We start from the raw sequence: 72,089 nt of genomic DNA, 5'->3' as shown, positions 1-72,089 counted from the left end.
CCTAAGTATTATAAGCTATTTTTCCCCTACACAAATAACATATCAAAATATGAGGCCCTCATAAATGGGATAAAATTGGCTATTGAATAGAGAATCACCAAGCTACACATTTATGAAGACTCTCAACTTGTCATTAACAATGACTATCAAACCAAGGGTGAAAAGATGATTCCATACAAGAAGTTGGTTGATTCTCTATGGAATTATTTTACCTTTGTTACTTTTCAAAAAAATCTAGAGTTGAAAATAAGGTTGTTAATTCTATGGCTACCTTAGCATCTATCATATAGTTGCAGGAACATGAATCTTAGCTTGAATTCCTCATAGAAGAGCTATGTTACACCTCCTATGATTCCTTTGAAAATCAATTCATTTGTAATATTGTGTCACATGACTCTTCTTTCTATGCTACCATTTACTCCCACTTTCATGACCAAGTTGTTCCCAATAACCTAACTTGTAATGAAAAATGTCAATTCATTCACAATGCTTCCCACTATACCCTCATCTCTAGTGAAGGGTCTATATGGAATTCTCCTTAGGTGGTTAGTGATGGATGAGTCTAAAAGAGGATTAACCAAATTTTAAGATATCATTTGTGGGTCTCACTCTAATGGCCTTGTAATTTCTTAAAGACTTGTTAGGGATGGTTATTATTGGCCTACTATGCAAGTAGATGTGATGTCTTATGCTAAATACCAAAAAAAGTGTCATCTATATGTTAATTTAATTCATGCTCTTGGACATGATTTGATGCCCTCTATCATGTATTATCCTTTTTAGTAGTGGGCCTTTGATATAGTTGGAAAAATACATCCTAGTTCCTCAAGTGGACATAAGTTTATTATCACTATTTAAGAATACTTCACAAAATAGTTAAAGTTATTCCACTTCTTTCTATTACAAGAAAATGTGTTGCTCTCTTTATACTAAATCATATAATTTGTCACTATGGAAATCCCTACTATATTAGACAACAATGGCCCTCTATCTAATATCCCCAATGGAATGGTCAAGATGAGGAATCAAACAAAATATTACTGAAGATTTTGCATACAAATTTACAAAAATCTTTGAGAGATTGCAATCTACAGATCAATCTCATGCTATGGACTTATAGGACTAACATATGTATGCCTTCTATGACTACACCATTTTCTCTAGTTTATGGATCTGAGATTAGTCTTCCAATAAAACTTGAGATTCCTTCTTTGTGACTCTCCTTGAAAGGGATAATAACTCATAAACATTATAGGGTTATGAGGATACATGATCTTAAACTCCTAGATCAATGTTGTAAGGATTCTTTTGATCATATGAGAGCTTATAAAAAATGAATGTCTACTAGATACAATAAGAAAATTCATTCTAGGGAGTTTCAAGTGGGTGATCTTGTCCTTGGAGAGAATATGAAAAATCAATAGAATAGAGAATAGAAAGGCAAGTTCAAACCTAATTGGTTGAGTCCCTAGAATGTTATCATTGCTTTTGGATCTGATTCTTATCATCTCTCTACACTTGAGGGGTAACAACTCCTTGAGCCCATCAATATACTTTATTTGAAGAAGTATTATACTTAAGTTCTCTCGCTGCTCAATTCTTGTACACATCTTATGATACTAAACAAAATCCAAAAAAATCAACTATGACACTAGAAAAAATCCTAGAAAGCATGAAATATCTTTAAAAATGATCATCTTAATGAAAACATAGCAATGGGTGCTTTGATGTATCTCTAATTTATTTTTTTTAAAATATAAAAAATTCATAAAAGGTTGTAGAAAAAAAGGTCTTCCAAGTGGTGAAAACCTAGAAATAGACGTTACTTTCTCGACCCTTCATCTATGTGTATTAGCATCTCACTTTGCACTCTAAACCATTTGTCTCCTCTTTCTTTGTCTTACCTCACTTGGAGATGACTCTTGTCTACATCTAGAGGGAATAAATTGCATATCTTATTATGGTCTCCTTGTGGCATGGTTGTTTCTATTGTAACTTGCTAAAATAGTGGTTTTCAACACTTCTCAGATACTTTATCTATACTATTGGATGTCATGATATTTTACATTGGTGGACTTGAGTCTTAAAGAGAAATTCATGTCACTTCCACACACACACTTAAACACTAAAAATGGCTAAGACTAGTTAGAGTATTTTATTTTTGTGTTGTCTAAGATGGTTTCTTTGTTAAGTATTCCTTCTCTAATAGTCTATCAATGATTTCATTAACTAGAGGACTAGACACATGGGGTATGTTGTCCTTTTCTTTCTTCTTGTGGTATATCTTGTCAATCTTAGGTTTCTTGAGAATCTTGCTTATCTTTCTTGACACTTAGAATCTATAATCTATCATCCTTGTCTATTTTTTGCAATTTTGTACTTATGGTACATTTTGTGTCTTGGTACAAGAATAATATTGCTACATTAAATATAAGAAATCTAACTGCACTATCATCTTGATCTTTATGCCTTTGATGCATATTTTTGATTCCCATAGTTTATCCAATATAAATTGTATTCATAACTGCATAGTTACACATAAGCAATCATACTCATATGACACCATATATGATTACCCAGAAACCTACCAATGAGAAGGTAAAATTGAGGTGAGGATGATACCCACAAATCTTCACTACTATAGTAATAATGTGTATCCAATGAAGGTTACAATGTTTTGACCATGAAACATGATCTACCCTTCGAAAGGTTTTCCCTGTTAAAGGCTTACAAAGACTATTAGGTCTCACCATGTTAGAGGATTTCAATACCCTACTAGAAGTGTGCCTTGCTAAAGGACTTTAACTTATATCTAAGTAAGAACCCTATTAAAGGATTTCATACAACTTGTTAGGACTACTCTACGAAGAGATTTTGATTGAAATCACCTATTGGAATGTCTCAGCATTGATCCTGTGATTAGCACTTGCTTTCTTGATAACAAATCACCTCTAAACTAATGTCTTCTTGATCAAATTTCTCTTTGTTCTATCCTTTTCTCTATCCTCTATTTTTCTTTAACTAATTCTATAATGTAATTTGACTTCATAACTGCTAAGCCATGATGAATGCAAACTTCTCTCTTCACTCCTTCAATTCCTTACACACTTGCTAGAGAGTTTAGGGTTTGTCCTTTTAAAGAATAATTAGGTGACTTAGGGTTAGGTATGAATCTATGACTAAGATTCATCCATTTTTCCACTTAATCCTTCCTAATTTCTGATTGGTTGCATGTAATTGCATAGGGAATCCAACTAGAGATTCATCCTTATCTCAAAAATATCAAAATTCAATCTTAAGTCAACTCAAAAATGGTTTACATAGTTATTTGTGCCTTTACAAACAAATATGTCAAAACTACCTTACTTGTCACCTGAAGTCTTTGATGCTAGGCATACACTAATATACTATGACTCAACACCTATATTGCTCAGCATTCACTATTTACTTAGCTCCTATGTCACTCAACATATACTATCTATTCAACACTTGAGTGACTTGGTACATGAGTGGCTCAGCACTCACTATGACTCGACATGGTCTAATATATACATGTTGTGCTCAGCATGTACTACTAGTTTGGTATGAACTAAGTAAATAACTTAGGTGTCAAAAACACTTGAGTATACATTAGCATTCTTAATCTTACAAGTGTAACATATCTCAACTCAACTTATATACAAAACTTCAAAACTTCCAAAATTTTGTAATCACTTAGATACCTCAAAATTTGATAATTCCCCCTGAGTTGATATGTCTATTTTGTATACAAAATTTTGTGCTCCTGCTGAGTAAATGTGTCTTTGCTAATAAACTTTGAATGCATGCTATTTTACTGATACTCTTTTATCTGATACTTAGTTGATTCTGAATTTTATCTATTCCTCTTATTTCTTACTCTCCTTGTACCTCCCCAAAATTCTTATTCTTTATTACTCTTAATCTTATTCTTTATTACTCCCAAAAACAATATCCCCCCAATTCTCTTATGTCATTCTCCTCCTTTACTCTATTTCTCCCCCAAAAATATGTCTCCCCTTTATCTTATTCTCCCCCTTTTCGACACTTATGTCAAAGGGCTATACACTTACTATGTGTTTGTCTAGAAAAGATTTATTGACATCCAATATCATCTTAAGAGCTACTTCCTAGTTTTCACATGCTACATCCAATGACTTGATTTAGATTGCTAGCTCGATAGCAAGGTGGGCTAGACCATCTAAGGTAGAAAGATTTGGGTCTTTCTTTATTAAGGTTTCAACATAGCCTATCTTCTTGTGCAAAATTTCCATATGGGGGGTGAGAGTCACCTAGATGCTAGTCAATTTGGCCATTGTGCTAGCATCATCTGTTGTTAATATAGCTAACTAACTCTATGTTTGAAGAAATATCCTGAAATGCTTCTCACTTTGAGTTGGATTCATTGGTAGTTTTGCACCTAATGTGGTAATTAGGCTCTCTAGACTCAAAATGTGACTTTTTCTCTCTTGGGTGAAGAGTGAGGGATTGCACAATTTAGTGTATAGTGAGAATATATTCTCAAGTACCTTCTTCACATCCTCAACCTTAGTTGCCAATGCAACTTGTGTTACTGTTATAACACATGATATTTTCTCATTCACTTTATTTTGGAATTTCTTTTCTAAGTATTCTAACAATTTTTCATTAGTATCTAGTTCTTCATTACTAACCTTCTCCACTATGATGGTCTAATTTTTTATGGTATAGAAAAGGGTCTGAAATTTTGGTGAAAAATCAATTTAGGTCTTTGCATTTTGTAGATTAGGGTTTCATTCGTCATAATTTTCATAATTTTAGGTTACCTTAGTCATGCCCTGATTCATGTATTGTTGAAATATATTACATTCTCAAGGTATGTCTCTCAACATAGCCATTATAATACCTTTAGTGAACCCTAGGTCTCCTGTGTTTATTTAAACTTGGGCACGAACATTTTAAAGTTCCTGAATATTTCCTTATGTTCTTTAGCTTTTACGCCCTGCATCTCTTTTCCTTTAAGGAGCATTTCCTAATCGTGACAAGATCGAGGGTTGTTGCTTTGTCATTATGATAAAATGTGAGTTAAGTGATCATTGCAATATAGTGACTACCATTAAACTAAGTTGTGGTGCTCGGATAAATGGAGGCTCTAGTACTCATGTCTTCATTGTCAAGAAATTCAAGTCTCCTACCGATAGCGAGGTAGCGATCAACTTGGAAACCCATGTCATGGTAGTCATCAAACTTCCTAGTGGTCATTAAGAGTCCCAATTGGCATATTAAATGATAATATCATTACCGTGTCAAAACCACTAAGTGGGTGACTATGATGTGACATGCTTTTTTTTTTCGATGTCGAGTTTTGTTAAGTCACCAGAGTTCACTACCTCACTAAGTAGAAAATCTAGACTTTTTTTCATTAGTGATATAGCGAGTTTCTGTGAAATGAGCATACGGTGGAACCCAAGCAATGTGGAAAGATGACTGGAATTGAAATATGGTTTTTTCGATAGCTATGCAAAATTTATCACGTCATTAGTCTTCTAAACCCTGGCTCCATTCATAAAATGCAAGAGGGATTCTGATCGTCAGAACAAGCTAAGATCAATGATTCTCTCTATCTCACCATAAAAAGGATGTGCATGGTTTACTCCATGTGAGATAGTGAATATGGGACCCACGTAATCTTAAGAAGTTCATGTAGTTTCTTTACCCTTGGATTGATCTCAGATCAACGGCCATCACTATCTTGCTATGAAGAGTTGCTTGGAGGATATGTACAACAAGATAGTGAATATGGGGACCACCACTATTCTTCTAAGTAATGCAGTAGCATGTCATCCACAAGATCAAGATCGAATCAATGGCTATCGCTACTTCACTATGGCAAGGTGCTCGTTCTTTATGTATAGAGAGGTAGCGACCTATTGACACATGTCCTTAGTTGGTAGTGGGTCCAAACAAAGATGCCATCAAGAAGAGTCGAGCTATATACATGGTTAGTTCTCATTAGATTGACTGACCAACTTGTCAAGTGGAATACTTATCACCTTTTTCTACATCCCTTGATCATAGGATTTTTTAAGATTGACAGCCCATTTTTAAGCACAAAAGGTGGTGCCACTCTGTGTATTTATTAGCTATGAAAGCTTCACATGTGTAAAAAATAGAGTATAACACAGGAAATTTTCTTAGCCCCACCTTGTGTGAATAAGGATTTCAAGCCTCTTCTGAGCAGAAATAACTAATGAGAAGATTGTATTGATTTTGGCAAGTGTGTGAAGCAATTTGTTCATGGACAAGTTGCAAAATTATAGAAAGGAATAAGAAAGAACTTCAAGTAACTATACTATAATTTCTATTGTGATCTAGTCTTGCAAGTATAGTCAGAGAATGCCTCCAATGGACTCGTCAAATCCTACGTTGTGGATAGCGGAGGGATTGCTTAATGAGGTTAATTGGGTCTGGGATGCTAATACTTTTCAAATTGTTTTAAATTTTCTCAAAAGATAGTTTGTAGAGAGGAAGTTGTCTACTCCACATGCTAGTATATGGAATTTTGACTGAGGAAGACTAGTAATCCTAGGTGTTTTTGAGGATTATGATCTCCTTGAGACTGTGGTAAGGAGTTGTGATTGAGCCACTAAGGTAATGAAAAGAGAAAAGGGTGAACTTGGAAAAATTAGAACACAAGAAAGTATACTTCAATACCAGGGTAGTAGAGATATATAGAGTCTTGTGCAAAGTTTTTGGAGAGCGTGAAGAAGATTTTATACCCATGAGTTTCATGTGTATAATTACTCCTACATTTTGTTAATGCACATCTTTCTTTTCAAAAGAGGGACATATTTTTGTAGAGGAATGGTTTTGAATTTAGATATGGTTGAGGAAGCAGAAAATGCCCATTTTGTTATATTTGACAACCACATTGCCTCCAAGCTCAGATGCTTCCTATTAAGTGACAATCCCATAACCCTAGGATACTAATATAACCAAGGAATAGTGACAGGTAAGAGTGACTCTCACAATACAGTATAATGATGATGAAACCCATGGGTTGAGGTTAGTTTGCAGTATTTAGAAAAAAAATTCATCATTGGTGGGCTTAGCAGTTGCATACACGAATGAATCAAAGTAGCAACCAAATTAGAATAACAAAATGTAACAGAAAGGGACCCACAAAGGAATATTTGATATGCATGTCTTTCTGTTATTTGTAGTTTTGTCTTTTCTGATAGATGTATTGAATCTCTTGTGTAAAGGACACCTATAAATTTCATTTTCCTTTTTCTTTTTGCAACTCATGCCTATATAAATGAGTTTTCAAGGCATTGTGATGGTCAAAAAATCTTGTATGTTTTTAGTTTCTTAAGAAAGTACATTCAGTCCAGTCATATGTAGTTGTTTTGAGTTCATTCTCAAGGATGTATTCTTCTGATAACAAATAGAAATGCAGAACCAACATGATCTTCTAGTTTCTTTATTGAGTTCTTATTGGTTATTGTATTAGTCAGCAAAAGGATAATACAAAGGAATACTTTCACCAAATTTGTGTCACTATTTTCTATCTCCTTTTCATGAGTTTATCAGTTTTGAGATCATTTGGATAATGTTCATTTGATTGAATGCATTCTGGATGGGATGTATATTGGTTATATTGTTGCTTTTAATTCAAGGAATTATGTAAATTCTTCAATAGGTTAGTAGAATTCATGAGTTTATGAAGAGGATATCATGTAAGAATGGAGGCTAATTGGACAAGGTCTCCTATCAATAATCCACTCTGTTGCCCAATGGATAAGGTACTGGTCTTATAAGTCAAAGATGATCAAGAATAAATGCTTCCTCTACATGTTAAAACTATTATAATTTCAAAATCATTCATCTATTATTTTGTTCAAGGTTGTAATGCTGGTCACCACTCATTTACATTTAGTTCTCTAAGTCATAGGTAGCTACTATTCCCAGAAACACTTGTAAATCCTAGGAGAATTAGGACTAGATATGCTTATAGGGGATACATATAGATTTGAAAGCATTAAAGAAATTGGTAAACTATGCATGTGTATGAGGATAAAAGATGAGAATCAGAATGAAACTAAGATAGTTGTAACACATAAGTTTGTATCTAAATCATCCCCAGGTATACCCACCTTGGTTTAGTAGAGCCTGAAGAGTAGGAAACCATCCTTGGTTTTGTTGAAGTTGGGTCCAAATGATCTGCTTGTGTAATTGATTATAGGAATTGGCTAATCTTTAGATTGTTTGAATACTATCAATCTAGTATTGAGCATTTATGTTGCTCAGTAGTTTCAAACACCAACAAAATGGTGACTCTATTGGGGACTAATGCTCTATGTGTCATAAACTAGTGTATCATTTAAGATCCATGTTTCCCTTGGTTAGAGTTTGAGGTAGATGTTTTTATTGCAATATGTTATGTGGTCTCAAGGGTTATTTGTATTTTGTTCGTGGAATTTAGTGAAAGAATTGTGATCCATTCAAAAGCTTTTTCCATTCGTATAAGGTGGGTGACCACTCAAAAGATTTTAACCAGTGTCATTATTTAGAAGATTTTTTATCTCAAAATCATGGAAAACAAAATCATCTTGCCAAAGTTCTAGATCCCATCCTGGACTATCTGGTGATGATTTTTTTAGCACACCCAAAGCGATATGCCAAGAAACTATAGATCTGCATAATATACTTAGTTTAGACAAAAGGAATAGCGATAATCTTTTTCAATGAAGTACAAACCCCTTCTTGTCTGACTATTCTCAAGGAAAAGTAGCACCAAAACATCTAGATCTGAAAAGTTTCAATGATGAGAAAATTGTTAGTTCTGAGTTCACTATCCTAGATCTTGATGAGATTGAAGTCCTAAGAATGCAACTTCTTGAGCAGGAAGCCATAAATAAAAAATTACAAAAGGAAAGGGAGGAAAAGATTACAAAAGCATTTAAAGAAAAACAAAAATTACGTAGGAAAATTGGTACCCTAAAGAATAAAAATGAAATAGCAACTAAGGCATGGCAACCAGAGATTATAGTTCAAGTTGAATAGCTTAAAATACAAGAACAAAAGATATTGGAAACTCAAAACTTGAACCTAGAAGGACCTGTAATACAACATATTAAAAACTACAGTACTTTAGAAGCTAACAACAACAAAGAAAAGGATTTAGGGCATATTGTTGAGGTTAAAGATAAGGGGAAACAAAATGAGACTGGTGTTAAGATTAATGAACCAAAAAAAGTTGTTTAGATCCATGATTCCATGTCACTTTCAGATATTGAGTTGGAGAAGAAAAGAAAAGAGAAGGATGCTTTGGTTAAGAAATTGGAGATTGTATAAAATGAAGCAACCATAGCTAAGATAAACAATAAGATCAAATTCTTGGGAAATGCTAGAAGGCAATTTGTAGCTATGCCTGAAGATGATGGTGGATCTAATGATTCAAATCAAAATACTACCAAGGTACATGCTCCTTTCTCATCCTCATTTTCATATAAAGTAGACCTTAACAAGTCTGTTGGTGATGCTAGCACTAGTTATACTATGGGTAACACTAGACAAGATTTTGATCATCAACCTAAAATTGATTTACAATGGAGACCTATCTAGTTAGAAGGCTATAGGAAAATATGTTTTGATGGAATCCCCAGTTACCCTAACCCCATCTGACAAGAAATAAGGAAAAGGTTACCTAAATTTTCTAGGAACAATACTATCACCTGTGAGGACCATTTGAGGAGTTTTCTTGATATGATGAGTGATTGTGAGGTTGAGGCTGAAGATGTTATTATGAAATTGTTTGTTCAGTCATTAACTGAAGATGCTAGAGAATGGTTCAAAATACTCCCTAAATTATCTATTGTTGATTGGATGGGTATTGAATACTATTTCAAAGAGCAATATGGTGATAAGCAGAATTAGAGTTATATCCTAAGTGAATTCAATAATATTAAGAGGTTACCTAATGAATCTGTCACTGAATTTAATAATAGGTTCCAAAAGAGAATGTATAAACTCATGCAAACCATGCAAGTTGATGACAAGATCTATTTGATAACTTATTTGAATGCTTTTGATGGAAAAATTGCATATTAGATTAGAGATAAAGAACCTAGGACTTTAAGGGATGCTTTTAGAATTGCTATAAATGTGGAAAATAATTTGAGGATTTTAGGAAGGTTGGAAAATAAAAGAGATGATCCTAGATTGTTTGGAAATAAGGGAAATAGAAAGGAGGATAACAAAGGTGTAGGTAGGAAGAAGCAAGAGCCTAGTGAGATAGCTCAAGTTCTAAATGATATAAAGAGTTTGAATATCCCTCAAGTGAAAAATGATAGGAATCCTATTGAAAATAGGATCCGTTACTAGTCAAATTTCAATAGACAAAATAGGTTGCAAAATTTCCCTTATACTACCACCTGGAAAGATGGTCAGCCAAATGTCCCTCACCCCAAAAATACTAATAGCTAGGTCACCCCTGATCCCTTATCTAAAAATTTTGTGAATGTAGTAGATGAACTTGAATTCACTGTTTAACCTATATGGTGTTTTGTGTGCCAATTGCCCCATGCTCCTGAATCTTGTGCAGTAGCCTTGTCTTTCCCTAAAAATTAGAATGTAGTAGAAAATGTCAAGAGCATGAAGAAAACCAAGAAGATCTAGGGTGTAACATGTTTGAGTCACATTATGATCATTCTAACTATGAGGATTAGGATAGAGATGTAAATGAGCAAAGGCAGTTTCAGAGCAAAGTACAATAGCAAGTTTTCTTTGATGAGAGTGATGTTGAAGACACTATGTGTAACATGGTAAGTGCCAAAGAAAAAATCACTTTAAGGAATCCCTCTAGGGAAGAGATTGACCAAATTACTACAAATATGATAGCTTAAGTATAGACTAGAAACATGGCTAAAAGGGAAGGCAATGACAAGGTTGTTGGAATTTTTATAAAGGGAGTTGATTCTAAAAAAGGGGAAGCTATGAAACCTAAAGAGATCCTTGCTGAGAAGGTTAAGATTACAAATAAAAGGTGGGAACCAAAGAAGGAAAATAGTCCTAAAGCTTGTGAGTCCCTAAAAAGTGTTATGAAGAAGTTAGATGAGAAGATATCAAAAGAAATCATTACAAGTGATAAGAATCACCAAGGTGAGGTAAGTATTTTTGATAAGCATCATGATAAGAGGAGTGCAATCATTGATAGCCCATTTGATTCTTTTTTATACATGACTACAATGTTATCACAAATCATTGTAAAAGTTCTTTTGTTTGAATTATTAAGGATCCCTGAACATAGAAATAAAGCTTTAGCATGGCAGGGGAATACTGGTACAAATGTGAGACATGAATGCAATGAAACCCATAGTCTCAAAAAGAGAAGTAAAGGAAAGGTAAAGGACAATGAAGCTAAAGTAGTTGTGTCTCAAATTCCTCAAATGTTTTTGGACAATGCTGTAAATTAGTGTTTGGAAAATGTTGAATCATTTTTCTTAAGCATTTTAGTAAATGGTAAAACGTTAAAAAATTGTATGATTGATTCTAGTGCTTCCACTACACTGATGCCTTTTGAAATAATGAAGGAATTAGGCTTAAAGGTGGATACTAGTCAAGGAAGATGTTGTGCTATGGATAAAAGAGAAGTTACAGTCATAGGCACTATAAATTCTTTGCCATATAGATTAACAACCTATCTTGACAAAGAACTTACTATGAGTGTATTGGTTGTTGACCTTCCACCTCGGTATGGCATGTTGTTATCAAGAAAGTGGAGTGCTGCCATGGGTGGGAGTCTATAGTATGATTTGTCATTTGCTACTTTTAATATTGAGGGAAATTTGATAAAAGTCAATAGGGAGCCTAAAAGTATATACATGATACAGGAAGATATAGAAGACAGTATGACAAATTTTGTGGATATAGATATTAATGCATTCAAAGCTAAGGTTCTAACTTTGAAGAAATCCAAGCATAAGTCTCAGATGGAAATGGAAGTTTACATAAAAATAGATAAGAGTGATCTATGGACTATGTTTTTTGATGGTGCATGCTACAAAGTTGGATCTAGTGTAGGCATGTTGCTGATATCTCCAGTAGGGGTAAGATACAAATTCTCCTTTACTTTAAGTTTCCCTTGTACTAACAATATAGCAAAATATGAGGCTTTATTGTTAGGTCTTAGATTAGCTCATAAGCATGGGATAAAGTTTTTACATATTGTAGGAGATTCTAAATTGGTGGTATCCCAAGTAAGAAATGTTTATGTATCAAAGAAAAAAAGGTTAAAACAATATAGAAATGTAGTATGGGATATGATTGAATGTTTTGATGCATTCGAGATAATTTGGAAGGATAGAACAAATAATAAGATGGTAGACTTATTGGAAAACATAGCAATAAAACCTAATGATATTACATTTGTCGATGTGTCTAAGATTGAGATTCAAAATAAACCTTCTTTCCCTAATAATGTTCAAAATTAGCAAGTTTTTGAAGATGATAAGGATATCCTGAGATTTTTGAACTATGATAGTATGTTGTCAAGACAAGAAATTGATTGTGCAGCTTGTGTAGAGAATATAGATGGAAAAGATACTATTTTTGGGTAGGAAGTTATGCAATTGAAGACAAATAAAATCCCTAAGGGTCTAGTTGTTTTGGAAATAGTTTTTGACAACCAAAACAGGTCACAAATGGATATTAATGAATACAATGCTAAAGATTTGGAGGAGGTGAACTTGGGAACTCAAGAAACACCTAAAAGAGTGTATATTGGTAAGAAATTGCCTTCTAAAATTAGGAAAGATTTGATAGACCTGTTAAGGAAGTATAGACATGTGTTTGCATGGTCATATGATGACATGAAGGCCTATAGGGTGGATGTTTTTCAGCATGAAATCCCTTTAAAATCAGATGCCAAACTTTTTAGGTAGAAACAAAGACCAATAAATTTGACTTTGGCTCCCAAAATGCAAGAGGAACTAATCAAATTAAGAGATGCAGGAATCATAAAGCCTATTAGAAATTCTTCTTGGGTGTCCAATTTAGTTCCTGTTAGAAAGAAAAATGGAGATATAAGGTTATCTATTGACTTTAGGAATCTTAATATATCTTCACTAAAAGATAATTATGGTCTACCAAACATGGAAGCTATGTTGCAAAGGGTTACTAGTTCAGAGCTTATGTCAATGATGGATGGATTTTTTGGTTACAATCAAGTGGTTGTTAAAGAATTAGAATAGTTCAAGACTGCTTTCACTACTCCATGTGGTACTTATGTTTTGTTAGGATGCCTTTTGGGCTTACTAATGTTGGAGCTACCTTTCAAAGGGCTATGGATGTCACTTTTGTTGATATTATTGACAAATTTTTGGTTGTATATCAGGATGACCTCACTTCCTATTCCAAGGATGACAATGATCATTGCCTACATTTGGAAAAGGTATTTATTAGAGCCCTTAAGTATGGTATTTCTTTGAATCCAAGGAATTCTAATTTTGGTGTTATTGAGGGAGGGTTGCTAGGACATTTAGTTGGTAAGCATGGAGTGAGGATTGACCCTAAAAGGGTAGAAGCAATAGACAAGATTTAGAAACCGAAGAGTATTCAAGGCATTCAGTCATTCTTTGGACAGATCAACTTTCTTAGGAGATTTGTGACAAATTTTGCAGAAATTAGTAGGCCTATATCAAGGATGCTAAAGAAAGGATCTAAGATAAAATGGGATGGTGAACCTAGTATTGCATTTCAAAAAATTAAGCAAGCTATTAAAGATGCCCCTGTTCTTAGAGCTCTGAATTATGATAAACCAATGCATATATTTTCTTTTGCCTCATTTCACACTGTTGTTGCAGTATTGTTACAGAAAAATAAAGAAGGTTATGAGCAGCCCATTGCATTCTTTAGCAAGTCTTTTTAAGTAGCAGAACTTAAGTATAACATCAATGAAAAATAGGCATATGTGCTAGTGAAAGGGTTTAAGGACTTTAGAGGTCTTACAAGCATAACATATCTCATCTCAGCTTATATACAAAACTTCAAAATTTCCAAAAAAATTTAATCACTTAGATACCTCAAAATTTGATAATTCCCCTTGAGTTGAGATGTCTATTTTGCATCCAAAATTTCGTGCTCCTACTGAGTAAATGTGTCTTTGCTAATAAACTTTGAATGCATGCAATTTTGTTGATACTCTTTCATCTGATACTTTTGATATGTTTTGATGCTTGCTCTCCCTTAGTTGATTCTAACTTTTATCTATTCCTTTTATTTCTTACTCTCCTTGTATCTCCCCAAAATTATTATTCTTTATTACTCTTAATCTTATTCTTTATTACTCCCAAAATTAATATCCCACCCATTCTCTTAAGTCATTCTCCTCCTTTACTCTATTTCTCCCCCAAAAATATGTCTCCCCTTTATCTTATTCTCCCCCTTTTTGACACTTATGTCAAAGGGCTATACACTTACTATGTTTTTTTCTAGAAAATATTTATTGACATCCAATATCATCTTAGGAGCTACCTCCTACTTCTCAAATGCTACATCCAATGACTTGATTTACATTGGTATCTTGATAGCAAGGTGAACTAGACCATCTAAGGTAGAAAAATTTGGGTCTTTCTTTATTAAGGTTTAGGCATAGCCTAGTTTCTTGTGCAAAATTTCCATTGGGGGATGAAAGTCACCTGGATGCTAGTCAATTTGGCCCTTGTGTTAGCCTCATCTGTTGTCAATATAGCTAATTGACTCTATGTTTGAAGAAATATCCTGAAATGCTTCTCACTTTGAGCTAGATTCATTGGTAGTTTTGCACCTAATGTAGTAATTAGGCTCTCTAGACTCAACATGTGACTTTTTCTCTCTTGGGTGAAGAGCAAGGGATTGTACAATTTAGTGTATAGTGAGAATATGTTCTCAAGTACCTTCTTCACATACTCAACCTTAGTTGCCAATGAAACTTATGTTAGTGTTATAACACCTGATATTTTCTCATTCACATTATTTTAGAATTTCTTTTCTAAGCATTCTAATAATTTTTCACTAGTATCTAGGTCTTCATTACTGACCTTCTCCACTATGATGGTCTGATTTTTTATGGTATAGAAAAGGGTCTAAAATTTTGGTGAAAAATTAGTTTAGGTCTTTACATTTTGGAGATTAGGGTTTCATTCCTCATAATTTTCATAATTTTAGGTTACCTTTGTCGTGCCCTGATTCATGTGTTATTGAAACCTGTTAAATTCTCAAGGTATGTCTCTCAACATAGCCATTATAATACCTTTAGTGAACCCTAGGTCTCCTATGTTTATTTAAACTTCGGTGTGAACATTTTTAAGTTCCTAAATATTTCCTTATGTTCTTTAGCTTTCATGCCCTAGATCTCTTTTCCTTTTAAGGAGCACTGCTCGATCATGACAAGATCGAGGGCTATCACTTTATCATTATGATAAGATGTGAGTTAAGTGACCATCATGACATAGCGACTGCCATTAAACTAAGTTGTGATGCCTGGATAAATGGAAGCTCCGGTACTCATGTCTTTGCTATCAAGAAATTGAAGGCTCTTGCTAATAATAAGGTAGTGATCAACCTAAAAACCCATGTCACAACAATTGTCAAACATCCCAGTGGTCATTAAGAGTCCCAAGTGGCATAATAAATGATAATATCAATGTCGTGTTAGAACCACTAAGTGTGTAACTATGATGGGACATGCTTTTTTTTTTTGACACTAAGTTTTGTTAAGCTACCAGAGCTCGCAACCTTGCTAATCAAAAAATCTAGACCTCTCACTGTTAGCGATATAGCAAGTTGCTGTGAAATGAGCATACGGTGGAACCCAAGCAATGTGGAAAGATGACTGGAATTAAAATAGATTTTTTTGCCAAATATGTAGAATTTATCACGTCATCAGTCTTCTAGACCCATGCCCCATTTATAAAATGTAGGAGGGATTGTGATCGTCAGATCAAGCTAAGATTAATGATTCTCGCTATCTTTCCATAAAAAGGATGTGCATGGTTTACTCCATGCGAGATAGCGAATATGGAACCCACCTCATCTTAAGAAGTTCATGCAGTTTTTTTACCCTTGGATTGATCTCAAATCAACGATCATCACTATTTTGCTATGAAGAGTTGCTCGGAGGATATGTACAATGAGATAGTGAATATGGGACCCATCACTATTCTTCTAAGAAATGTAGTAGTGTGTCATCCACAAGATCAAGATTGAATCAACAACTATTGCTACTTCGCTATAGCAAGGTGCTCATTCTTTATGTATAGTGAGGTAGCGACCTGTCGAGAAATGTTCTCAGTTGCTAGTGGGTCCAAATGGAGATGCCGTTAGGAAGGGAGCTATATACATGGTCAGTTCTCATTGGATTAACTAACTAACTTGTCAAGTGGAATACTTCTCATCTTTTTCTGCATCCCTTGATCACAAGATTTTTTAAGATCAATGGCACAATTTTAAGCATAAAAGGTGGTGCCGCTTTGTGTATTTATCAGATATGAAAGCTTCACATGTGTAAAAAATAGAGTATAACACAAGAGATTTTCTCAATCCCACCTTGTGTGAATAAGGATTTCAAGCCTCTTCTGAGTAGAAGCAATTAAAGAGAAGATTGTATTGATTTTGTCAAGTATGTGAAGTAGTTTGTTCATGGAGAAGTTGTAGAATTATAGAAAGGAATAAGAAAGAACTTCAAGTAAGTAACTATACTATAATTTCTGTTGTGATCCAGTCTTCCAAGTATAGTCAAAGAATGCCTCCAATGGACTCATCAAATCCTAGGTTGTGGATAGCGGAGAGATTTCTTAATGAAGGTAATTGGGTTTGGGATGCTAATACTTTGCGAATTGTTTTAAATTTTCTCAAAAGATGGTTTGTAGAGAGGAAGTTGTTTACTCCACATGCCAGTATATGGAATTTTGACTAAGGAAGACTAGTAACCCTAGTTGTTTTGTGGATTATGATCTCCTTGAGACTATGGTAAAGAGTTGTGATCAAGCCACTAAGGTAATGAAAAGAGTAAAGGGTGAACTTGGCGAAATTAGAACCCTGTTAGCAATAACATCATTCTCTAAAGAATTTTTCAAGAAAATATACTTCAATACTAGGGTAGTAGAGATAAATAGAGTCCTGTGCAGAGTCTTTGGAGAGGGTGAAGAAGATTTTATACCCATGAGTTTCATGTGTATAATTACTCCTACATTTTGTTAATGCATGTCTTTCTTTTCAAAAGAGGGACATATTTTGGTAGAGGAATGGTTTTGAATGTAGATACAGCTGAGGAAGTTGAAAATGCCCATTTTGTTATATTTGATAGCCACATTGCCTCCAAGCTTAAATGCTTCATATGAAGTGACAATCCCATGACCCTGGGATACTGATATAACCAAGGAATAGTGACAGGTAAGAGTGATTCTCATAGTACAGTATAATGATGATGAAACCCATGAGTTGAGGTTAGTTTGCAATCTTTAAAATAGACTTCATCATTGGTGGGCTTAGCAGTTGCATACATAAAGGAATCAGAGTAGCAACCAAATTAGAATAATGAAATGTAACAGAAAGGGACCTGCAAAGGAATATTTGATCTACATTTCATTCTATTATTTGTAGTTTTGTCTTTTCTAATAGATGTATTGAATCTCTTGTGTAAAGGACACCTATAAATCACATTTTCCTTTTGCTTGTTAAAACTCATGCCTGTATAAATGAGTTTTCAAGGCATTGTAATGGTCCAAAATTCTTGTATGTTTTTTAGTTTCTCAAGAAAGTAAATTTGGTCCAGTCATATGTAGTTGTTTTGAGTTCATTCTTAGGGATGTATTCTTCTGATAACAAATAGAAATATAGAACCAACATGATCTTCTAGGTTCTTTACTGAGTTCTTATTTGTTATTGTATTAGTCAGCAAAAGGATAATACAAAGGGATACTTTCACCAAATTTGGGTCACTATTTTCTATATCCTTTTCATGATTTTATCAGTTTTGATATCATTTGGATAATGTTCATTTGATTGAATGCATTCTGGATGGGATGTATATTGGTTATATTGTTGCTTTTAATTCAAGGAATTATGTAAATTCTTCAATAGCTCAGTAGAATTCATTAGTCTATGAAGAGTATATCATGTAAGAAGTGAAATAGGTGATTATAGTTGATAGATTCAATTACAAGCTAATTGAACAAGATCTCCTACCAATAATCCACTATGTTACCCAATGGATAAGGTACTGGTCTTATAAATCAGAGATGATCAAGAATAATTTCTGCCTCTACATGTTAAAACTATTATAATTTCAAAAACATTCATATATTATTTTGTTCAAGGTTGTAATGCTAGTCTCCACTCATATACATTTAGTTCTCTAAGTCATAGGTAGCTACTATTCCCAGAAACACTTGTAAATCCTAGGAGAATTAGGACTAGATCTGCTTATAGGGGATGCATATAGATTTGAAAGCATTAAAGAAATTGGTAAACTATGCATGCGTATGAGGATAGAAGATGAGAATTAGAATGAGACTAAGATAGTTGTAACACATCAATTTGCATCTAAATCATCCCCAAGTACACCCACCTTGGTTTAGCAGAGCTTGAAGAGTAGGAAACCATCCTTGGTTTTGTTGAAGTTGGGTCTAGATGATCTGCTTGTGTAATTGATTATAGGAATTGGCTAATCTTTAGATTATTTGAGTACTATCATTTTGGTATTGAGCATTTATGTTGCTTAGTAGTTTCAAACACCAACACACTATATATGTTAGTTGTTCCATTAGTGGCTTGGTCTCATCTAGAGTTGACAAACTGAATGCAGCTAAAAAGATGTCTTTAATATCTTGTAGTGCCTACTTTTTTCTATGCTACCTCCTAAGCATTTCTTGATTCTTTTTCCTTGCTAGGGCTTGCTGCAATATGCCCATTTGTTCTATAATCATGGTATCATAATCATATTTGGGAGAAATGATTTCTTCATCAAGACTCACATCTCCATATTGAATTACTTCTTCAAACTTTGATGAACTCAAGCTCATCACTGAGATCTCCAATGGTGTAGCATCTGTGCTTAGCTTCTAAAGAGTATGACTTGATCAAGTGCAAGATACTAGTAAGGTTAGCAGGGCTTGGATGGTAGTTTTCTCCTTCAATTGTGGTATAATCTCACTCTCTTCAGGCTTGCCTTGTTCTACCACAATGATCTAACTTGCACCTTGACCTTGTGTTGTAGGTGCAGATAAGTCTATCTGACCTATTTCTTGTTGTTCTACAATAGCAACTTGTGTTTCCACTGTGCTCTTCTCTACAGTATCAATCTTGGAAATTGTATCAATCTTGTTAGATGTGTCTTTTGGCATTTGGACCAAAGATTGTACATTAGTGGCTTGGGGGATGAAAGAAGGTGGTTCTTGTGGATTCACCTTTTCCCTTGCCACATCAATCGCTAACTTTTGAAGCTCATCCACATTGACCAAAATAGGATTATCACAAAGTTTGGCCTATAATGTAGACTAATCTAATATCTTCTTCAAATCATCTTCAGTAAGCAAATTAATGTTTTGAGCTGATAGATCAGAAACATCCTTGACAGTTACTATCTCAATAGTTTCACTTGTGACATGTGGAGGACTAACACCTTGCAATTATGTGTCTTGCACAATTTTTTCCTCCTGCTACTCTTCCTTAGTTGTTTCCTTGTTATCTTCTTGCTTTTTTGTTCCTCCTTCAATAGTGTCATCTTTTTCATCATTTTCTACATCATCCTTCACTTCAATGGGTGCTTGTTCTCCTTCCTTAACTAGAGTCAACAGATAAGTGAGCTTCCACATCTATGTGGACTTCTTAACAACATCCTCAAAATTATTTTCCAAAATGCTAAAGCTTTTATATTTAGGTGTGAACCAAACTACATATTTCTTTACAGCCTTAGCAATTTGTGCATTAGTTAGTTTAGGCATCATTTGGGCTAGAAATGTTTCTCTTATTTGTTTCTCCAAGTCTAGAAAATAGTTCCATTTTTGCTCAACTCTATCATATAGACTCTTTGGCATTGAGTTGGCAATCTCTAGTGGAGTTGTCTTGAATTTTTCCATCATGGCATATATGACCTCCCCCACTTGATTTTTTTCTACTTTACCAATATTATCAAAATCTACATGACTAAATCTTGATAGTTCTACACTATTCTTAACATTTTTACATAAATTTTCAAGATCTAACAAAGGATTATGACTCACCACCTTAAATTAGTTATTGTCATCTGATTTTATTTTCTCTTCATCTGACTTAGATTGTGCCACATATGTTCATCTTGGCCTTTTCTACTCTTGGCCTCCTTGATCTATTGATTTAGTCTTTTCCTTGGCCTTTTGGGTTGTTTCACATGTACTAGCTCTTGTAGTAGGTGCAACAAGCTTGGGTTGACTCGGCTTAGCTACCTTCTTAGCTTTAGTCACTTGTTGAGCCTTAGTCTTCCTCTTCTTTGGCTCGACAAGAGTAGGTGCTTCCTCAGCTTCTTCTCCCTTGGCACCTTCAGTATCATCCTCTTCTTGGTCTTCTCCCATACCCTTAGTTAATGCTAGTTTCTCTTGGGTTTCTTCTTCCTCTTCTTCTTCTTCTTCTTCTTCCTCCTTAACACCCTCTCCAAAATTAGCTTTCATTTTCTTCACTATCTTTTTCTTTTTCTTCCTGGTAGAGGTAGGCTTCAATTCCATGGTAATTTTGGACTTTACCATCTCATAGTTTCCAAATATCTTGGTAGTTTTATCTACCTATTCTACAAGTAATGCAGTAATGGATGTAGAGCATTCATCCACATTAATTTCATAACCTGAGGGTCTCAACCATCTTACCTTTGGTATAGCAGCTTGTACAAATGTATAATAAACATCCAGAAGAAAACACACATCATCATAGTGTTTCTTAGCTAAGGATACTAGTACTCTCAATCTTTCCTTTATTGACTTCTTGAAGTCTTCAAAATAACTTGTCATCAAAGATTCAAAATTCTCTCCTAATTTCTCAATGTACTCACCAATTTGTACTACTACTGATATGTTGGTTTGACATCCCATAGTACTAAATGAGGGGAATATGTTTTTCACATACAAGAATATAAAAATCAATATAGAACCAAATTTACATGGTGCACTCTTTATCTTTCTAATTGCTCCAAGGTTCTTCATCAATTGTAATGAGGTGTTATCACTTGAGCTATTGGGTAAAGTGTTCCCTTCTCCTTTCTATGTGTTGCAATCATCTTTCTTTTTCCATGTTTTATTCATCTCATCTCTGATGTGTTCAACATCTGCACTTCCTTTGCCTTTATCAAATTCACAACTTGGTGCCTTTGACTTAGTTGGACAATATCTATTGATGTGACTAGTCTTCAAATAGCTAAAACATGTGGTTTGACTTAACCACCTTTTTTAGTTACCACTAAAGTGTGTCCTAATACAATTCTTAGGAACATGTCCATATTCTTGACAATAATGACAACCATATCTTGTATTATGATCCCAGTTATAAGAATTATCATTGTTCCTTACCTTTGTTTGCTTTTTTGATGACCACATGGGTTTGTATCTATATTCAAAAGCTCTATGTCCATACTTCTAACAATTATAACAATATCCTTCAAATCTTTGTGTATGCATGGTCTTGGTTCTACATTCATGTTCCTGATCACCTTGCTTGTTGCACTTATGGTAGTGAACCATGCTCTTAGGCTTGACATTCTTATTTATAGTCTTTCTTTTGCACACATTAGCAATATGTCCTTTCTTACCACAATTATGACAAGTAGGTTTTGAGGTCTTAACTTTTTTGTTTCTTTCTTCTACAATTTTTGATGATTCCCCTTCTTTAGTGCTTGTGTATCCCAGTCTAGATGTATCATTATTGGATCTAGGGGATCTTAATAGTTGCTCAAAGTATTTGATGGCTTCATTTGGCTTGTTGAAACTTTCAACAAATTCATTTTTTCTCTTTAGGTCACTTTATAATTTTCCTTGACATTCAATTCATAGTTGGCATTCATCATTTGACTTAGAGTATCTAATTGCATGTTGGAAATCTTGGTTATCTCTGTTGACTTCTAGTCTTCTAGTCTGTTGGCCAAAATTATTTTGTCCTCTTCAATCATGGCTTTGTCTTCTATGGATTTCTTCTTTTCTTCAACCACTTCACATAGCAGTATAGCTTGTGATTCTTTCTCTAACTTGAAATTTCTGATTTTCTCAACTTGGGCTCTATTCTTTTCCATTAGATATTTAATTGTTGCATCAAATTCATTGGATTTTCCATCTACAAATAGCTTAGTAGAGTCTATCTCTTTTTATTGTGTTTCATTATCCTCTATAGAAATTTCCTTCTTTCTCTTTAAATTTTTCTTTAGTTCTTCTCTTGCTTCATCCAGTTGATGTAGAATGAGTTGTATTTCAATTCCCTGATTCTCAATAGTCTTTCTCAACTTATAGACTTCAATTTCAAGATCTTTCCTCAATGCTAGAAAGCTTCTCTTTCAAAGAATAGGGCTATGATACCAATTTTTAGAATTACAATAGGAAAGGTAAACTTCTAAGGGGGGTGGGGGGAGTGGTGAATTAGTAGTTTAAACTTGAACCCATAAAACTTTCACCACACATCCATCTCATGTGTTCAATGAGTAAACTGAAATAACATGTAAAGCATATACATCTAAATCATGTAAACACATAAGCAATCATACTCATATGTGACACTAGATATGATCACCCAAAAAACCTCCAATGAGAAGGTAAAACTGGGGTGGGGATGACACCCACAAATCTTCACTACTATAGTAATAAAGTGTATACAATGAAGGTTACAATTTTTTGACCATGAAACATGATATACCCTATGAAAGGTATGCCCTATTCAAGGCTTACAAAAACTATTAGCTCTCACCTTGTTAGAGGATTTCAACACCATGTTAGAAGTGTGTCTTGCTAAAGCATTTTAACTTACAACTAATTAAGCACCCTATTAAAGGATTTCATACAACCTATTAGGACTACTATGTTAAGAGATTTTGATTGAAATCACTTTTTAGCATGCCTTATCTTTAATCCTACACTTAGAACTTGCTTGCTTGATAACAGATCACCTCTAAACTGATATCTTCTTGATCCTTCTTTATTAGATGTCTCTTTGTTGTATTCTTTTCTCTATCCATTTTTTTTCTCTAACTAATTCAGCAATGTAATTTCACTTCATAACTTCTAAGTCACCATGAATGCTCTGTTTGTGGATGCAAACTTCTCTATTTTTCCTTCAATTCCTTACACACTTGCTAGAGAGTTTAAGGTTTGTCCTCCTTAAGAAGACTTAGGTGACTTAGGGTTAGGTATGAATCTATGGTTGAGATTCATCCATTTTGTGGCTTAATCCTTCCCATTTTCTAATTGGCTGTGTATAATTGCATAGGGAATCCAACTAGAGATGTGTCCTTATCTTCAAACTATTGAAATTCAATCTTAAGTCAGCTCAAAAAATGTTTACATAGTTGTTTGTGCCTTTACAAAAAAAAATGTCAAAACTGTCTAACTTGGCATCTAAAGTCTCTAATGCTTGGCATACACTAATTTTTATACTATGACTTAACGCCTATATTTCTTGACATCCACTATTTACTTGACTCCTATATCACTCAACGTATACTATCTATTCGGCACTTGAGTGACTTGGCACATGAGTGGATTGGCACTCACTATGACTCAACATGGTCTTATATATACATGTTGTGCTCAGCATGTACTACTAGTTCAACATGAACTAAGTAAATAACTTAAGTGTATTGACACTCGTCAAAACCAATCTATGATCAATAATATATAACCCTTTCAATTGCACCTTTGAATACCATCTTGCATTTTAGGATCATTTAAGCTTGGCTTTGCATTAGAATATTGAGATAGTCTTCTTTATCTTTCATGGGTGTGTTAGCTAATTGCATTGATCTTCTCTTTCTTCTCCTCATTCTTATATTTTTTTTCATCTCCTTTTGGATTTTTCTCACCTCTTTTCTATCATGTCATCACAAGTGGTTAATCTCATAATCATATCTAATCTACCCAAGTGCTAATTTTTCAAATCATAAGTGCATATCATCACATAGAGATAAGCATACGAGAGAGAAATGTCAATACATCTGTAATCATAGAAACATAAGATGAGAATACATAAAAATAAACATAAATATCAACATGACATGTAACATAAACATAAGTGTTTAAACATAGAGATACATCCATCACATGGGCATAAAAGAGACAAGTACATAGTGCTAAATTAAAAATCTAGAATCTTATTTATAAATGATGGAATATCAAGTGGCTATACAACATAAGTACACAATCTAGATCAAAGTCTCAACAAAAATACATCAAAAATGTCACACTGATTTGGAGCCTATATACCTAAGACTAGCTCCCCCCTCTTATATCTAATATGGTTGTGGAGGATGAACCTAGGTTCTATTTGGTGGTGGATGCATGGCTTATAGTGAGTAACTTGAGATTCCCTACCAATGGTGATTGATATGGGGTCTCTCTAGATTATGCATGGGATATGAGGAGGTGACCATTCATAAGGTTTATGATCTTAGATGGATTTCTAAGAGATAACAATGGAGCAGATGATGATAGAAATGATGAAGGAGACTTAGGGAGAGGAGTGAGAGGGTGAGAGAGTCCTAGTGGCTCTAGAGGTCCACCTAGTAGTTGTATGAGACCAAAGAGAAGAGAAAGGATAGATAAGGAGGAGGAGGAGCTTATAGAGGAGGAGAGGCTAGTCATATTGCCTTATAGAGAGATAGAGATATGAGATATCCTCCATACCCATGAAATCAATAGACTAGGGCACTGGAGGTAGAGCTCCAACACAGACATACTACCATTACTATACAAGATCAATAACTCATAGATTAGTGTGTGCATAGTGTGGAGTATAGAAGGGAGAGAGATACACCAAGATGAGATGTAGGGTATCATGGTGCAAGAGATGCTTATTATAATGAAACATACAAAGCTACTGTGCCTCCAAGATGAGACTCCCAGATTACTTAAAGTAGGTAAGGAGATTAGAGGGAGCAATATCTCTCATAATCATAGTGTATATCTTAGTATGGGAAACCAACCCATGTCCTCCTCCTCTTGCAACCTAACATATGTAGTAGTTTGATGCAATGGAGACAAGTGGGATTGATCACAAGGTGATCAACTGGTGCAAAAACCCTCTTCACTGAAGTCCTTCAACCAAATATCTTGGTAAAGATGATGAAATGTGCAAGAACCAATCACAAGTGCTACAAGGATGATACTATATTATCACAACCCTACACCCAAACAAGGAAAACCCTATTCACTAGGGGACCTTATGAACAAGACAACTTATCACAAGATTCTCACAATGCACAAATTAACCAATATTATGAAACCAACCTTAAATTTCTTCAATTGACCAAGGGAGACTCCAACTCATGGTATATTCTATTTAGGTCACCAATGACATGAAAAATAGGTTTAAACCAAACTATGTAATTTTTTCCACATAGTTGCTTTGTTAAGCCATCCAAAAAGACTAGTAGCCCTTTTTGATGAAAATCAAATTTTAAAGGAAATATCTCCACACAACCTAGGGAAAAAAATTCATTTTTTTAAATCCATTTGGGACGTACAAAACATACTAAGGAACCAAGGTTTGATGACACAAACACATGGGCTTTTGTTCACTTTCTCACTTAGGCAACTAGGGCAATTAGGCCTCCATTTACAAAGGAAATACATGTTCTAGGACTCCATCCTATAAAAAAAATTATGGGAACATGTTTGGAAAACACTAGACAATTTAAAAACTTGATTTCAAGCCATGGTGCCAAGTCTAGTTGGAGTTGTGGAAGATATTGCATCTTTTTCCTAGCATGCACATAGGAAATGCATGCCTAGGGCATCAAAATTGTCAAGGATCCTTGCAAGTACAAACTTAAAACCACTTTCATCCTAAAATAAATATCCAATAATAGGATTTCACCAGATGCCATTAAATTTCCATGGTGAAATCCTCCTCTATTCTTCAAAATGCTTCAAAACCCTAGGTTAGCAAGAAATTTAAACCTACTTACACAAAAATGGGAATATCTTGAGTCAGAGAATAGATGGAGACTTCAAATTAGAAGAATTGAAAATTTACTTCATCTACCTATCCAAAAATGTAGGTTTTAAACTTCAAATAAATCTATAAAAACCTATACAACATAGGACACCAAGCTATTTGTAGTAAAAATATGGTATCTTTATTGATTAAAAGTTAAAAAAATACTTTTTTTTTCCTTTCTCTTCCTATCACCCACCTGAACGGGCTTATTATAGGCCTTCCAATGGTCATAAAAATATTTCAAAAATTTTATGGTAATTGGGGAACTTTTTTCTTTGATTTGCAAAAAGTTGTTTAAAAGTTTCTTAACAACTTTTCAAGCAATTTTGCATTTTTTGCACTTTTTGCACTTGATAAGAAAATGTTAAAAAAAATTAAATATAATGACCCAAATAGGTCCTAAACATGATTAAACATGAAATAGTCCAAGATCTTGAGAATCTAGTCCCTTTTACCATCTTTGACCAAGGGCTTATAATAGTGCCAATCTTCGAACTAGGTCATACAATCTGGTATAGATGCCTATTTGATTAATCTTTCTAAGGTTTCATTTTGGGATCTGAGGTTTGATATTTAGATCTAAGTTTTTTGACCTAGTCTAAAAGGTTTTGATTCATTATGGATTCTCCTACACCATACTACCCTTGTATTATAAAATTCAAGTTCTTGGTTGAGGCCAATTGCTCCACATAAGTACCATCTTGTTTGATCTAGTCTTCTTTCATCCAAGTTGCATCAATATTTGGGAACCCTTTCTAGTTGACTAAACACTACACGTACTTCTTGGTTTTGTTCTATTTTAGCAACTTGGTGTCCAAAATTTCTTTTAACTCTAGTGGTTTTCTTAGACAGAGATTTGTTACATAGTATTCACTATATATGGATGTTTGCTTGCTCACCTTGTTTTTTTGTTGAATATGTTATGCCTTTGTATGGGGTGAGGTCTGCAATATTGAAGATTGGAGAAATTTTTAAGGTAGGGGGAAGAGATATCTCATATGTATTTTCACCCATTTTGTTGAGTATACTTCATGGTCCAACTTTCTTCATCTAAAATTTGGAAAATCTTGCTTTAGGTGGTCTCTCTTTTCTCAAATATGCCCAAATCATGTCTCCAACTTTGAAGTGGATTTCCCTTCTTTTCTTATCACCATGTTCCTTTTATTTTACTATTGATCTCTATAATGCTTCCTTGACCTCATGTTTTACCTTTGTAATCAGTTCTGCTAACTCTTCTCCTTGAGCACTGATTTTAAAATCAAATGGTAGTTCTACTAGGTCCAATGGTCCCTTGGGATGAAGGCCATACACCACTTGGAAGGGAGTCTTTCCTATTGATCTATTCATGGAGTCATTAAATCCAAACTTTTCTTGGGACAAAGAGTGCATCCCAACTTTGAGCATATTTCTTTGTGAGGCATCTTAGGAGATTTTCTAAAGATCTATTCACCACCTCAATCTCCCCATTAGCTTGTGGATAGTAGGTAGAACTATAGGTTAAGTTAGTACCAAGTTTCTTAAAAAGTGTTCTCCAAAAATGGCCTTGTAATTTTACATCCCTTTCAAATACAATATTTTGTGGTAAGCCATGGATCCTAACTACTTCCTTAAATAAAACATGCACAATATGAGAAGCATCATTTGTGCTTTTACATGGTATAAAATGGACCATTTTACTAAATCTATCCACTACCACAAAAACACTATCAAAACCTTTCTTAGTTCTAGGTTTCTACCATGAAAAAATCCATTGAGATTGATTCCCAAGGTCTTGTGGGGATTGGTAAGGGTTGATATAACCCCTTATTTTTTGAAACACCTTTGGCTAATTGATAGATGGTACAACTCTCAATGTACTTCTTTACCTCATTGTTCATCTTTGACTAATAATAGCTTCTTTTCACCATGTTTGCTATCTTTTCAATGCCAAAATGTCCTCCTAGACCACCATAGTGTTTCTCCCTGATGATATTTGTCCTCATTGATCATTTGGGAATGCATAAGTGAGCTCCTTTGAATAGGAGTCCATTCTAAATCAGATATTCAAAGAAATCTATATGGTATCTTCCAACCATCTCTGTGCAAACTTGAAAAATCTCTACAAAATTAGGATCATCAGCATATAAGTGCTCAAGGGAATCAATTCCCACACTTTTTAGTTGTATTTCTTTAACTAGACCAACCCTTCTACTAAGGGCATTAATAACTTTGTTTGCAACACCTTTCTTATGTTTGGTGTTAAAGTATAAGCCTGCAACTGCTCAATCCATTTTAGACATCTGATAGATAGCTTTTCCTGAGAATTGAAGAAACTTAATGCATGGTTTTCAATGTATACTATAGACTCCTTTGGGATTAGATAGTGTCTCCATTTCTTGATGGCTTGTACCATGGAATAAAGCTCCAAGTCATAATTTGAAAACTTTTTCTTAGCATCATTTAGTTTCTTACAAAATAAAGCTACTACCTTACCTTCTTGACTTAGGACTGTACCTATGGCCAAATTGCTTGCATCAGTTTCCATAGTGAAAACCTTATTAAAATAAAGTAGAACCAAGATTGGGTTTTCAAAGACTCTATTCTTCAAGTATTGAAATGCACTATTGGCTTCCTTTGTCCAAGAAAATTTAGTCTTATTTCCTCCTTTGATGGTGTCAAGCATGGGTGCACACACATGACTATAGTTTTTGGTAAACTTCCTACAGAAGGTGGAAAGACCATGGAATCTTCTTACATCACCTTGGCTCTTTGGTGGGGACTAGTTCATGATTACTTCAACCTTCTTAGGGTCCATCTTGAGGGTACCTTGTGAGACCACAAATCCTAGGAACGCAAGTTCCTTCTTCATAAACATGCACTTTTCCAAGTTGATCAGCAACTTGTATTGATGAATCCTCCTTAGTACATGTTCCACATGATCAAGATCCTCCTCTATGCTATGACTAAATATTAGTATGTTATCAAGGTAAATAACAACAATTTTTCAGTAAAATCTATGAATATCTCATTCATAAGCCTCATAAAAGTGCTAGGGGCATTTCTTAACTCAAAGGGCATTACTAACCATTCAAATAAACCTTCAGTATTTTTGAATTTTATCTTCCATTCATCACCTAGTTTTATTCTGATTTGATGGTAGCTAGACTTCAAATCTATCTTGGTGAAATAACAAGCTCCTCCTAGTTGATCCAATAGATCCTCAATTCTAGAAATGGGGAATCTATACCTTATGGTAATCTTGTTGATAGCCCTACCATTAGTACACAACCTCTAATTTCCATCCTTTTTAGGAGAAAGGAAAGATGGAACAACACAAGGACTTAAAATCCTTTGTATTAGACTTTTTTCCAACAAATCATTCACCTACTTGGAAATTTCAGCATGTTGAGTTGGTACCATTTTATAGGGTTTCTTGTTAAGTAGGGAAGAGCTAGGTATAAATTCAATTTGGTGACTAATATCTCTAATGGGAGGGAGGCTTGTGGGAAATTCATTAATAGTAGCCTGACTATATTTTTGTAGCAGATCTTGTATTTCTTTAGGGATAGGATCCTTTTCTTTAGAAGTTATTTTTTCCTTTTTCTTAGAGACCAAAATAAAACCTTGGGCATTAGGTTCCTTCAAGGCTTTAATCATTTCTTTCTCCCCTATGGTTACAATAGTAGGTTCTTCTTTAGGATTAGGCATGGGCTTCATGGTGAAGGTTACACCATTCCTAGTTATAGAATAGGTATTCTTCTTGCAATGGTAGATGGCATAAATATCATATTGCTAGGGTCTCCCTAGAATTATATGAGATGCATCCATTTCTCCAACATCACAAAGTACCTTATCCTTGAAGTCTTCTAGAGAGAATTCTACCCATGCTTGTTCTATCACTAAGGATTGTTGACCCTTTGTTAGACAAGAGATATGATATGGAAAGGGGTGGGGTTTATTAGGTAGTTTAAGAGTTTCTATCATTTTAGAGGAAGCTAGATTTTTAGTAAAACTTGAATCAATCAACAAATTGCATACCTTGCCTTGGTACTTGATCCTTGATCCTTGTCCTGAAGAGATTCTTTCTTTTGGGTGGATCTTGGGTGTGAGGAATCTACAAAAATGCTTGCCTCATCATTAGACATGCTCCTTTCTCAAGTTCAAGTTCTTTGTAGTTAAATTTCTCTTCCTTCATAATTTGTGTTCTTCTTTCCCCTTGATTATTGTTTTCTTTTTCAAGGAACTTTCTTGCATGGTGTCCTACTTGACTATATTTTTAACATGTGAGAGGTCCATTGCCTCTTCCGTTTCCTTTGAAAGACTTTCCTCCTCTGTAGTTTCCCTTAAAATTTTGTCCTTTCTAATCCTTATTCTGATCAATAGGTTTGTTTCACTATTCTTGTTCCAAGAATTGTTCTTGGGTTTGAATTTTTTGTTATTCTCCTTGCCTTTCTTTTGATCCTTCCTCCTCTTCCATTTTCTTCCACCTTGAGTTCTAATTGATAGCATTTGTTCATAGAGCTAAGGGTGTGAAGTCTAAGTTCTTCTTGGATGGATAACTTAAAACCATTCATATACCTTGCCAATTTTTCTTCCTCATCCTCTATTGTGTTGGTCTTCAAACATAATTTTAAGAACTCCTCTGTATAGGAACTAACATCTAGATCCCTTTTCTTCAAAATTTGTTTCCTCCTATGGAGTTGTATGCCATAGTCTTTGGGCACATATCTTTACTTGACTAGTGCCACCATTCTATCCCAAGAAGAAATCATATTTCTTCCTTTCTTCATCCTCTTTGTTTGGATGAAGTTCCACCAAGTTAGGGTTGCTCCCTTCAACTTGGAATTTTCCATCTTTACTCTGTACTTCTCTAGGATGTCTTCACACTCAAGGAAACTAGTTAGGCATTCTATCCAATCCAATGCTACATCAACATTCATTTTTCCATTTGAAATTTGGCAATTCAAACTTCCCCTCCATGGATTTGAGAGCATTCAAGAGATTCCTTTATTCAACAAGCACTTCATCATCTTCATCAAGATCTTCAACCTCTATATTATGATCTTCTTCAAACTATGTCCCTCTTTGTTTGTCCAACTTCCCTTCAACTTCCTTCAACCTCTTTGTAAGAGTAGCATTGGTTGCTATTTGCTCCCTTACTATTTTTTCCAGTTCAACATTTGTTACCCTAGTAGGTATTTCTTCCTCTTCTTCAATAAGAGCCATGGCTCTGGTACCACTTGATGCAATAGATCCTAGTGGGATTGATCACAAGGTGATCAAATAGTCCAAAAACCCTCTTCACTAAAGTCCTTCAACCAAATCTCTTGGTAAAGATGATAAAATGTGCAAGCATCAATCAAAATTACTATAATGATGATACTAGGTTATCACAACCCTACACCCAAACAAGGAAAACCCTAATCACTAGGAGACCCTATGAACAAGACAACTTATCACAAGTTTCTCACAATGCACAAATTGACCAATTTTTTGAAAATAACCTTAAAATCATTCAAATGACCAAGGGAGATTCCAAAACATTGGAATATTCTATCTAGGCTACAAATGACATGAATCAATGGTTAAAATAAACTAAGATTTTCCACATAGTTGTTTTGTTAAGCCATCCAAAAAGACTAGTAGCCCCTTTTGATGATAAATGGATTTTAAAGGAAATATCTCTACACAAAATAGCAAAAAAATTCAGTTTTCGACATCCATTTGGGACTTACAAAACATGCTAAGGCACCAAGGTTTGATGACACAAACAAATGGGCTTTTGTTCACTTTCTTGCTTAGGCAACTAGGGCAGTCAGACCTTCATTTACAAAGGAAGTACATGTTCTAGGACTCCATCCTAAAAAATTATGGGAACATGTGAGAATAGTACTTCTATCTACGGCAGTAGTAACACCTACGGCCGTAGAGTTGCGTAGGCTGGCGGGCCTTTAAAAACGCTTTTGCAAATTATGCATTTTTTTTAATTGTTTTTAAAAAAAAAATTTTAAAAAGAAAATTTATTATTATTTAAATTTTGTAATTTATGACATTCTAAATTAAATTAAATTTATTTATTGATAATTTTAAAATATAATTTTATAAATTAATAAATGTTATAATTATTATTATTAATTAATTTGAAAATAGTTTTTTTTTAATAATTTAATTAAGGGATTCAAATTTTAATAATATCTAATTAAGTTTTAATTATGTTATTATTAAAATGATCAACGAATTATATATATTAATTAATTAAGATTAATTAATAAAGGGAGTGTGTTAAATTTGAGTTATATTGATTTTTAATAAAGGTTTTTTTTTTGAACTATTTAAAAAATAAATAAATTGATCTGATGTATAACAAGCGGGGGGGAAGTACTATTTTCGGTTCAAGTTAATAAATGGGTTGACTTCGGAGAATCTTATACACTTGAACATTTATGAAACTAGAATTTAAACTTTTTTGCAAACTGAGACTACATGTTTTGAAATCAAACCCAAACTATGAACTGCACTGTTTTGTTTATGCTATCTATGTTTTGGGGTTTTGGGGTTTGTCCTAGTGTTGACCAGTTTAGGATGTTTACCAGAGGCTTGGGGGTTGTGTGATTGTGTTGATAAGATGTTTTGATCTCAATCTTATAAACCCAAGCTTGGTGATGTATTGATGTGTTCTATGATGGATGTTTTTACTGTTTATTACTGTCTTCTAGTTTCTTTGTGTGAAGCTGAGGTGTTTTAAGTGATTGTTTTGATGATGTCATGTTGTGACATGTTTTGACTTGACCATTTTGGGGTCTTCAATCAGTATTGTACTTTATTTTGGGATAGTCTTTCCGATTGCTTGCTAAGAACCGATGGATATTGTGACTTGTCATTGATGCCTTCAGTTGCTGATAGAGAACTGTTGTGATCATTATGATTATTATTTGATGCTTTCCAGTTTCTTATGGAGAATTGTTGTGACTATTTTGGTTTATCTTTTGATACTTTCCAGTCGCTTGTATAGGACTGAAGTGATTTTCTGTTTTGTGTTTTCATGAGCCTAGGGTAGGATATCTATGTGTAGTGTCGGGAAGTGGCTTGCAATGAGGGACGGGAGACCTGAAGTGGCTCTGGGCATGACTCATTGTAAGTTGTTTGTTTTAATAAGTGAAAAAATCTCACCTAAATACTAACTTAAATGAACCTAATAAGATAATTGTATGTTCTCTCCTATGCCTTGAGTGCTAGTACAGGCTAGGATGGGGTAGAGAGAATGCTTGGTTACGACCTTGCATTCCGTAGTATGCCTCATCAGTACGAGAGGATATTAGTGGCCACAGGATCATAGGGGACCTGAGATTCCTAAGGGATTGCTCGGGTAACTTCCGACGTGACTTTTGTAATGATACTTTCCCGCTTGCATAGCAGGTTTCCTACGTGTCTTTGTGTGCCTCTGGGTCTAGATGTCTATCTATGTTGGAACCTTTGAGTTAGTATACTTTTAGGATTTCTTAGACTTAGAGAGTACTTGTGTTTTGTGTTTTGATATCTTTTTTGGGACTTGAGACTATCTCCTCAGCATGGTGGGAGTGGACCATTTAGGTTCCATGCAGTCGGGTGGTAGTTCTTTTACTCTTACCATTGAGATCCGTCTGTGGTTGCCATGGCTGGAGCTTTCTTGGTTGGCATTTACCTTCATTCTGTTCATGGATTACTATGATGGATGGTTAGCTTTTATGATATATGTTTTATCATTATGGATGTATGGATGTATCATGTATGGTGAATGGTTTCATTTATTTTTATTGTACTTTGTATCATGGATTCATGGAGGTTGATGCATTTCTATTTTTACATATGTATGTTCTTTTAAGCCTTTCATACCCTGTGACATGTACAGTGGATGATTGAGCATTCTGAATTAATTTGCCAAGAGGCATTCGGAACAAATGTATATTATGGACATTGGACTTTATTATTATTCTTTCATGTGGATGTGGTAGCAGTTAGACTTAGAATTAATTAAATTTAAAAGTGACTCAACGTCTTGGGATCCTTAGGGAATGTAACCTGTTATGTATATGTGTTGATGATTACATGTTATTGCTTCCATTACTATGTGTTTGATGTGTATGTTATGCATTCTTACTTCTTTTTTTTTAAATGTTTAGCAAACTTAGTAAAACCTTAGGTTAATTCTTTTGGATTCCTTGGCGGGGTGTTACATATGGTATCAGAGCCCGAGTTTCTACATTGCGAGCTCTAGGTATATTAGAACGCCACTAGTGTTAACTAGTTGAACACGAACAAAAACTTTAAACTATTATGTGTATCTCTTTCAAACTAAAACTTGAAACTAGTTGAACTGAAACATGATGTAAACTGTTAGTTGCATATTTTTCATACTTCAACACTTAGACTTCAAAACTGAAATTATAGGCAAACTGAAAATTGAAACAATCTTGTTTGCAAAACATGTGTCTTTTATCTATGTGTTTCAGTAGTATCTTTCATGGTTATTATAGCATCTTGTGTCTTGGATATTACTATAGGATGGTATCTAGGATGAGGTCTTCCATTAGAGGTCGTGGTAGGGGCTGTGGACAAGGTAGAGCTATCAGTGTCCATGAGTCTACCCACGAAGACCTTAATCAGGAAGAGGATAGGGAAGAGCATGTCAGTGAGCATTAGGAAGAGAACCATAGAGAGGAGCATGCTGACTCAGAGGAGGTTGACATGAGGCAAATGATGCAAACCATCATTGATCGCCTACCTCCTGTTCATGATCAGGATAGAGCACATCAGGCAGGACATGAGCATAGACCTAGGTCAAGGAGCCCTCTGAGGGATCGACATAGATCCATTGTATCTTCATAGATGAAGGACCTTCAGAGGTCCAAGGTCAAGCCCTTTAATGAGCAAGGTTCTAGATATGTAGCTGAGCAGTGGCTTATTGCCCTTGACAAGATTTTTGCTATGCAGGACTTTGACAGCAATGTCAAAGCAAGGTTTGCTATCACCAACCTAGAGTTCTTTGGGGCCACTTGGTGGACAATCGAGGAAAAGAAGTTGGGCTTAACCATGAACAGCGTCACATGGGAGTTATTCTTAGAGAGCTTCTGTGAGAAATTCCTACCAGAGGAATGGAAGCAGCATAGAGCAGATGAGTTCCAGAACCTGAGACAGTACACTATGACCATTATAGAGTATGAGCACAAGTTCTTTGAGCTCATGCCCTTTTCAGGATTCAGTGACAACCTAGCACAGTTGGCACAACATTTCATTAGAGGTTTGAACAACCGTTTAATTGGGGGTGTTAAGGTGTTTGAACCTAAAACCCTCAAGGAAGCGGTACATCGAGCCATCCTTGTAGAGCAAAGTGTGAACCTAGGACATGGGGGTTTTGTAGGAGCACCTTCAACATCAGTGTCGAAGGGTGGTCAAGGAATAGGTGACAATAGGAAACCTCCTTTTGGGGGTAATCAATGCCAGGAAGGTAATTATCCTCCAGCACAGAATGGTGGTGATGGTTCCAATGCTAAGAACTATCACAAGACTCATCGCAACAAGCCCAACTAGTATGATCGGCCATCTCAGAGTGTTCTTATCCTAGTGGGGGTAGTTTTTAGCAGTCTAGTGCACCTAGAGTTCAGAGGAGCTTCGATGGAGAGTGTTTCACATGTGGATAGCATGGACACAAATCATTGCATTGTGCTCAAATAAAACCACAATTCTCAGGCCAATGACCCGTAGCTTCAGAACCTACAGTTGGTGACACAGGTAGAGCCCAGAGAGTGTACTCAGTGGAGTCTTATCCTCCTACAAGGGGAAAGGGTCCAATGGGACCCACACAATGAGTCCTTAGCTTTTCTTTTCTTTTAGGCTTCCAAGAGTAAGCCTAAGTCTGGGGGGGGTGGATGTAGTGCCTGCCCCTAAGTCACTTTTCAATCATCCTTGCCAAACTCTTTTAGGCCAATTTTATGTTTGATGATTAGTATTATTATTTTATGGTTTATCAAATGTTGTTTTACACTTAGTTTATTATATGATGAGATTACTTGGTACTCTTTATTTCATGCATGTATGATGATTATTCAATGTTTTCAGTTATCGATGATGATTAGTTAGATGGTTTATTATCACATGTGCTTTCTTATGGATACTTACCCCATACTGCATGTGTATGGTGCGCATGTTTGTTTTCTTTATGTATGGTGTTTATGATGTGGTTAAGGAAGGGAGTCGTAGTCACCTGCTAGTCAGGATCTACATGATGCACCACTTCTTGTCATTGTCTGTTTAGCTTAGAATATTGTGTTTGTACATGCGTGGATTTTATGCAGGTTGCAAGTACCGAGTATCGACTTTCCTGAATTGCTAGGATGAGTATACCCTATCGCATTATCTCAATGGTAAGAGAGGGGAGATAAACTCTTAAGTCCAAATCCTAAACCCTTTAGCCAATTGTCCTAATTGATAATTAGGACAAGTATTTGAGTTAAGTACCCTCCGAATGCATCAAATGATGTTATTTCATGATTATAACCCTTTTGTTTGATTTAGTATGTGTTTTTCTATGATGGGTTTTCGTATGTTGCTTTATGAGTCCTTGATGTATTTTTCTATTAATTAAGTCTAATTAAAAAGATTAATTAATGATTTAATTTAATGGAGAATTAATATGATATCTTTAAATATTTAATTAATTGAGAAATTAATTAAATTAAATAACTAAATTTTGGAGATAAAAGTTTAAGGATAATTTAGGACATGATAATATTTATTTAATTTAATAATAATATATTTAGAGTTCATTTTTAAATAAATGCTAAATATTATTGTTATTTAAATTAATTAAATATTTTATCAATTAAGTTTCTAAAATAAATTAAAAGTTGAAAGATATTAAATTATTAAAGTTTCTAGATCGCATGATGTGAGCTTGAGTTGAAAATAAAAGAAATAAATTAAAAGATAAAATAAGTGGAAATAATAATGTTATGTTAATTTCATAAAGTGCTCATGGGATTAAAAGTAATAAAGATTAAAAATAGAAGTCAAGTGGAATATTAAATAAAGTTATTTAATAATTCATTTAAGGTGCATTAAAAGATAAAGCAAAGAATTTAATAAAAGTTAATTTTGAGTTAACTCAGTTGAGCAAAGAGTCCTCTCGGGTGAACGCACAATTAGTGCCCCGATTTGAGGAGAAAACTCCTTATTACAACTTTGGGGTTCATTTTAGGGGGGGCACGAATTTGGATGGAGAATTGGGGGAGAGACAAGAATTTTGTGGAGACATCTTTTGGCAGCGAATTTTCAAAAGGGGAATTCTAGGAAAGTTTTTCAAAGGAGCAAATTCTCGGGGTTTTCATATTAGCATCAGGATCAGGTAGGGTCTTGTGTTTTGATCACTAATTATTACGCAAATTTTCCTTCCTTGTCTTCTTCATGCCTGTGGAATGTGAATTCAAATTTCTTAGTAATGAATACTTAAATATTTCAATAATGTAGATACGTTAATATCCCTGTGTGTTCATGGAGATTCAAAGTATAGTTATGGAAACCTCATTCTATAGATTTATCAAATTAATTCGGAGAAAAAAATTTGAGATTAAAGAAAATTCAATTAGAAATTAGAAATTCAATTGATTTCCTCCTATCAAATAAAAATTGTAAATATGTGTGTGTGTGTGTGTGTGTGTGTGTGTGTGTGTGTGTGTGTGTGTGTGTGTGAGAGAGAGAGAGTGAGTGTGAGTTGAATTGTTATTAATTTAAACTCTTGAAAATAATTTATATTATAATTTGAAGGGGGGGGATTGATTTTTTTTTTTAAGTTATTAAAAAGAAAAAAATTTTAAAAATATATATATATAAAATAAAAATTAATAACATTTAGTATAAAGTGGGGCGAGGCCACAACTTCCCATGCCCCACCACCACACTGCCGCGGCAGGTGGTACTGTGCAGCAGCAGCAGTACGTGGTACTACTGTCTGCGGCAGCAGTAACACCTGCGGCCGCAGAGTTGCGTAGGTCGGCGGGCCTTTAAAAATGCTTTTGCAAATTATGCATTTTTTAATTGTTTTAAAAATAAATAAATAAAAAGAAAATTTATTATTATTTAAATTTTGTAATTTATGACATTCTAAATTAAATTAAATTTATTTATTGATAATTTTAAAATATAATTTTATAAATTAATAAATGTTATAATTATTATTATTAATTAATTTGAAAATAGTTTTTTTTTAATAATTTAATTAAGGGATTCAAATTTTAATAATATCTAATTAAGTTTTAATTATGTTATTATTAAAATGATCAGTGAATTATATATATTAATTAATTAAGATTAATTAATAAAGGGAGTGTGTTAAATTTGAGTTATATTGATTTTTAATAAAGGTTTTTTTTTTGAACTATTTAAAAAATAAATAAATAAATTGATCTGATGTATAACAAGGGGGGGGGATTGCTATTTTCGGTTCAAGTTAATAAATGGGTTGACTTCGGAGAATCTTATACACTTGAACATTTATGAAACTAGAATTTAAACTTTTTTGCAAACTGAGACTACATGTTTTGAAATCAAACCCAAACTATGAACTGCACTGTTTTGTTTATGCTATCTATGTTTTGGGGTTTTGGGGTTTGTTCTAGTGTTGACCAGTTTAGGACGTTTGCCAGAGGCTTGGGGGTTGTGTGATTGTGGTGATAAGATGTTTTGATCTCGATCTTATAAACCCAACCTTGGTGATGTATTGATGTGTTCTATGATGGATGTTTTTACTATTTATTACTATCTTCCAGTTTCTTTGTGTGAAGCTGAGGTGTTTTAAGTGATTGTTTTGATGATGTCATGTTGTGACATGTTTTGACTTGACCATTTTGGGGTCTCCAATCAGTATTGTGTTTTATTTTGGGATAGTCTTTCTGGTTGCTTGCTAAGAACCAATGGATATTGTGACTTGTAATTGATGCCTTCAGTTGCTGATAGAGAACTGTTGTGATCATTATGATTATTATTTGATGCTTTCCAGTTTCTCGTGGAGAATTTTTGTGACTATTATGGTTTATCTTTTGATACTTTCCAGTCGCTTGTATAGGACTGAGGTGATTTTGTGTTTTGTTTTTTCATGAGCCTAGGGTAGGATATCTATGTGTAGTGTCGAGAAGTGGCTTGCAATGAGGGACGGGAGACCTGAAGTGGCTCTGGGCATGACTCATTGTAAGTTGTTTTTTTTAATAAGTGAAAACATCTCACCTAAATACTAACTTAAATGAACCTAATAAGATAACTGTATGTTCTCTCCCATGCCTTGAGTGCTAGTACAGGCTAGGATGGGGTAGAGAGAACACTTGGTTACGACCTTGCATTCCATAGTATGCCTTGTCAGTACGAGAGGATATTAGTGGCCGCAGGATCACAGGGGACCTGAGATTCCTAAGGGATTTCTTGGGTAACTTTCAAGGTGAATTTTGTGATGACACTTTCCCTCTTGCATAGCAGGTTTCCTACATGTTTTTGTGTGCCTCTGGGTCTAGATGTCTATCTATGTTGGAACCTTTGAGTTAGTATACTTTTAGGATTTCCTAGACTTAGAGAGTACTTGTGTTTTTTTTTTTGATATCTTGTTTGGGACTTGAGACTGTCTCCTCAGCGCAGTGGGAGTGGACCATTTAGGTTCCACGCGGTCGGGTGGTAGTGCTTTTACTCTTACCATTGAGATCCGTCCATGGTTGCCGTGGCTAGAGCTTTCTTGGTTGGCATTTACCTTCATTCTATTCATGGATTACTATGATGGATGGTTAGATTTTATGATAGATGTTTTATCATTATGGATGTATGGATGTATCATGTACGGTGAATGGTTTCATTTATTTTTACTGTACTTTGTATCATGGATTCATGGAGGTTGATGGATTTCTATTTTTACATATGTATATTCTTTTAAGCCTTTCATACCATGTGACATGTACAGTGGATGATTGAGCATTCTGAATTAATTTGCCAAGAGGCATTCAGAACAAATGTATATTATGGACATTGGACTTTATTATTATTCTTTCATGTGGATGTGGTAGTGGTTAGACTTAGAATTAATTAAATTTAAAAGTGACTCAACGTCTTGGGATCCTTAAGGAATGTAACCTGTTATGTATATGTGTTGATGATTACATGTTATTGCTTTCACTACTATGTGTTTGATGTGTATGTTATGCATTCTTACTTTTTTTAGAAAAAAAAAATGTTTTGCAAACTTAGTAAAACCTTAGGTTAATTCTTTTGGATTCCTTGGCGGGGCGTTACATGACACTTCATCTTGTATCATATGACTATTGGGTGTGTTTGATATGATAATGCTCATAACTATGATATGATACAATTTGGTCCCTAGAAATATTGTACAACAATTTCTCTAACAATGTCACAACACTTTGTGAAGTATCATATGATATTTTTTGGAAACCTACCTAAATCCTAAGAAAATATGCTAAAATTTTTAAAGTAACTCAAATACTAACTCAAATATCAAATACTTATGGTGGACTATATTGTGGAGGTCAATTGTGCAACTGGCTATACTTCAATTTATGTCTCTCAATTGGATCTCTCCTCCAAGCCATCATCTCTCTCTCTCTCTCTCTCTCTCTCTCTCTCTCTCTCTCTCTCTCTCTCTCTCTCTCTCTCTCTCTCTCTCTCTCTATACTCTCTACTCTCTACTCTCTACTCTGAGCTCTAAAAATCAAATAAGATAATGGAAACCTTTTGACCCTATTTTGACCTAATTTTTGAACTTCTCATATATGCACAAGAAATGCGCCCCTACCTAATTTCAACATCCTAAATCCTTTTTTGGGATCAAAATTGAAATATGGGTTCATCTTGCTAGTTAAAAATTATATTTTAAAATTCTTCCTTCTTCTATGGAGTTGACTAACAATTTTGAGGCTTAATCTTTGAATCTATCTAAGATAATATTTATATTCTTCATTTCTTCATCATTTCTACTCTCTTCCATATTATTATTCAATGTATTTCATTTCATCTCACTCTTATTCTTTATTTGACCTAATTCTAGTGTTTTACCTTTCTTGGTCAAACTTAATCAAACTTAAGCATTTGGTCAATGCTTGGGGATCATCCTTTGGTTTTACTTTCTTATCTATCATCAAGGACCTTTCTTTATCTCAATTTGATCAAATCTCCCTCATTTATGTTTCTCCTCTATCCCATTTTGATTTTGATCCCAAGGGGGTTAGAATATCCTATCACTACTACAACCTTCTTTTTATGCTATGGCTATCCATCTCTTTAGGGAATATGCTTGACCTTTCCATTTTCTTTGGACTTATTTTTCTACTAATGTTTAATTTTGTTGCTAACTGATTGTGCATTCAAGATCTACTATCTCTCTATGCTTCATTCTTTAGAGTTAGATCTATCTATCAGTTGCTATCTTTCTATCTTCATTCTTTTACCTAATTTTTTTCCATGTCAATCACACATTAGTCAAATATAGGAAAATATAATCACCCAAAAATCCTCATCTAGACTATGATCCCCCTTTCTAGCATTTTTTCTTAATTTATCCATTTCTTATTCTTGATCAAATCATCACTTTTTTATTTATTCTATTATAACCTATGGTTTGGCCAATTTATCCTAAGTCTTTTATTTAATTGAAAGGACTTTCTCCCTTTTAATTAGATTAAATTCTCAAACTCCCACTTATCTTGATTGTCCACATGAAAAAGTAGTATTCTTATTTTAAAACTAAAATAAAAGGCTTTTTGTCTCAAGTGAGGGGCACAATTTTCTATGTGAGAGGAATATTTATTTTCAAAAATAATTTTAATTCTCCTCCACACACATTTTTCCTCTTAAAAATCACTATTAATCTTGCTTAGGTGAGATGATCATGCACATGGATCACTCAAGATGCATTCTTTACCCTTGATTATGTCTCTTTTGCCACTCAATCTCAACCATCCATTTTTATTTAAAATGAGGTTCTCTCCTCATCCTCACAATCTTACACTCATTCTAATGTTATGCTATAGATTTTCAAGCTGACTTTGGAGCTTTATAAGTTTTTGAGTATTCTTGCACTTTAACTCTCATACTTGCATTCTCATACTCACATCATGGTGTTCTTAGCTTAGTTTTTTTTTTCATGTTCTATATTAGCTCACATAGCTTAACTAGGAGGATTTTTAATGCTCTCATTTTTGTTAGCTAAGCTTGCATCTTTCATTTCATTTAGTTTATATCTTTCTTTTGCATTCTATCCATTATGGATTCTTGGATACTAGCATCCTTTCTTTTTTCTTTGAATCTTAAATTCTATAGTGCACCTTGCAAGGGTTTTCATAAGCTAGGTTCATGTGAGAGCCACCATCTCATAGCTCTTGCATGTCATAGATAGGAAGCTATAAGCTACCTCTCAAGTCTCTCTCTCCATGGGATTATTTGAGAATAAGGGTTTATAGAAGTGTATCCACATTTTTTTACATATAGGAATATCATCAAAATGTCCATCATAATTTCTATATTATTACAACATATGGTCCTTTTCTTGATGGTGTAAAGATCTTAACTCCAAATTGTCATTTCACTAATACATTTGGTACCAAATTGCAACAGCAGTGCCATTGCAATTTTTTCGTCACAACCTTGTCATCATCGCAATTGCGATGGTAGATCATCGCAATTGCAACGACAACAAGGTTGTGACGAAAAAATTGCAACGGCACTATCGTTGCAATTTGGTACCAAATGTATTAGTGTTTTTTGGGTGATTTCTAGTAGTTATCCCATAATTTTTTTAAGAAGAGAATTCTAGGTCAAGCAGTAGGTTGTAAATGTTCTAAATTATGTCATATTGTTTCCTTGTCTCCTCTTCAGCCAAAATGGAATGACCATGTTTGGAAATGGTGAAGATGCAGATGTCAATTCTCCACCATCAAGGAATTTTAATACTATACATGAAGAGTACTAGATAGATAACACATAAATTTTGAAGGATAAAATTGTAATTACAAGAAAGTCATTTTAGGAATTTGGAACATTATCTAAGGACTTATCGTTGGAGATTGTTGGCTTTTTCATGAAGATTGTTAAGTATGATGATGAATTTTTTGACCTTGATGCCAAATATTTTAGGTGAATATTGTGGATCTAGTAAGTTTATTATTTATCAGTATTACTAAGGAAAAGTTATTATCAATGTATATGGGTTACCATCAAAATTTTATATTATTGAGAGATTATTGGAGAAGTGTGTACTTGATATTATCAAAAGCTTATGAGAAAAGTTTTAAAGTCAATAACAAGATGGGGAATGAGATTAACCCTAAGATCTATGGTTAGAATTGTGTTTAGGGTTAGAAAGAAAGAATTAGATAATAAAAGGGACTAAGAGACATGGAAAGATAGGAGGGACACAAAAAAATGGTGAACAAAAAGAGAACAATGAAAGAAATCATCAGAGAGAGAAGACAAAATAATAAAGGGATCAGATAAGCTTAAGGGGGAAGTATTAAATAGGTCATCTTGTAAAAATACATAATCAATTTGATACAATATTTTTATAGTCTTTTGTAGGACTAGTTAAGTTTGTGTGTGATCTTTTGTTAAACCCTTTAACAAGGAGAATGCCTAGACAAGTAAGATAAAATCTCTTAGCTAAATAGTTTTAACAAGACTAATGATACAATTAGCATTGTATCACTCACTCCTTAGAGGGTGATTTTCTTAAAGGGAATTACTATTATATGCTTAATCAACAAATCATTTTTTACTACATTGAAAAATTTGTGGGTTCCATCCCCATCGTAGTTTTTCCCTATGACCAAGAGTTTTTTGCGATACCAAAATCTATGTGCTATGTGTGTATCAATTTCTATGATGTGTTGTTATTTAATTTCAAGCATATGAAATGATTAATATTATGCTATCAATAATATCTATGAGCCATCAATTAATGAAAGAATAGGCTATCAATTAAAACATTAAAACAAAATTAAAATTTCTTAAGTATTGATTAACCTCCCCTCTCTCAATACTTAACCTTTCATATATATAATTAACAATTTTCACTCTTGACACCTCATGAGTATGTAGGTCATGGAAGACAATGTGGTTGTGAATCAACCTTAGAACATTAGACTGGGATTAAGACACATATAATTTTAAGTGGGTTTCCAATGAGAAGGTCTCTTGTTGGGTCATTTGAAGAATCTCTTTTCTCAGGAAAGTTTTTCATCTGGAAAAGCTAATCAAATTTCATTATATGTGTATCAAGTCCTTGCTACTCCTAACCAAGGGCACCATCTGTATTGTGGATCCATCTTTGGAAAGATAAAAATGATGATGTGAATGGGAAATAGAGTTTAGTTCTTTTATTCATATATCTCCATTACTTGATAAATATACCAACTATTTTGATCCTCAATTTGTTCTCCGGTTACAAGAATATTTGGAGGGAATTTTAATTTTTTGAGGTAGGATATCTAATAAAGAATTTTGTAAATGGATGAAAATTTTCCTACACTTCTTAAGATTGAAAGCACATAAGAAGGACAGTCGAAGGGAAAAAGTGAATACATGTGGAGACATTATATTCTTGTTGTTCATCTTCTATTAATCCTCCACATATATCTAGATCTTTATCATTTATATAGAAGAAGCCCTAAAATTGATTTATAAATTTGGAGAATTTGGAGGCTCATTAATTTGGAAGACCCATTAAAGTTTTGTAAGTATAAGAAAAATAATAACATAAAGAATTTTTCCATATTTGATGTGATGCAAAATTTTTATATGGTATAAGAGTGGTAAGTTTACATTGGGGGGTTGGGGTGGGGGGGCTTGTAAGTATTTATTACCCTTATGTATTATATTTGTCTACTCACTTTATTCTCTCTCTTATATGTATTTCTATAAGAGCTATTTTCCTTAATATTTTCCTTTGTCTGTGGGAATGTTATTACAAGAAAAGAAGATTTACATTAGAAATGATAAAAAAAATATTGTGCAAAAATCAATCTTATGAAATTACCTCCAAAGATTTTTTTCTTATCTCATATATTGTACAACAACAAATTAATTTGATTACTCTAAATCTCATATATTGTATAACAATAATTAATATAATAACCAACTGATTATCAATCCAATTGATCGACTATTTAGTCAATGACCAAAGAAGAAAGTGGTATTATTATTTTTTAGTAAAGTGTGACTTGGGAGTTACATACTCGATGGGACTTGAATCCGTGATGGAGTCACTCCCATTGGGGACATGACTCCTTGTCATGATTTTTATATTGATTTTAAACTATCTGCAAGTATATATTTGGAAACACATACATTCCAACAGTCTTCTCAATACATTAATTCAAAGCATTCTCTACATGCATCAATACAGTCTTCAACTATAGTAAAGTTGCATAATTTTTTGGGAAATAAAATCACTTTATTGTGATTAATATACTCTACCCTAAAAGTAGTATTTCAAAGTACAAAGTGCAAGGTGAATTTATTAAGAATACTAACATTCATGTATAATTAATTTATTAGGACAATAGATAATCTGAAATTGATTTCTCATACATAGATAAATCTGATATAAAAAAATTTAATAGTGTCATCAAAATAATGAGTTATAGGGATACTTTCCCTCATATGAATTGGTCTTTTGGATACTTGTGACAAAGTCCTTACCACCTCCCCTATATTTTAGTGGTTGGTCAAGCTAGCTCACTAATTCAAAGCTAACTCATAGGACATTTGTTCAAAGAATCCTCATTGAGAGTAGGGTCTTACCAACTTTCTCTCAATGGTCTTTATGAGATTATTAACATGTGTCTTCCATTTCCTTCTCAAACACCTTTATATCAAGATAAGAGGAACATGTCTCCTATTATTCCTCTCACATCCCAACCAATTCTCCCTTTCTCTCAACTCCGTTAACCAAATAAATCCTAAGCTTTCATATGTCCACCTTTTAGTCTCCTCTATTGGATGGTGTCACCTAAGATAGGGTATCCCAAGATTCTATAAAAGGAACCCTCATCTCCATCCACATGCTAATTAATTTAATAATTATCAATCTTGAGCATTTGAGCATTCTAACATCCTAGCATCCAATTAGAAATTTTGAACATCCAGTAGCATATTTAATATCATTTTTATAACATTGTTATCATGGCATCATTAGGATCTATTTCTATCATCTCATATCTCATTAATTCATCTAATTTTATTAGAAATCTAGAATCATTTTATATAATTGCATTGAATTCATAAGTATCCAAAACTTTGAAGCATAAATTAAAGAAGGGGCATATTTGAAGAATCTGAGAGCTCACCTATTCAATCGCTCAAATCTAGGAGGATAATGGAGGCATATTGCATTGGGTAATTAGAGGTAAAAAAATTATTCTTTTAGTTTATTTCATTTGAAATTATTTATTATGTGTGCTTAATTAGATTAGATTCACATACTTATAGTCTATTCTATATTTCCAAAGCCCCCATATTTTTATTTTTATTTCAAGTATTTACGTGTGTAGGTTGTAATAGGATAATTGGTCTCATACATTTTTGATAGATATGCATATATTATTTCCTCTTGCACTTATATTTTCTAATAAAGTTTCTAAGTTGTTTCTGTGCTTATATTTTGTAGAGTTGTGCTTACATATATTCAAGTTGTGGAACAATTTTCTTTACCATGTTTGCTAGCATACCTACGGTTATATTACATTTTCTATCAAAATTTTACATGCAGTCATGTTTCCTATTCTTATGCTTCTTTCTATCATGCTTCTTATATTTCTTCAATTTTGTTTATGAAAATTGAACTTATGTTAAAGTCTTCTATGCCTAGTTGTAACCTCTACATTTATCTTTTGTTTCTCTCCTTTAATTTTATTTTTTGTGCATTTATTCTAACATATAGTTTTCTTTATAAAAAAAAATTCATAGTTCCATTTTGATTTCTACCCACCTAACTAGTTACTATTTTTTTGTGGTAGTACTTTATGTTGTTTTTCATGTCATATGTAGAAGGCTCCTAAATAAAAAATTTAATCTTAGTTTGTATGTGCTTTAAGGTGTAGATAAATGAAAACCATAACCTTCATTTGGGCTTTAAAAATGAAATATTTTTATTGTGTGTGTTTTTGTTAGCATAGACAACTTTGTTTATCATGTTTTGTGTAATAGGCATGTACAAATGTATCCTCTCCCCTTTCCATTATAGATCTTGGGTGTAAGAGAAATTCTCATTAATCTTTAGTGGGCCTTCATCTTAAGATTTTCCTTAGTAGGGTTGATGAGAGGGTATGACCCAAGTTTAATAGGATAAGGAAAAGCTCTTTTAAACCACTATAAATAAAAATCCATAGTGGCTAAAGTCACATGGAGTGGATGATGTTATGTCAAGGTTTAATTCTATCCTAGTACCCATGTGCTACATTAAAACCTAGGAGAATGTAAACTATACATGATGAGGGATCTTCTTAACAAATATATTTTTTTAAAATCATAATCCTCCAAATAGATGAACTTACTAAAATCCATTTTTTAGATTGCCAAAAACCTTCTCTTTTTTTGTGCTAAGGGGTTTTGAAATACATCCCATATTCATGTGGATTTTTGTAGAGATAATGATTCCTTAGGATTTCATCGCCCTTGGAATTTAAAGCCTTGTGTGCCTAAGAATTGAGTGTGTTGTAAGGGCAAGCCTATGCCTCCAAGCATCTAGTATATCTATAGTAAGTTAGCATGACTAGACTTTGTACAAGTGGGAATTAAACAACTATTTTCCTAGCCAACCATAAGATTGTAAAGTATTTATGCATTGCATACTAGAAATAATTTTAAGAAGTCATTCATACTATTGTATGTGGGTGTATGATTTTATTTACAAAACATCATAAAACAAAAACAAAATCCAAAGATTCTAAAATTCAAGATAATCAAAAACTTCACTTTTAAGAAAAATAGAGAATTTCAAAATATATGTTCATTCATCAAGTATAGTTTCACTTTTGTACAATATACCTATTCGTGTTTTAAAACTACTAGGTTGCAAAGTACCCAATACCAGGATTCAAAAGACAAAACCCAATCTAAGGGTTAGCTAATTCCTATATTCAACTAATAAGATCTGGACCAACATTAAGAGAGTATAAGGACTCTACACTTTAGGCTCTATAGGGCCAAGGTGGGTGCACCTTAGGGATGGAAATGACTAGATATTTTTATCTTCTTCTTTATAATTCATTCATTCATAGCCTTCTCTTTAGATCTATCCCCTATAGTAGAAAATGGTCAACATTTCTTCTTGGATTTGCAATGACTCATTGATCATAATAGCTAACTATAATTCAAAGAGATGCTATTACAAATAAGCCAATAGTTTGATTCTTTGTTACAAAAAATTAAATATTGATTTGATTTTAAATTTTCTTTGTGCAATCACATGAACTTATCAATTTGCATCTAAATTAATGATCGATGCCTTATCCATTGTTATATAGAGTCTAACCAATAAAATTTGACCTATTTAACACTTGCAATTAAATTTATCAACATTTAACCTTGAATTTTATTCTTATGATATCCCTCCCATTTACCTAGAAACCCTGTCAATTCATGAAAGCAAACAATGAAAAGATATACAACCCATCCTAGTTGCATTAAAGAGAAATAACCTTGTTCAATAAATCCCAAAATTACAGATTTATGAAAATGGAAACAAAATTTAGAGACATAGATATTGTAGAACCTTCATTTGTATCAAACTTCCTTGAAAATAATACATCACTAGTATAAACTCGGGAATAAATCAAGATATAACAAAATTGTCATTCAATATTCATTTGTATTCCTACATTGCAAGATTTAATACATCATAAAAATCAACACAAAGACCAAATAGACTGACTGCAAAATAGCATAAAATCTAAAATCATACAAACTTTGGACCCTCACTCCACATCTTGGAAATCCTTTTATAGGAAGGATTGCAAACAAGCTTTAGATGAGAGGACACATGTCAAAACTCTATTGGAAAGAAAATACAAATATATTTCATATAGTTACATTACAAACATTCTTTATACTCTGATCAAAATTTTAGGATGTAGTTGCACAATTGGCAGGTGGCACTTTCTACAAGTGTCTTTAGCATATTTATGTTTTTTTTCAACTACCTATCACTTTCTTTTACTTTTATTTATCCTTTTTTTTCCTTCTTCTTTTAACTACAACTTTGAACTGCCTAGTCACTTTCAATAGATGATATGGCCTTTATATCTTCTATGACTTCCCAAATAGCAATATCAATGTCCACATCAGGCAAGGTGGCATCTCAAACATTCTTTAACTCATCTATTCATTTGTTCCATTTAGTATCAATAATTTCCTTTAATTATCCAATAATTTTTCTCATATCTGATTTAATTCTAAATAGAAAATCAATTATATCATATACAGTTGTTACATCTGTCTCATTATTGCAACAAGAAACAAACCATGGATGCCTCAAAATATCCTCAAAAGAGGAAGACCATTCCTGCAATTCTTTTATGACTCCATTAACATCCAAGATAGTAGGAATAAAATTGGGAATCCCCATTGCAATTATCTTCATTTTACCTTCGATCAATTGCATTTACCTAAGAAAACCCCATTTAATTCCTTCACCCTGTTTATCATCTTCCTGACATTGATAATTACCCCCTTGGGAAATTTTTTCTTTTGAGGTAATATAGGGACCAAGATATCAAAAAATTGCATATGACCCCCATGTTGTAGATAAAGGGGATAGCAAAGCGAATGCCTCTAAGCATTGAAATTGAGCTCCTTGCATAGAGATATAACTGATGTGCACATTTTGTGAAACAATTTGCAAGGCACCTATCTTGTGCATCATCAGGCTCTAAATTGACTTTATTTCCACCTCCTTTGCACCATCCCATTCATCAATATCCATTTTTTGTCTCTTTTCCATATTTTTAGTATTATCTTCTGTCTCAACTTCCTAATCTTTCACCTCTTGTGATGGCCCTAGCCACATTTCCTAGGTTTCTTACCTCTTCATCCAAGGAAACCAATCTCTATTCCAATACATAAGTCCTCTTTAGCTCCTCTTCATATTTCTTTTTGGAATCAATGGATGTGTTGTATGTTTGATATAGCTTCCATTCCAACATATCCATTTTTCTCTTCCCCATAAGTGACATTGTGTTCATCAAGTAATGTATCTGGTCACTAGACATAGTAGTGACATTCTAGAATATAACATTTCATTGGGGAGAATCTTATATCTCCATAAGAGTTAAAATTTTTCCCTTAGGAGTCATCCTCTATACTGCCATTATCTTGCTATCAGTGTTGAAACCAAAAAATTGTAACTCACCAGTAATGTTTGTCTCTTTAAAAGAGATTGATTTAACCTATCTTCTTATTTGATCGAGAATGAAGGATGAATTGATCTCCCATCCTAGGAAAAGAAGCATCCTACTTCTCTTTATTAGCTCTTTAGCTTCTTCCATAGTGAGGATCTCACTATTTGGGTCATACTCCTACAACTTTTATACTAATTCAATAGTCTTCTTTGGGAAATCTCCTAGTTGTAGTTGAAAGGTAAGATCATTTTTCTTGAACCTATATAAAAATGACTTGAATTCATCTAATTTTATGAATTCATCATCCCTCATAAATTATTGAGCTTTAATTATTCACTCATCCAACATCTAAATTTGTAGCTTAGTTTTATTAGGGATTTTCTCATTCTCCCTGACTTGCTTCAACAAGAAATTACTCAATCATATTTTGTATTTTTCTCCCTTGAGACCATGAAGAGCTCTCTGGCTGATCATCATCCACATCAATTGTTATAACATCCTCCTATTGAGGGGCTTGAGGCTCTACTTTGTCTCTTATTTCAAGACATACTTGTGTCATTATATAATCAAAATTATCAAGGCACTTATCGTACCTATCCAAGTATCTTGTTTCATGGTAGAAAACCTAGAAAGATGGATCTATTTCCTTCTTGGCCTCTTCTATCCTCATTATCTCTCTCCACTTGTAGGTTTTATCTCTATAGACATCTGTGGCTAAACAATCCATTATACAATCTTCTCCCAATTTGGCTTATTGTTAGGAAAGTATATTTTCTCATCTATTTGAGAGCATGCATCACCAAATCATTTGGATCATAAGTCCTAACATGGGCAGTAGGAAGCATGAATTCAGCTATACATTTATTTATTTCTTCTATTGCGTCTTTTCCCATCACAAAATCCTATATTTTGGTATTCCTAGCTACAAAAGAACCTTTCTTAATAGTAGGACATAAATACTCCTTGTTCATCATAAGTAATTACTAGAAAAATTCTAACAAACCTAATCTCTCTAGGACATATTTAGGTAGCACATTAGGGGGTTGAGGACATTCAAAAACCCTTATTATTGAAAAGTTTCCAAAAATAAAAAGACTATCCCAATCATCGCTCATCACCTTATCCCTATTTGGACAAGCATATGGTCTTATCAACATTCTTACTCATCTAGGTATTCTCTCAGTTATATTAGCTAGAATATTGAAATTGGAAAGAGGAAATAATTATAAACAATAATATAACTAGCATAAGGATAAAAACCTTTTCCAGAAATGAGTCCATAGCTACATAAGTAGGTTATATCCACTCTCCTCAGTGGCATCAATGAAATTTGGACTGATATGACCTATGTTCTTATTAAGAATAATGTACATCAACAATGAGTAATAGAAAAGCCTAAAAGTTCACCATTCTCCCTTCTAATCTACCACAATCTCATCATGCATCCTCTTTATAATATACTTATCAAAATCATATCCAGCATTATGAACTAGCTCCTAGACGTCTAGAGCCATAATATATAAATACCCAAGGGCATTCATGGTTCCATCTACTCCCACCAATTTGTTGATCTCGAATATGGTATATCTAAAGTATTTATAGAATAATTCAAGTTGCATAAGATCTCCTACCATCTTTGGTAGTTTTCCCTTTTCCTTCTTTGCTTTGGGGATGTGTCTTCTCATAACCCTTCTAGTTAAGAAAATTTTCTCACTCTTGAATGTTTCATTCATTTTTTCCTTCTCGATTACCCTCATCATAGATCTCCCTAGGTCAAAAACTTCAGTAAAAGTCTCCCTATCCTATACAAGATATTCATACCCTTCCTGTGAAATCCTTTGGTTGTAGGATTGTATGATTTGATCAATGCCTCATCAAATCAACATCTATCATTACCTTTTGCATTATCAATTTTGCTATGTTTTTTATCCAATAGTTGTAAATTGGTCAAACCTATTATTATAAAAATAACAAAAGAGCTCATTCCCATTGGTATCAAGCATAATAACATCTCTACAGAAAGAGTATGCATGTTTGAATATAAGGGAATTCACAGTTTGAGCATGGGAAGACCCTAGAAGGAAGTATACTTGTTCCTCTACATATAAAATTGCCAACTTTGGTTTGTCCTATTCAATGGCTTATGAAGATTCTTCTACATCAACCTGAGTTATTATCTTATCTTATTCTTGTGCCATGATTCCACAATCAACTCTTCAAACAATCTCTATCAATATCTGCTCATAAAACTTTGAATGTCTCTACAAACTCTAGAAACTTCTTAGCACTCAAGCTTCAATATCTGGATTGTGCAAAATACTATATCTCAAAAAAGTGTTATGTCAAATTATTAAGTAGAGAAATGAGCAACATAGATGCATTAATGTGTCTTTATGTCAACGTATGTGAAAATTCTTAATTTCTATAAAAGTGCCAAAATTGACTTGTATTACCAGTCTTTCAAATCTTTTTATGCACTTTTTGATAGGACATTGCCTTTTAATCATGATAAGGCTCTTTAACAGTCATATTTTTTCTTTAAAAATCATGCTTGTGACCTAGTAACTCTCTTTAATCATCATAATGTGGTCATTTTCTACCTTAGCACTTAAAACTAGTGACCAAGTGATCACATCTTCACACCTTAATCACCGCTTCGTAGTCTAGTTAATGTTTTGGACAATTAATTGTGCAACTAAGAGCCTTAAGAATTTAACCCTTTTAAAACTTCAATCACAAGGTCACTCCATCTTTTTAACATTTTCACATACTATTTGTGACTGCACGAATGCCTCTAATAGTTACAAAGTTGCAGCTTTGCACACTTTTTCTACTTTTAGATCCTCCCAACTGCGACCACACAATCACCTCTTGCTTAAAATTTACTCAAGAATTCATAGGGTCCTAGATTTACTTATTTCATAACAAACTTGCCTTCATTCTAGCTATATCACCTAGTCACATTCTAAACACTTCTTACAATTCTTAACTGTGCAACCATGCAAATTGTACCTATGAAATGTGGGCCTTTGAACCTCACAGACACTTCAACGTAGTCATTACCTATGGAATCATCCTACAATAAACATGGAATAGTTCATCCAGAATGAACCAATAGAGTGACTTGTTGCCTTCTATCTAGAAGGATTTGCCTAATTAATGTCCTCGGATTTGAGCTATAGGCAACCAGACCTTCTAAGAATGAAGGATTTGAATGCAATTAATCTAGATGATATGCAGGTAATCTAAATGAGATATTCAATATATTCTAAGAACATATAAAAGAAACTAGATTAAGCATATGCATATTTAAACTAAATGAGATTAAGCTAAGAATGTAAATATATGAGAATATGTGAGCTTAAATGAGTATAAAATGCAGTAGCAATTCAATAGAATAAGAATTCAACCCCTTTGATAAGGAATTAGGAGTCTCTTAAATAAAATTCCTAGAATCCATCAATGGGCAAGATCAACTCAGATCAACCGTCCAGATTGAAGCAAGATTCAGTTAAAATGGAAACTTCCTTAAGAAAGGAGAGTTAACTGAGCTTTTTATGAGTGTGAGAACAAGTTAACTAGATTGTTTCCAATTTGAGAGAGAGTTCACTCAGAGTTTCCATTTAGAACTGAAGGGTAGAATCAAGAAAGATATTTAATTTAATTAAATGAGATATGACCTCATAAATACCTTTTCTTATTTAATTAAATAATTTCATTCAATTAATTAGAATAGGCATATTTATTAAATTAAATAAATTTAATTCCTTAGTACATTAGCCTTAAGGTATAATCTAATTTAATTAAAGTATAAATACTTAATAATTAAATTAAATATTAATCAATAGGTTTTTAATGTGGCTAATATGAATAAATACTATAGGAATTAAATAGTAAGCATGATGAATGTAGATTAGAGTTTTCTGCATCTGACAATTAAGTCAAGTAGCGAGTAGCAGAATAAGAATTGCCTATTCAAATAGGTCTTAGAATTGATCAGAATATACCAGAATTGGTGATCATGGCAATGAGCCAATTTTGGGGTATTACATTTTTCCCCTCTTTGAATGAATGTGTGAGCAACACATTCAATTCAAAGAAAAATTAGAAAGTGTGATGCAAAGATGAGATTGGTTTTGAAGTTGATGACATGGAGACCAATTGATAAGCTTTTAAGGACCATTTCTAGAACAAAGCTTAATCCTCCAAGTAGAGCACTTAGATACCTAAGATTGATAGCATTTAAAAAACTATCTCCAAAATGGAGCGTAATCTTTAAGGATCTAGACAGAACGTCTAGATACCTGAAATTGATAAGCATATAGAAGATTATCTCCAGAACGGAGCTTAACCTTCAAGGATCCAAGTAGAACACCTAGATATCTGAGATTAAAAGCATTTAGAAGACTATCTCCATAACAGAGCTTAACCTTCAAGCACTAGATAGAACACCTAGATACCTAAGATTAATAGCATTTAGAAGATTATCTCCAAAATAGAGCTTAACTTTCAATGATCCAGATAGAACACCTAGATACCTGAGATTGATAGCATTTAGAAGATTATCTCCAAAATGGAGCTTAACATTCAAGGATCTATATAGAACACCTAGATACCTAAGATTGAAAGCATTTAGAAGACTATCTCTAGAACAGAGCATACCTTCAAGGATCTAGATAGAACACCTAGATACCCAAGAGTGATAAGCATTTAGAAGATTATCTCCAAAATGGAGCTTAACCTTCAAGGATTCAGGTAGAACACCTAGATACCTGAGATTGAAAGTATTTAGAAGATTATCTCTAGAATGGAGCATAACCTTCAAGGATCCAGATAGAACACCTAGATACCCAAGAGTGATAAGAATTTAGAAGATTATCTCCAGAATGGAGCTTAACCTTTAAGGATCCAGGTAGAACACCTAGATACCTGAGATTGAAAGCATTTAGAAGATTATCTCCAGAATGAAGCATAACCTTCAAGGATCCAGATAGAACACCTAGATACCTGAGATTGAAAAAAAAGATAACAAGGTCCAATCATGAGTCATAGAATCATCCCCAGAATGAGGCTTGATCCTCAAGAGTTAGGGTTTAGACTATCCCAATACCTATCCATTGAACTCTGAGAAGAGCTATTATAAGGTTGATCAATTGATGAAAAGATAAGATAGATAGCAAAGATGCCAGATAGAAGGGAACAAGATGCCCCGAGTGATGAAATCCCCAAGTGATGAGGACATAAGATGGGAACGAGATGCCTCAAGCAATAAGTATTCAATGATGTAATCATCCTGCCCCCTTGGGAGTGAAATTGAAAGATGACACACCAAAAATATGATGTGAAGTAGTATATCATGAGATATAGAAGAAATCTAAGATTCAATAGAATGTAGAAGAGATCAGAATGATTTGAAGAATAAAGAAGAGATTAGAATGATCTAAAGAAATATAAAGAGATCAGAACGATCTAAAGAAATATAAAGAGATCAGAATGATCTGAAGAAATATGAAGAGATCAGAATGATCAGAAGAAATATGAAGAGATCAAAACGATCTGAAGAAATATGAAGAGATTAGAATGATCTAAAGAAATATAAAGAGAGATCAGAATGATCTGAAGAAATATGAAGAGATCAGAATGATCTGAAGAAATATAAAGGGATCAGAATGATCTGAGGAAATATGAAGAGATCAAAATGATCTAAGGAAATATAAAGAGATCAGAATGATCTAAAGAAATATAAAGGGATCAAAATGATCTGAGGAAATATGAAGAGATCAAAAATGATCTGAAGAAATTTGGAAGTTGATCCGAAGTGATTTTGAGGTCCAAAAGTCCAAGTTTGAGTTGAAAAGATTCCAAGAATTGCAAATTATCAAAAGAATTTGGATTGCACAAAAAAATTTAAATGCATTTTTGAGCCACTTAAGTGTGCCAGATTTCAAATTCGATCTCGAAAAATGGGTTATGAGTAGCCAAAGTAGCCAAGAGGGTGATTAATCAATCATTTGTGCAGTTCATGAAAGAACATGATTCTTTGAAGAGATCAGCAATCCCTCATCAGAGAAGGTGAAAGTAGATTTGCAATTGAATTGCATGCTTATGCAAGTGAAGTATGCAATGCAATACTATGTTAAATGCAACCCTAGGTCTGGTTACCAAGCCTACACAATTTATCATCACTGGATATAGAACAAAGCTCGTAGGTCATACAATTCCCACTAACATTGCAATCATGGTAATATGAATAGAACATATGCTATAGGTTTTTTAGGATTAAATGTAAGCATTCGAGGCACAAGAAGCCAGAATGACTAGAACATTTGCCCCTTTTAATGTAGCAAGTTAACATAAGCATCAGAGCATAAATGCTAGGATTACCAGAATGTTTCTTGCATGATAAACACACCAAACACACGAGAGATCCCTCTTATGCTAAGTATTCAGTATTTATTCTATCTGCAACAACTCTTGCATTCATAACTTGAGACAGAAGTGTGCTAGATATACTCACAGTGACCCGTACATTCACTTAGTAGGACGAGTATTAGTATTTACTATAGCATGAAGAGTTCACTCCAACAAACAAGGAGAAGAACCAACGTTATTGGCATATTTGTATAAAAGGAGTCAAGAACACACGGCCATCCAATATGAGATGGAGGCTCTTATAGTGGACACCCCTTTTATAGGAATAGATCAACTTATTGGAACTAAACCACAAATAGAAAGCAAAGAAAAAGATCATGCCCCCAGTCATTGCTTCTCTAGTCAAAAATGACATCATCAAGTTGCTCGAGGAGATATGATAAAGCAAAACAAAGCAAACAAAGAAAAAGCTTAGCATATCCAAACAAGTATGTCATTTTGCGTTCATTTTTGGGATTGACGTCAAGTATCAGTGTCCAAAACATGTTTGAAAGAAATCTCTTCAGTAGGGTGATGATAGTAGATAGACACAGTCATAACAACTAGTTATTGAGCTCAAAGAGGAATCTTCATGATGAAGAACCTAAGAAGGACTGAGCGATAGTAGACGAACATAGCCAGGATGACTGGTGACTGACGCAAGAGAGATCTTCCATAAAGGAATCTAGAGATGTGACCTTAGCAATAGTAGGAAAACATAGCTGAAATGATTGGTGACTATTGCGAAAGAGATTCTATGAGGAGAATCTTGAAAAGAGTGGCACTAGTGACAGTAGGCAGACACAGTGAAGACCATTGGTGACTATCACAAAGGAGATTCTATGAGGAGAATCTCAAAAAGAGTGACACTAGAAATAGTAGGTAGATTCAGTGAGGACCACTGGTGACTGTCGCAAAGGAGATTCTATGAGGAGAATCTCAAAAATAGTGACACTAAGGGGGAATGCCCCCGAGCTGTGAGAAGACTCGGTCCATGGATGCATGAGTAGAAAGTAGGAAAAGCAAGAAAGCAAAAGCATGAAAGCAACTGTACAGAATAGCCAAAAGATGCGCTACAAGATGGGGCATTGGGAACAAGAGGTGCCTATTTACCAGGTTTTCACTTCTTGGTAGGATTTTCTATTTTTTGCTACCATGATGCCTATTTCCAGGTTTTCACCAATGGCACTTTTCTTTTTTTTTCAATTTTTTTGTATTTTTCTCTTTTTGATTTTTTTGAATTTTTGAGTTTTTTCACTTTTTTTGTGTTACCAAGGCGCCTATTGCTAGATTTTCACCAGGGTAACAATTTTTTTTAGGACTTTTTCCAATTTTTAAAACTTTGTCAGAGATTGCTAGCTCTCAAGAATGATTGCCTTGATTTTGTTCCAATGTCTAGCAAGGTGTAGGATGAGATGTAGTAGTAAGCTGGTGGATAAGTGGAGATGGATAGGTACAGAGTATGAAGTGGTGAATGTTACCCTCAAGGAAAGCCTTCACAAGATTACCCAAGCTAGGGAAAAGTATAAGCTCATGGTGTAATGAAGGGTGTCATGTAACTAATCCAAGAAAGTGACCATGTCAAGAGATTGCCAAGAAATGAGTTTTCTTCTTTCTTTTGTTGATCAAGACCAAAGGGTTAACTAAATATGATAGAAAAATTTTGTTATGGAGGTTATGAGTGAATGACTTTGGAAATGAGGACATCTGAAGGATAAGAAAGATCATGATAGGATGTCATGGATGGAAGAATTATGCATGACACATGTTTACCAAGTTTTCATCATGGTACTTGTCCAAGGTGTCACAAGAAGTGGTTTTCACCATAGAACGGATTTATTTTTCTTTACTTTTGCTACCAAGGCACCTATTTCTAGGTTTTCACCAATGGCAGATTTTTTTCTTTTTTCTTTTTTTTTGGATTTTTAGAGTTTTTGGAAAGAATTCAAGCCTTTCTCAAGTTGGATAGCACTCCTATAATGTAAGTTATGATAAGCCAAGGCCATAGCAAGGTATGCTCAAAGATGCTGATAAGGTAATGGAGGGAGATAGTAGAAAAGATATATGGAGGACAAGGTTTAGGCTATGGATAAGATAAATGGGATGGAAGGATAAAAGGTGGAGGATAGAAGGTGGAGTGGATAGAGTAATGAAAGGGATGCGCAACGGGAGAAGAAAAAGTGGGAAAGATCAATATTGACACACACCTTGAAGGGTGATGGAATAATGGAGAAAATATGGATGAAATAGTATGAGGTTTAGATGTATGAGGTGGTGGAATAATTTTGGAGGAAGGTGGAGTAGAAGGCTTTGAAACCTTTTTAGGAAGATGTTGGCAAGAAGGTGGAGTGAAATCCTTTGGAAGCTTGAATGTCAACTTTGATTTGTTTTCAATATTCAAGTCCTTCAAAAGAGACTTGGGAATCCATATAGCTTTTGATTTTTCATTAGATGCTTTGGAACGCATTTCTTCAATAACAGATTTAAGAACCCATACTTTCTTTGGTTGAGCTCTTTGAATAGTGGACCTTTGCAGTCTCTTTTGCATATTTTCCTTCTTGACATTCACATGTTGATTAGGGGAGACATAGTGAACTTTTGAGGATGGATTCATGCACTTGTGTTTGAATTGATCATCCAAATTGCTTCCAAAGGACTTGGGATGTATGGATGAATGAGGCCAATATGACAGTTTAGATGGAAAGGTGGATGTGAAGAGTTCAAGTTTATGTGTCTTTGTTGATCTTGGGGTAGGGTAGGAGGAACATGTAATGAGCTAAGAGTGGAAGTAGGAGATGGAGGAACATAAGGTCCCAAAATAGACAGAAGTTTTGAAGGCTTTAGCTTAGATGGATAAGGACCAAGAATAGATTTAGGAGATACAAATGGATAGTGGATAGGGATATCAGCATCCTTATAGTGATAAATATGACCAAAGTCATCAATATATTTATGAGTAATTGTTATAGGAGCAATACCTCTGACAGGAGTATTTAAAGCTTGAGCATAGTTTGGAAGTGAATGTAGCAAGGTAGAATAAGAGAGCGAGGGAACACTTTTCTCTTCAAAAGGAAATTTGGGTAACATAGGAAAAGTATCCTTCTCTTGGTCTTTTGTAATCTCCTTAAGGATGGTGGAAGGAATATCTTGATCTTGCTTAGTAGAGGTGCATGACATGGGAGATGGAGGACTATGTGGCTCTTGAGATGGAGGCACGAGATCTTGGAAGACTTGAAAGGGGATAAAGGAATCTTGGTCTTGATCAAAACTTGTTTCTTCATCATTTAAGTGGTCTTCTTGACATGAAACCAAATCCAAGGATGAGGGAGTATCTGAATTTGTATTCGAATATATTTCTAGAGTCTCTATAACAAGCTCTTGAAGGGACAATGGAGGAATAGTTGGATTGGGGATAATAGGAGGAGCAACAAATGGAGGTTTTGGATCTTTGCTTTGTGTAGTATGGGAGAGGTTTGCAGCTAAGTCAATATTAGCTTGAGTTTCCTTTAAAGGTAGTACTTGAGGGTACACATAGTCAACTAGGGGAGTAGTGAGTTCTTTTGGTGAATATGTGTTGGAAAGATTAGACAATTTAGAAGGTGGATGTATGTTGGAGGAAGTAGAAGTTGTGTTTGAACCGTTACTAGACATGGTTTCATGAGGTTGATCCTTCTTGAGAGTAGAATCTTTAGTAGTTGAGAGCTTAGATTTTTGAATTATATCATTGTCAAAGAGATCTTGAATCTTGTTTTTCAGCTCCTTACAATGGGAAGTTTTATGTCAATTATGTCTATGATAGGCACAATAGTTACTCATAAAGGAAACTCTCGCCAAAGTGAGCTTAGGTAAAGTAATGACTTTTTCTTCAAGAAGTTCTTCCAAGGTTAATTCATAAGATTTTCCCAAAGGTGTGAAATCATGCTTTGGTTTAGATTCCCAAGGTTTTTCTTCAAAGATATTTCTAGATTTCTTGGGTGTTTGTGAAGTGTTCTCAGATATCTTGGATTCAAGATCACAAGAATTTGATTTTTGGTTATCATAGGAGGAAGGGAAAATTTCTCTCAAGGAGAATTTGTTCAATGATGTGTTTTTCTCTTCTTTTAGTCTTTGAAGTTGAGCACTTATTGATTGGATTTGTTGCTTCATGTTTGCAATAAGTAGCTTTTCTTCCTCACTAGGAATATTCGATTTAGCGCATTTGTTGTTAGCCATTTTGATGTACTATGTTTCAAGTAGTGACAGCCAAGTTTTAGAACATAAGTCAAGTTTCCACAGTCATAGACAATGGCAAAAAGCAAAAGCTTAGACAAGGACCACACTAGAACTTAGTCTCAAAAAAGCAAGATAAGAGTGCAGTATACTAAGGTACGAATAGTCTGATTTGAAGGCTAGAATAGCCAAAGATTATGACTATCATGACATGGAGTACAACAAGCACTAAAGGACAAGAGCAAGATAACTAAGAGACAAGACTAGTTAAAGTATGGATTGCAAGTCATTAACTAAGCAAGATGCCACTATTTGGAACTATTTTTAGACAGAGAAGCAGTAAACTAGTGCAAGAAATAGACTTGGTACAGAGCACAGATAACTCTAACAAACTAACTTGAGAGTTCAGACTCAAGATCTCACATGAAGATCCTCTGAAAGGCACATGAGAAAGTACAAAGAGCCATGCAAAGACTCAGGATAGCATAAAGATTTCACACGAGGATGTGCTCTATGCCACACGAAGTAGTGCAAGGTTAACTTGGATAGCATAAAGATCTCACATAGTGATGTGCAACTGTTTGCACAAGAACAAAAGTTGCATGAAGAAGTGGTAGGACAACAAGTATTTGCACAAAAGTTTGCAAACTGTATGCAAAAATGGAAACCAGACTAACAACTGAACTATAATTTGAAAAGACTTTGAAGATTTCGAACAGTTTTGGATAGATTGTTGATTCATTTGGAAAATTTTAGACAAATAGCAAGGTTGATTTTCAAGTGTTTAAACAACATCTGGTTTTGCAAAAGGCAAGTGTTTTCAACAAGACATGGGAAGCAAGCAGTAGGCAAATACAATCCAACTGAGGGCAAAGCAACTCAGAGGGACAGGGGAGTCTTGACTTTCAGTTTGTTTGAGCAAGTTTGGACATGTTTAGGACTCGATAACAAACATGCTTTATCCCTAGAAACAAAAAATGGTAGAGAAGGCAAAACCCTTGTCTCGCATCTTATGTGCATCCGTGTACCTCACACAGTCGTGTCACCCCCTAGAGGGCGCTCATGTTTTTGGTATATTCAAAGGACTCAATAGTATATGCTAAACAAGTGCCCTTATGGTAAGGGATGAACACTTATACCACCTTCAAACATCTAGTAGCATGCCTATGGTGAGTTTTATAGGAGAGATTCTTCCTCCTCCTTGCACAAATATTATGCCTCCTTTTGGAGGTGAACTGAGTGGCTTCTAACTAAGAGGTTTTTACTTGGCTTCCATTCAAATTATTTTTTAGTGGCTCCGCAAGCAGAGTTGAGACCAGTAGCCCACACCAGCATCTGAAAGTGCACACTACTTGCTTAGAAAGTCAGGGGCCAGTGCTAACTAGTGCACAGATAGAGCTTCCCCTTGATATGTGATATCAAGAATCAAGGGAAAGAAATCAATCTGGCTTTGGAGTCTTTCACTCTACAAAGCATCTTGATTATAATGAGTTGGAATCTCCAACAAAAGGAGTGTGCTCACTTGGGTCATTCCTGGGGGTTGGATCACTCTGGCAGGCCCTCTAAAGGATTGACACGGACTGGTGGTTTAGATCTAAGGATTTAGGTTTTTGATTTCCCTCAAGGGGAAAGAGCATAATCCTCTACCTCATTTCCTCATCCAAACATGCAAGACAAATTAATTACCAACTTATCTTAATCAATCTAGACTTATCCTTCCTCAAGATTCTGATTCCCTAAAAGGAAATCATCATCCCTTCATAGAAAAGGACTCGTACTAGAGAACCACTAAGCTACTTGCCTTCTTCAGAATGTTGTCTTTTGAAAGCGTCTAGGTTTTTGATTCACCCTTGGTCATGACCTCTAAGTGGTGAAGAGCATAATCCCCTATTCTTCCATCTTGCACCCTAGGAAGTTCACAAGCCCCTAATTAGACTAATTTGGAAAGCAAGAAAAGAAAACACACTGTTTTATGGGTTTTAAGAGTAATCTTCGTCAAACGTATCTTCGGCTTTCATCCTACAAACAAAGGGTCAGTTCATGTTTGGAGAGTTTGTATAAAGGAGTCTTCGTCAAATGTCCTGCAAACAACTGTTAGGCTATAAAAAAATCAGACAAATGAAAATGAAGATGCTTCAGAAAAAAACACATTAGTAAAAACAGAAGCTTAACTCTGGGAAAATCAAAAATTAACTTTTTTTGTTCTTTTTTATACCCATAAAATAGCTTACAAAAAGTTAAAACCTATGAAAACAACAAAAGTCAAATTAACTTTTTTTTTTTAATTTAAATTATTATTTTATCTAGAAAACTGGAAAAAAAACTATCTTCTATATCATTGTTGTAAAATTTTAAATGAAACCATGCATAGACCCACGCAAAATCATGGATAGAATCACGCAAAATCACATACAGATCCATGCAAAATCATGGACAGAATCATGCAAAATTGTTTTTAGGCCCATGTGAAATTCTTTTATGGCCCGCGTGAAGAAACCAGGTGCTACACAAAGTTTCACGCGCTCGGGCACTTTCTTGTGTGACATGCAGAGAATCTTTGCCCAAAGATTCTGTATCCTCACGCGAAAATGAATAGTCTCGCTTGAAGATTCTTGAATCTATATGGAATAGTACGGACAGAGAACAAAAAAATGACTAAAAAATGCAGAGTAAGGCCAAAAAAATTGATTTTCTCGACCCCACGGTGGGCGCCAGAAATGTACCTGTGAAATGTGGGCCTTTGAACCTCACAAGCACTTCAACGTAGTCATTACCTGCGAAATCATCCTAGGATAAACATGGAATAGTTCATCCAAAATGAACCAACAAAGCAACTTGTTGCCTTCTATCTAGAAGGATTTTCCTAATTAATGTCCTCAGATTTGAGGTATAGGCAACCAGACCTTCTAAGAACGAAAGATTTGAATGCAATTAATCTAGATGATATGCAGGTAATCTAAATGAGATATGAAATATATTCTAAGAACATATAAAAGAAACTAGATTAAGCATATGCATATTTAAACTAAATGATATTAAGCTAAGAATGTAAATATATGAGAATATTTGAGCTTAAATGAGTATAAAATGCAGCAGCAATTTGATAGCATAAGAATTCAACCCCTTTGATAAGGAATTAGGAGTCTCTTAAATAGAATTCTTGGAATCCGTCAATGGGTGAGATAAACTCAGATCAACAGTCCAGATTGAAGCAAGATTCAATTAAAATGGAAACTTCCTTAAGAAAGGAGAGTTGACTGAGCTTTTTATGAGTGTGAAAACAAGTTAACTAGATTGTTTCCAATTCGAGAGAGAGTTCACTCAGAGTTTCCATTTAGAACTGAAGGGTAGAATTAGGAAAGATATTTAATTTAATAAAATGAGATATGACCTCATAAATACCTTTTCTTATTTAATTAAATAATTTCATTCAATTAATTAGAATAGGCATATTTATTAAATTAAATAAATTCAATTCCTTAGTACATTAGCCCTAAGGTATAATTTAATTTAATTAAAGTATAAATACTTAATAATTAAATTAAATATTAATCAATAGGTTTTTAATGTGGCTAATATGAGTAAATACTATAGGAATTAAATAGTAAGCATGATGAATGCAGATTGGAATTTTCTACATCTGGCAATTAAGTCAAGTAGCGAGTAGCAGAATAAGAATTTCCTATTAGAATAGGTCTTAGAATTGATCAAAATAGACCAAAATTGGTGATCATGGCAATGAGCCAATTTTGGGTTATTACACAAACAAGTATCTCTAGTTAGTTTCACCATATTACATCTTGTTTTGATTAATGTCCTATTACCCTTGTGATAGTGTGATCAGATACATTCTTCCTTCAAACTAAAAGCTTCATTGAGTCACTAGCTTTATAGCTCTTACTCTCTTCAACCATGTGACTAAGAGAACAAACAAATTCATGCATCTTGCAACTATATTCGCCAGGTCACATCGTTTCTTTTATGTTATGACCTAACTGCCTCAACCACATGATTGAAGGTAACCTTGAATATTTTGACCCTATCACTACTTTTTAGTTAAACCTTTTGATTATGTATTTACCCCTATGACCATGCAATCAAAGGTTACTTTAAGCACTTTTGACAACATTTGCCTAGTTGCGGTCATCTCAAACTCTTTAGTTTTTAAGATCCTAATCATACAAACACAATAGTTCACACAACCATTGTTAAAAATTTACGGTATCCCTTCCACTTAGGTGACTGTGCAACTAAGGCCATACTAACTAATTTTCTTAGTCATAATACAAGAAACATTTAAGTTCTTAACTGCCAAGATTCAGCAATCAAAGGAAACTTATCTACTTCGTTGAGTTACACCATAAGATGTTGCAATTTGATGACGAGCTCGACAATGAAATCAACCTAGTTGCATGGTTGCAAACTTCAAAAATCTTATGAGCTCACATTTAAAATTCAAATATATTTTTAAAAAAAGGTTGAACCAATTAGTTTTTGAATTTTCAAATTTTCAAAAGGGGTGTGGATTAAAACTAAGGGTTTGCTAGGAGAAAACATGTTTTATGAAATTCAAGGGAAAGGGAAAACTTATCAGATTAGGGTTTTCATTAGAGGGAAAATAACAAAAGGTAACAAACCCTAGCTGCACAACACAATTCAAGGTATTTTCACATTAAATTTTCAAATTTTGGGCATAGTGAAAATGAGGGCAATCAATACCTATGCTTTTGTACTCTATACTTTTGAATGATTGTTTTGCACAATTCTTTAAAACAGAAATCCTTTTGGATCTCTCTCTTGAAAAGTTGATTAATGACCAACTCTAACGTTCTAGATGGTTTTTTTTCAACCCACTAGGCAACTCAATTGAAGATAAATGTTTATTTTTAAAAGGAGGCCTTTACTGGTACCAACCAATTTGCACACCCGTTGCTAAAATGTAACCACAAAGAGATATTTTTTGTTATTTTTTGTTTTATGATGAATGAAATTTTATCAATGCACCTATATGAATTCCTATTTTAAACAAGTGTTTGAAAAGAAAATAACAAAGATAGAGTAACAAGATATTTTAAGAAAAATACTAAAAGGGAAATTACTAACGAACATAAGCCAAACTAACAACACATCTATGAATTAAATTATGAAAAGGATCTCGGTAGGAAACCAATGAAATTAGGAGCAACACTTCCTCAACTCCATTGATGTAATTTTCAACGGGAACTTCAATAATAACCCAAAGATATTTCATGTTTCATCAAATCCCAAGGCTATGCAAAGTGTGCTCATACGAGACAAAATGCTATGCAAGAACAAAGATGATACTTTTTCCAATTTGTTACAATAATAGAATTTGTTAAAACAAGGAAAAAATCAAAACTAAAAGATCACATAGTCATAACAACACAATAAAACTATTAGTTCCATTATTATTCATAAACATGCATTCACAAAAATAATACACTCTAGTAAGAATAACTAAACTTAGAATGAGAAGACCATTAACATATAGTATTTCATCAAAATAATGGCCTAAACTACATATTACATCCATGTATTTAAAAGAAATCATCTCCTCCCTTGGTGTTAGGAGGGAGATATCTTTTAATGCAAACTTATGCTAAAAACTAATAAAACAAAGCTAATTATATACAAATTGACTCTTTAAATGGTGCTAAGTAGGTCTCCAACCTTGTTTATATCAATTAATAGGTGTATAAGCCTTTACATAAATTAAAAGAATAAAATAATAACAAGATAAAAATATAGAATCCATGAGATGATGTGGGAGTCTCTGGGAGCTCTTAAAATAGAAGCTTAGCCTTCTCTAGGTGTTTCTAGGAGTTGAACTGCCCTCAAAATGTGTTTTCAATGTATGGGATGCTCTAAAATAACAATTCGTAGTTAACTATCAGTGTAATTCTTCTCTTCAAAATTTTCAATGCACCTCTAAGAAAAGTACACATATGCACTTGGTGATAGGACACAAAAAGTCTTCTAAGTGTCAAAAGTGAATTTCTAGCATCTAGGTTTTCTTCCCCTTTATATCAAAATGATGTTTGAATGCTTTCTTTTGAACTTCTCTATCATCTCTACTACTTTTCTAGCCTTTGATAAATCTAATGAATCATAATTATTCTTAGCTACTCACTGGTAGTTGCTTACTTCTATTCTTATATGTGCAAAATCCTCAAGGTTGGTGTCTAGTTCCAACAATGCTTCTTTAGTTTTAAATTCTTGGCGTACAACATCTTTTGATGAAGCATTCTCAAGTGTATCTCTAAATTGTTGAACTATTGTCTTCACTAAGGAAATCCTAGTCTTCTACTCATCTTTAAAATCTCAAGGTTAGTGGCATTGTAGTATTTATCCACTTTCAAAAATTTCTCTTGAGCTTTATTCTTTATCTATTGGATACCTTCATGTAATCCCTCCATGACCTTAGTCTCTAATCATATCTTTTCTATCAAATCATCTAGTTTATCTTTCTCCTCTACTAGGTATATCTCCATTAGCATCTAGTACCTTAGTTCCTTTATAAATACGAGTTCTTTTAGATCATTAGCCTAGGCATGCACTTCATCCAATAGCCCAAAATCTTGGATTAGAATACAAACCAACTTTTTGACATTAGTCTAAATGTTGTGTAATAGGTTCAAATTTCCCTATATTATTTGCACTCCCTTCTCCTCAAAACTATGACACCATTTATAACATGCATCGAAAAATGAATCAATTTTTTCCTTTCTCATTTCCTTCCAAGTGCAACTCCAAGAGTGATCTTAGGATTATCTAGGTCTATGGGTCCCACCACCTCATTTAGCTATCCTTTGAGTAGCTCATTCTAATTTCACAACATTATCAGCTTTGACTCATCTTTGTCCATATGTTCGAACACTTTCTTGAGGCTTGTAGTGATCAAGACCTTGGTCATATCCATCATGAGATTTCCTAATATGACCCCCTTCATCTGATAGTCTTTTGGAGTCAATTCTTTAGTGTCAAAATGAGGAGGGGGAATAGTCATATGTTTTAGAAGGTTTTGATCTTGATTCTTCATAATAAAGGGAAGTGTTCTAGAATCACCCTTAGGTGGCTTAGGCTTCTTTGTTTCTATTATAAATTTTATCATTCCTTCCTCTTTTGTTAGTTACATCTTCTTCTTTTGTCAAAACATGACCCCCTTCTTCAGTCATGATGGTGTAGTCCCCATTGGTGACATGTATTTCACTAAAGAAGTTGGTTCCGAAGTAGGTTCCTTTCCCTTATTGCTCTTCTTTGGATTCTTCTCATGTTAAGGGATATCTTCAAAGGGATTTTATGTGCTTTGTTGGGCCAAGGATATAGCCTCAATATATGGAGGAACTTGTTGAGTTTCTTTTGGTATCTGTCCTTCCTCAAATACTTCATTGACATGCAATAGTAAATATTCTCCATCCTCTATCTTGACTTTTTATTTCTACTTGGGTTGTTAGAGGACATGGAGCTACTAAGCCTATCCATTATTATGATCATGCCCTATACTGGTAGTAGAGGAATGCCAAGAGGTCCTTGAGGTAGAGGAGGAAATTGATTCCAATCCTCTCATAATGACTCATTTATTGGATTATCCCTTATTTTCTCACCCACCATCTTAGTGCCATGGACATGAAATCAAAATCTAAAAGTTCAAAAATGTGGGCTCCCTTACCTTCCATTTCCTCTATCCATTTTTGTTGTTCATCTTCAGAGGTTTCAACATGGATAGGCTCCCTAGGAACAAATGGAGGTTTTTGAGTTGATCTTCTTCTTCTCTCCTCTTGTGTGACAATAGCCAAGAAAGTTCTTTTTTCAAGGAAACAAATTCATTTTTTTCCTTGTCTTCCCCATCCTCTACTTCAAGAATGGTTTTTAGCATCTAGGTTGAGGGAGTGCTCATCTTCTTCAATTTCCTCCTTTTTTCACCTACCATCATAGTTTTTGTTTGAGCTCTCTTAGGAATTTATGGGGAGGCTTCTTCCTCTAAGGTTCTAGGTGGTGGAAACCCTTACTCTTCTAGCAGTTACATTTTTTTTCTCTAACTCAGCTTTTCTTTACTCTTACTATGCTTCTACTTCTTGGTCCTCGGCTACTTTCTTTCTTTTCCTAGGGGGTGCAATTTTCCTCTTTCCCTAGGGGTTTTTCAGCCTCAAAATACTTGACCTCCCACTCATGGTGATGTACCATCATCCTACCTCACTAGTGATTTGGCAGGGTAGGTCGATATTGTTATTTGGTTCCTTTCCCTTTCTTGGGCTTGGTTGTAGCCTGGAGACTAGATATCGCCTAGGGAACCAGATACATCTAAAATGGTTTCCTAATCCATTCCCTTGTAAGTTTCACTATATGTGTTCCCTGATGATCAATATCACCATTTTCCTCATGCCTAATTTATGCATTCATGATGGGCCTATCATAATTTTATCCCTATTATACAAGCGACCCATTATCTCAAGGATATCCTTGTGCCAAGCCTTTAAGGGTATCTTCATGTTGAGCACTTTTTTCTACTAGACATAGACTTGTCCTGTAATAGCCCCTAACGCAAACATCATAGTCATCTATTGCATTCATCCAACAGTCCTCCAATGTTTCCTCGTGTACAAACTTCTTTCCCACCACATGGTGAACCATCCCAACATTATCAAAATATGGGTGTGAATCCTGATAACCTTCCAAGGGGTACTGATCCCATTCTCAATCAAACATACCAATATCTTATTTCTGCTTTACCTTGAATGTTTCAATGGTGATTGGCCAAACACATGTTTTATGATGTTGGTTCTATTTGTGTTTTAAAATGTCATGTTTCAAATATCTTGGTGAGAACATAATACATCTAGGGGTAGCTACTTTCCATCTACAACATACCCTTTCAAACACCAGGCCAACTATAAGGCTAGACCCTTCTTCTACTTCAAGCTCTACAAAACCTAAGCAAATGTACCTATAGATTCTTCATATCGTATCAGTGTTAAAAGTATACAACAAAGCAGATAAAACCCTTATTTCTCCTATATTTATGCAATAACAAAGATGTTTAATAGAAAATTACAATTCTACTAAATCCACAAGCTAAGTGAGGGCATCCTTTCAGCTTTTAAATAGAAAGGGAAATAGATGATCATAAATTTAATTTTAGTTGATCCCAAATATGAAAAAATAAGAAATATGTTGATCCTATGACTAATAAGTGTCTTTTCCATTGGGTAGTTCCATAAATCACGCACATACATTTATGATACCAATGACATATTCTATACATTAGGATATCAGATATATCCTATCACTTTGTGAATTAGACATCAGTGCTCATAAAGACTTCATACTCATGAAATATCCTTCTCAAATAACTAGCAAGCCTGTCAAATGTATCAAGCATTTACTTGGCTCTTATTTCAAACAACAAAACATACGAGACATACAAGCTTAATGAGATGCAAAAGGGCTTAAGTTATTTATCCCTAAACCACAAAATATTGCAAATTATAGAGATAGGAGATAAGAATTAGAATAAAACTAAGAAGATTATTGCTTATTGTATTGATTTCTTTGAAACTATATATTCAAATGCATGTAAATAACTCATATAACTACTGAATAGATCAAAACTATCTATATTAGCTTCATAATTATTGTTCATACAAGAGAGAAAACTGAAGAATGGTTGAATTATAGCTCTAAATCTAGCCTTCTAGTATCATAGACAAAATAGAACCAACCTTGTGGTATCATAGCAATGAGAAAAATTTTCCAAAATTGGAACCATCCTTGTGGTATCATAGTAGTGAAAAATATCCAATAAACTAGGACCCTTCTAATGAGAGAGAAAGAGAAATATATAAGAAAGGAAGAAGAAGCTAGATCTAATTGGAAATGACATGTGTCCACTTGAATCTCCATCCCCTATTGTTACAAAGCATTTCTTTTCTCTCTATAACTGACATCTGAAAAGAATCTCATCATTGTATCTTAGCAAACTCAAAATATCTCTTCCTAATGATGAAAAACCCTATCTTTGATAAAATATCAGGTATGCATCTAAAATGTTGGTAAAATCTTCTATTAAACTAACTTAGAGATGAAAAAATCCATCCCTAACTAAATCCTTACTACCTCTGGCATTCACCTAGTTCACCATTTTGCCAAAAACTAGCTCTGACCTGCTATAGTAAAAAATGGTTTAAAAATAGGCTCTTGGTACAAAACCATGAATAACTTGAATACATGGCTTCCTATACAAAAAAAAGATCTCAATTATGGAAAGTTAGTTCTCTCCCACTTCCCACAGTAAATGATAGTCCCATATCTGCTTATCAAGAATGCAAAGAATCTTCATTTGAAAATCAAGTCCCTAGTATAACTCACAAGTTTGCACTTCATGGAAAATATTTAACCATCCCTAATGTTAAAACTTTAGTATATAACCTTTGTTTATTTGAAATGGCATATACATGCCTTTTTGAAGGAAATAATAAAAAATTTAATTTTTTGCATTTTGAATTTTTTCCCTCAATTACAAATATATATCAAATTGGGTTTGATCAACTACAACATGTGTCATCACATGATCGACTTGTTAATTCTTTCACCACCTAGGAGCCATATGGCACCACCCCATTGGTTCTCAGAGTGCCATGTCTGATTGAGCCCACTACCATGTGGTAGCTTGTTAGAAATAATAGTGCACCAAGATTACTGAGAGGGGGGATGAATTAGTTATCCAATAATTAAAACATTTATGAACCTTAAAAAATCTTATATATTCAACCAAATTAAATAACAACCATAACAAGATGCACATAGACAATTACACCAGATATGTTAACTAGGGAAACCCTTGATTAGAGAGAAAGC

Source organism: Cupressus sempervirens, chromosome 10, assembly GCF_028749045.1.
Source record: "Cupressus sempervirens isolate cs-2001-9-10 chromosome 10, ASM2874904v1, whole genome shotgun sequence".
NCBI lineage: Eukaryota > Viridiplantae > Streptophyta > Pinopsida > Cupressales > Cupressaceae > Cupressus > Cupressus sempervirens.
The sequence above is the reverse complement of the archived record's forward strand: the minus strand, read 5'-3'. Positions refer to the sequence as shown.